General features: G+C 45.1%; 1 long non-coding RNA gene across 1 annotated transcript, besides 3 other annotated features; it reads left to right on the top strand.

Annotated features, from left to right (window-relative positions):
• The first annotated feature begins 26,805 nt into the window (after positions 1–26,805).
• On the top strand, positions 26,806–41,070 carry LINC01498 (long intergenic non-protein coding RNA 1498). The gene is made up of 4 exons (NR_120483.1): positions 26,806–26,944; positions 27,309–27,493; positions 38,801–38,865; positions 40,911–41,070. It is a non-coding gene; the product is annotated as a long intergenic non-protein coding RNA 1498 (long non-coding RNA).
• Positions 31,896–32,096: a silencer, noted in NCBI's record as "peak1935 fragment used in MPRA reporter construct". NCBI's record gives its function as "represses an SCP1 promoter by STARR-seq MPRAs in K562 erythroleukemia cells {active_cell/tissue: K562}" and the evidence as "EXISTENCE:reporter gene assay evidence [ECO:0000049][PMID:32103011]".
• Positions 57,584–58,341: an enhancer, noted in NCBI's record as "OCT4-NANOG-H3K27ac hESC enhancer chr12:108835931-108836688 (GRCh37/hg19 assembly coordinates)". NCBI's record gives its function as "activates a minimal SCP1, AML or CMV promoter by ChIP-STARR-seq in naive and primed H9 embryonic stem cells {active_cell/tissue: H9 hESC(naive and primed)}" and the evidence as "EXISTENCE:reporter gene assay evidence [ECO:0000049][PMID:30033119]".
• Positions 58,342–59,098: an enhancer, noted in NCBI's record as "OCT4-NANOG-H3K27ac hESC enhancer chr12:108835174-108835930 (GRCh37/hg19 assembly coordinates)". NCBI's record gives its function as "activates a minimal SCP1, AML or CMV promoter by ChIP-STARR-seq in primed H9 embryonic stem cells {active_cell/tissue: H9 hESC(primed)}" and the evidence as "EXISTENCE:reporter gene assay evidence [ECO:0000049][PMID:30033119]".

Here is a 71,668-nt window from a genome sequence, read left to right as displayed (position 1 = left end):
CTGCCCAGCCACGGCTCACTCCTGCGGTGGGCTCTGCCAGAGGAGGAAGAGTGGGACCCTCAAGCTCTCTCTGGGTCCTCAGCTCCAGGTCAGATAACCATTTTTGGGAGAGGGTTGAGATGCTGCAAGGGGTGGCTTTGGAGGGAGCTCTGACACTTGGGAATTCTGATCATTTCTGGCACATCTGGGTCTAGGATTAAATAAAATATGGGTTACTTCCCAGGTGAGAGGTTCAGAAAATGGGAGGCATCTCTTTGGCCTGCAGCATGAGGATAGTTCAGTTGTCTTCCCTGTGACTGGAAGAAAAGGTGGCACTCTCTTTCCCAGTGTTGTCCTTGGGGCTGTGTCCCCCTAAAATACAAGTAATAGCCCACTTGGCAGCCCAGGCTCCCCATCTTGGTTATTTGGCCTGATAACCCCTGAAAACCCCCTGCTCGTCCCTCCTCGTCCCCTCCAGTTTTGGCTTCTCACCTGGGTGCCCAGAAAACTTTGCCAAACCTTAACCAACTTCATGCTACAGCTGTGCCTTGGTGTTCCCTCTAGAGAGAGCGTTTTGTGATAGTACCAAGCACTGCAACAGAATACGCTCACTTAAGCTTCCACTGAGAGCCCGTCCTGGGCCCTGGGAAACCGCAGTAAACAAAACAGACTCAATTCCTGCCCTCACACAGCTTACTTTCTGGTGGAGGAGAGAGACACTAAACGAAATAGGTAAATGATATGGTATATTCGAGGCTGACAAGCCCTGTGGAAAAAATTAAGTGGGGAAGAGGGTGAGGAGTGGTTTGTGATAGAGGTGGTGAGTTATGTGGATGTCTGAAGGGAAGAGTGTTGCAGGGGGAACAGCACATGCAAAAGCCCTGAGGCAGGAGCTCATGGTGTATTTATGGAATGGCAAGGAAGCCAAAGGGGGTTGGAGAGGGTGAGGGACGGGGAGCAGGTGGGAGATGTGATCAGAAAGATGGCCTGGAAGGGTTAGATCTTAGGGCCTCAAAGCCCCAATGTAGGGATCTGGCCATCATCAGAGTCAGTAAGGCAGTTGCCTGAGGAGTGACGTGGCCCACCATCAGGGATGCAGTGATGAAGCTCTGCAAACTCCTTGCCCTGTGTCCTCATACAAGAGTCACCACTGCTCTGTGCCTCGGTTGTTCCTTCTCTTAAATGGAGACAATAACAAGACCTGCTTTATCCTCCTATTACGAGGATTAATGATGTAAGGGGCCAGGCATGGTGGCTCACGCCTGTGATCCCAGCACTTTTGGAGGTCAAAGTGGGAGGATTGCCTGAGGCTAGGAGTTCAACGCCAGCCTGGGCAACACAGCAAAACCTTGTGTCTACAAAAATAAAAAATAAAAATAAAAAGCCGGGTTTGGTGGCACGCACCTGTAGTCCCAGCTACTCGGGAGGCTGAGATGCGAGGGAGGGTCGCTTGAGCCCAGGAGGTCAAGGCTGCAGTGAACTTTGATTGCAACACTGCATGCCCGTCTAGGTGAGAGAGTGAGATCCTGTCTCAAAAAAAAAAAAAAAAAATCTAATATAAGTAAAGTTCTGATCAAGTGCTAAGTAAATCTCAGCGGTTGTCATTATTGTTATCCAGAATAATATTTGCCCTCTGGTTTCATGTCCTCCTTCCCAAGACTCTTAGAGTTCCTCAGACTCTAGGAGGAACAAAAGATAGGTGCCTGGATTATCCAGTCTACCTCAAGAAATATCTTGTGAGCAGCTACGATGTGCTGCGGGATGGTGTCCAATAGCAATAAAATCCATGAGAGAGTCCAGGGACTGGATGCACATCTGGGACCATCTAGCTTTCTTTTATTAGAAACAGAGTCTTGCTCTGTCACCCAGGCTGGAGTGTAGTGGCGCGATCATAGCTCACTGCAGCCTCGAACTCCTGGGCTCAAGCAATCCTCCCGCCTCAGCCTCCTGAGTAGCCGGGACTACAGGCACACACCACCATGACCGGCTAATTTTTAAAATATTTTTTTAGAGATGGGAGATGTCGCTATGTTGCCCAGGCTGGTCTCAAACTCCTGGGCTCAAGCGATCCACCTGCCTCGGCCTCCCTAGTGCTGGGATTATAGGCATGAGCCACCGCGCCCAGCCCATCCAGCTTTCTTTACACCAAAGGGCTGCCGCACAGAGATCTTTCACCTGGAATGTTCTTTCCCACATCCTGCTTCACATAGCAAAGTCTTGCTCATAGAGGTTTCAGCTCCTTCCTTGGGGCTCACCAGACCCTAGGTGAGGGCGTTGTCCGTGTGGTCCGAATGCTCTGCTGCTCTTTCCCTGAGCATACATCCCTCTTGTATCACATTCTTGTATCACGTCTCCCTCCCCAGCATACCATGGGCTCAAGAGGGCAGCCCTTGTCGGCAGCCCCCAGTGCAGATCTTGCACACAGTGCAAACCTCCCAGATATTTTCAGTATGAATGGAACACTTTTTTTTTTTTTGAGACGGAGTCTTCCTCTGTCGCCCAGGCTGGAGTGCAGTGGCGCGATCTCGGCTCATGGCAAGCACCGCCTCCTGGGTTCACGCCATTCTCCTGCCTCAGCCTCCCGAGTAGCTGGGACTACAGGCGCCCGCCACCACACCTGGCTAATTTTTTTGTATTTTTAGTAGAGACGGGGTTTCACTGTGTTAGCCAGGATGATCTCGATCTGCTGACCTCATGATCCGCCTGCCTCGGCCTCCCAAAGTGCTGGGATTACAGGTGTGAGCCACCGCGCCCGGCCGGAACACTTGTTTAAGCATGAAAAGCTCACTTTGTTTGGGAGCTGATTAGTTTCTTATTGAACCTTACAACTTCCATTTATAAAAGCCCTCTCTGTGGCTATCCCTCACTGTACCTAGCATGCATCTTGGGGTATTCCCCAGAGTTCCAGCTGAACCTGGGAAGCCAACTGAGTAAAAGAGAGAAACTCCCAGGCGAGGACGAGTCAAGGGTTTATGGCTGGATTCCTGCATGCTCTTGCCACAGCACCTCAATGTGCTGCAAGAAAGTGAGCTGTTCGACATTTCCCTTTATATGGCTGGATTTAATTGCAGGCGATAGAGTGTTAAATCTCAAGTGCTGGCTTTTCTGACTTTCAATGGGAGGGGAGCAGAGAGGCTCAGTTGGAACCTGAAGGGAGGGCAAATGGCAGTTTGCACTCTGATTCGAAGGGAAGCGAAACAACCTCAGAAACTGCAGAGAGAGCCTCTTAGTAATGATACCTAATATGTGGCTCCTGGGGAAGTAGCTAGAAGCACTCATACTGGTAATAATAATAATAATACTAGCATTTGTACAGAGATTATTATTATTTTTGAGTCAGGGTGTCACTCTGTCACCCAGGCTGGAGTGCAGTGGCAAAACCTCGGGTCACTGCAGCTTCCACCTCCTGGTTTCCAAGCAATTCTCTTGCCTCAGCTTCCTGAGCAGCTGGGACTACAGGTGTGCGCCACCACACCTGGCTAATTTTTTGTATTTTTAGTAGAGGCAGGGTTTCACCATGTTGGCCAGGCTAGTGTCAAACTCCTGGCCTCAAGTGATCCACCCACCTCAGCCTCCCAAAGTGCTAGGATTACAGGTGTGAGCCACCATCCCTGGCTGCAAGTGTTTTTATCTAACATACAACCTAACTGTACTTAAAAATGTTTGTTCCACGAGAAATGAAGCTTCCTGAGGACAGAGATTTTTGTTTGCTGCTATATTCCCAGCATAGTGCCTGACACATGATAAGTGCTTAATAACTGTTTGTTGAATGAATGAATGAATGACCTTAAATCATCCTCCACACCTTGGGTAACATGGACATAATGCACAGAAAGTGGTGTGCTTGGTTCCTGGCCCCCAGTAAGTAGCATTTGATGTTTGCAATTAGGACTGTTAACTTGGGCCATTGGAGGAATGTGGGGTCCTCTGGCCAGAGAAGCCCCCCACTACAAGGCAGCAGCCATCTTCCCACCCCTTAGGTTCCGGGTGGGGGACTTGAATTCAGGAAGCCTGAGACATTTATTGGCTACTTCTGAGCTCTCGGTCCAGATGGCTGGACCTAGCTGGCTCCTGACAATTGGAGAAAAGCTGTAGAGCCTAGAGGGAGATGTTCACAGTACATGGAAGATCAGGGTACGCAATGGCCAGATCAGTTCTTAGCCATTATTTATTATCGCTGCAGGCATTTTTGTGAAGGAGATGGCAGGCGTTTGGGCACATAGCTCCTTCCAGATGTCCGCCATAAACGCTCTGCACTTGCTGAGTTCTCAGGAACATAAAACCCGCTGTCAATGGACTTGCCCAGAGCCTGTATTTGCTGCGTTTTTGTTCTTGTTTAGTTATTACATTAAGTCTCCTGTGATTACAGAGCTGACAGCTGGTAAGGATTTGCATATGGCATGAAATTAAGTTAGTTCATTTTAATGTCTAAACTGAGCAGGGCGTGAATTTGTCTGGTGAAAACTGTCTCCCTTATCTTTGTTTGCACATCTGCTTTCGGCTGTAGCCTCTGATGTCTTCAAGTTTGATTTCTCCCCACTTCACCCAGGGTAGAGAGGGAATTGGCTCCCCCTTCTAGAATTCCAGAAGGGACTTTGCACTTTGGGGTTTAGAATGTTCTCTTTTAGGTTTCAAGAGGAATTAAGATTCCAGGGCTGCTATGAAGAGACCAGCATTCTAGCCCCATCTTTGTGACTTGCTTGCTGTGTTGCCCTGAGCAAGTCACTTTCCCTCTCTGGGCCTCAATTCCTCATCTGTCAAGTGAGAGATTGGAAGCAGATGAATGTTCATCTGTTGGGGCGCTTTTGACATTTGGGATGGGACAGTTTTTTATTGGGTGGGACTGAGTGAGGTAGTGTATGATGTTGAGCATGCCTGGTCGTTGGGCATTGTATGTCAGCCACACCTCAAATTACTGAAAACCAAAAAGCACCACCACACGTTTCCAAACGCATCTGTAGCAAACCCAGCTAGTGCCCTACTCATATCCCTGCATCCCTTCACTGTTTTTGTAGTCATGATCTGTCAGTGTGCCCTCCCTCCTCAAATGCCAGCACCTGTGTCTCTTCATGGTGTACTGTCTTCAGATTGCCAGAACTTGCTTTGCTAGGAATCTATGTTCATTCTCCACCCAATGGGAAGCTCTTAACCAATGACTGACAGGTGTGTGGGTGGGGGATGAGTGCTCCAGCTCCCCAGTCTTTGACCTGGTCAAATTTAAGATGAGGGATTGAGCGAAGGTTGCCCTCTGTGGGGCTTTGCCTACTGGTTTGTTGTGGGAATACACCCTAATAAATGACTTTTACACAAATTATTATCATAGTCCACTTCTAGAGCACCCAGCCCAAGACAGCCTCCAGGGGGCAGTATAAGCCCCTCTTGATGACCACTGAACCAGATGATCTCACTGGATGATTTTTTCATTCAGCAAATCTTTGGTGTCTAATATGTGCCAGGTCAAGGGCTGGCTGTGATGTTAATTTCATGTGTCAACTTGATTGGGTAAGGGATGCCCAGATAGCTAGTAAGACATTATTTCTGGGTGTATCTGTGAGAGTGTTTTTGGAAGAGATTAGCATTTGAGTTGATACACTGGGTAAAGCAGATGGCCCTCCCCAACGTAGGTGGGCATCATCCAATCTGTAGGGCCCCAGATAGAGCAAAAAGTTGGAGGAAAGGCAAATTCTCTTTTTTCCTTCTTGAGTTAGGACATTCATCTTCTCCTGTGTTCAGACATTGGCACTCCTGGTTCTTGGGCCTTTGGACTCTGAGGCTTACACCAGTTCCACCTCTTACCTCTTCCCTCCTCTTCTTTAGTTCTCAGGCCTTTGGCCTTGGACTGGGAGTTTCACCATCAGCTCTCTTGGTTCTTAGGCCTTTGAACTTGGACTGAATTACACCACTGGTTTTCCTGGTTCTCAAGCTGCAGCATGGCAGATCTTGGGACTTCTCAGTCTGCATCATCATATGAATCAAATCCCACAATAAATCTCCTCTTATATAGCTACCTAAATCTGTAGGCTCTCTTTCTCTGGAGAACTCTGACTGACACACTGGATATAGAACTATGAACATGATACGCGTCTGCCCTGTAGACTTATAACCTAGTGAGGCCAGCAGGCAATAATAAGTATAAGAAGTGGTGGCAGTGGTGGTGGAGGGATTCTATGAAGAGGGGACATTTATGCTGCACTTACAGGAGTAAAAGAAGTGAGTGAGCCAGGTTGAGAGTAGGGAAGAGAGCCTGCCAGGCAGATGGAATAGCATGTGCAAAGGCTGGGAGAAGAAAAAGGCTTGGCATGTGGGAGGACTGGTTGAAGGCCAGAGGGGCTGGAAAGCAGGCAGGGTGATGGGGAGAGAGGTGTGTGAGATGGGGTGGAAAGCCAGGCAGGGGACAGGTCTTGAGGGACCTGGTGGTGAGGAATTTGGATTTTATTCAAAGTGATGGGAAGCCATTGAGTGGTTTTAAGCAGGAGTAATATGATTCAGTTGATATTTGAAAAACATTACTCTGGCTGTTGGGTGGAATATGAATCAGAGGGAAGTGCATCAGTCAGGGTCTGGTCTAGGTATTTCAAACAGAGGGGACTTAATACGGGGAAATGGTTATACAAGTGTTAAAACAGCTGAGAAGTCAAATAGGGGACAAGGAGCTGACCCAGAAATGATTACTATCAAGACTTCTTTTTACTTATGGCCAAATGGACAAAGTAGGGAGGTGATGTTATCAGAACCCAGGAGCTGGAACCATTTGGCAGGAAGGAGAACCATGGTTGGGGCTGCCCTGCTGGAGCTGGGACCATGGAGGTGAAACCATTGGGGGAGGTGTGGATGTTGCTCAGGGATTCCACCTGAAACAGGTGGAGGGCCAGAGATGCCCTGGTTTCTCTCTTCATCCCTCCCTCTAGTCTCCCACTGGTGCCTCCCAATGGTTGCATTTATCTGGAAGCCAGAAGAGCCTGGGAAATATGGTTCCCTGGGATGTAGAGCAAGACTGGGAAGGGTAGGGATTGGATCTGAGCCCAAAAAGGAGAATGCTCAGCATAGGGGCCAATGAAAGCTCCTGCAAGAGTAGAGGTGAGAGATGATGGTGCCTCAAGTCATAGTGGTGGAGATGGAGAAATGCAGATAGAGTGAAGTCTACCTTGGAGCTAAAACCAACAGGGCATGGGTGTGGTGGCAAAGGAGAGGGAGGAATCAGAGAATCTGACGTTGTTTTTCCACAAGCAACTGTTAGACAGGATAGTTTTCAAGTCAAATCAACATATAGGGCTGGAGTGTCAGCACACCAGGGTTCTCTCAGAAGATTTCCCTGCTCCTTAACTCAGCCAGTGAAATACTTGAGGGCTCCAGAGCCTCTTCTTTGATGAGAGTCTCACCATGGGGACTAAATTCTTGTTGACATAGTTCTCACTCTTAACATCCTCTCAGGTCATGAGCAGCTCTTCAAGATGATCAGAATTCTTATGTTTATAATGCTCAGAGCAGATTCTGGATTTAGAGCATCCATTCTGAATGAACACTTGTAATCCAAGTCACTTCTCCACTTTCATTATAGTAAATTGTGAAGAGTAGGTGCTCCAGAGTCGTGTAAATCCAGATTTAAATCCAATTCCAGCCATGTATTCTTGGGAAATGTATATAACTTCTTTGAGCTTAGTCCCTCTTTTGGAGCATGAGATTGTGTTTGTTAATATGTTTTCATTCTAAGTGACAGAAACCCAAGTTAATTAGAATAAACAACATTAATAGAGGTAATTTATTAGAAAGCTCCTGACTACAAAGAAGAGTTGAAGAGTCAAGCTAGGGGAATGACAAGGAAGCATCTAGATTCTACCAACTGGAGGCAGGACTAGAGATCTGTAGACATGTCTCCACTGCCTATCACAGCCTATTTCTTGGCATTGATGTCATTCTTTTTTTTCTCTGCAGTCTCGACTTTCTCTGCTCTTCAGTGTACAGGATGGAAAACACGGATGCAGTGGCTTCAGGTTTTTATATGAAAGTAACATCAGCCATTCAGAGAGAGTCTGACTTGACATCGTGCCACATTCAAAATTCTCAGGGTAAGGTATCACTGGCCTGTTTGGGATCAGGTGCTCATCTTTGAACCAATCAGCTGTGGCCAAGGGGTAGGATTACATTGTAAAGTGGCTGCTCCTGTTGTAGACATAAGATTGGGAGAGAAGAAGGGAGCACTGGGGAGGCAATCCCATAGAATGCTACTGCTGGAATAATAATGGTACTTGCTACCAGTGTTGCTATGACAAGTGTGCTAATGCTTAGCATAGTTCCTGATACGTAGTAAATGCTCAATAGATATTAGCTGCTATAATAATTATTATTTTTGATGAAATCTGATCAAGGCCATTCTTGAAGCCAGTACAGTACTTATAAAATTAATGGATACATTTCCAGGGAAATCCCTAAGATGGTATTAGGGCATGAAGCCAGAAGACAAAGAGCTTCATGTAAGATATCAGTCATTTCACTTGAGTCCTTAGGGAATCCACCATGATATTGTATTCATATTTTTTTCCTCTCCATTACAAGAAAGTAGGAAAAAGTAAGATGATGAATTTTACTTTCACAGATGAAAATGGAAAGGGGACTTCCTCTCAAGACTTGACCAAAGGGCTGAGCTGAATAAGGCAGGATTTCAGATCCAGCTCCATGTATATGTCTGTGAAGATCAGAGAAAGACATTGTCTAGGTCTTTGAAGAGGTCCTGAAATCTTGTTCACCTTCTTTCCATTACCCCAATTCCCCAATCTATTTTTGTTTAACTTTTTTTGTTGCAAATGACAAAAATTCAGCCAAACTAGCTAAAGCTCCTAAACTGTTTTTATTAGTTTATATGTCTAAGAGGATAGGCATGAAGATATTGATAGGCACAACAGAAGCCACGGATCAAACAATGTATTTGGGACTCTTTCTCCATTTCTTGGCTCTGTTTGCGTGTTGATTTTATTATTTAAGATTTCTCTTGAGTGGCAGAAACATGTGGCTGGCAGACCAAAATTCCAACATTATGACCCCAGAGGCAAAATATAGTCTTCTCCATGGCTCCAGCAGAGGATTACTGTGGAAGAACTCTGACTGGCCCTGCTTGAGACACATGCCTACCTCTGAACCAGCCTGGCCTGGAGGGTAGGGTTCTCTAATAGACCACACTTGTTGTTATAGAAGCTGTGATTGACAGCTCCACTAGAAGCACATAGAATAAGGAGGGCATTTCCAAGGAAAGAGCCTATTGGGAAGACCAAGATCACAGTGTCCACTACAGTTCCTCCTGGGGTATTAGCAAGCACAAAGGCATTAAGAAGACTTTTATGCTTGTTTTAGGGTGAGCGGAAGGGGAAAAACCTAAGATTACATCTCATTCTGCAGTAGTTCAAGGAAATGAGAGAAACTTGGTGGAAGAGGTGATGGTATCAAAGAAGCCCATTTGGAGAAAAGAAAAGTAGTGATACAGCTGCATAGCTATAATCTTAATCACTTAAGACAGTGGAGCACCCTGGACCTCAATGCAGGAGAGAAAGATTCTGCCCCTCTATGGAGCGGAGAGGCCACCAGCAGGCATTGTGTTTTTCAGCTGAGTAGATCCACAGCCCTTCCATGACAGGGGCCCTTGTCCATAGGAGGTAGCTTCTTCACTGACAAGCCATCAGAGAGCTAAGGATAACCATGTACTATGGTCAGTCCCTGTGTCAAAGTTAGTCAGCATGGAAGGCCAGGTTACTCTGGTTCATGATATGAAGTCATAATTCTTATCCTAGCCACGTCTGTGCCGAACATTTCTGAGCAGGCTTCAGTTAACTCTGTTCAGTTGCCCCCTCCATGGGGCTTCTCAGATGCTGCAATGTGGAATTCCACTGGGAATCTGATTGCAACCTCTGCACTCAGTACCTTGAAGCTGGAAGGAGCCATTGCCCCTTGGGTGGTCCTGACCAATAGGAGACAGGAGCTGATGGATAGTGTGTTTCCCTGCTCCCCTTAGATGGACAGTTCTGACATGCATTTCACCATCTCTTTGAAAGATCCCATAGATGGCGCACCCAATTACAGGTGGTAGTGGCCAACTAGATATTTCATGCTTGTGTTGGCTTTTCCCTCTTCCCCCTTCATGCCCTCGTTCCTGCTCCCTGAGAGCATGTTCCTAAATCAATGACCCACAGGAAAGACACTGCTTTCAGTAAAACAGTTTCCAGTTTTCATGATTATGAATGGTGCTGCAATGCACATCTTTGTACCTAAAACTTTTTTTTTTTTTTTTTTTTTTAAGATGGAGTCTTGCTCTATCGCCCAGGCGGGAGTGCAGTGACATGATCTCTGCTCACTGAAACCTCTGCCTCTCAGGGTCAAGTGATTCTCGTGCCTCAGCCTCCCGAGTAGCTGGGATTACAGGCACCTGCCACCATGCCTGGCTAATTTTTGTATTTTAGTTGAGACGGGGTTCACCATGTTGGCCAGGCTGGTCTCAAACTCCTGACCTCAGGTGATCCACCTACCAAAGTGCTGGGATTACAGGCATGAGCCATCACACCCGGTTTACCTAAAACTTTTTAGGTTGTGAAAATTATTCTGGAGAATAAATTCCCTGAAGTGTTCTTGCTGGATTGAAGGGTTTGCCCGTTTACTAGTTTGATAGTGATTGCCAAATTGCCCTACAAAGCTGCTGCAGGAATTTGCATTCCATGAGTTCTCCAACGTTGAATATTATTAACCTTTAAAATTTTGACACATAAATGAGGGAAAAAGCACTTCACAGTTTTAATTTGTAGATTTTTGATGACTAGTTTAGAGGCCATTTTTATACTTCTGAAATTGCCTATTAATGTCTTTCCCTTGACTTCTTTTTTTCTGTTAGATTTCTGCAATTTTTATGAATTGTAAAAGCTCTTTTAAAAAATTAATTTCAACTTTTATTTTAGATTCAGTCGGTACATGTGCAGGTTTGTTACATTGGCATATTGTGTGATGCTGAGGTTTGAGGTATGATTGATACCGTCACCCAGGTAGTGAACATAGTATCCAACAGTTAGTTTTTCAGTCTTTGCCCCTCTCCTTCTCTCCTCTATCTGGTAGTCCCCAGTGTCTATTATCGCCATCTTTATGTCGATGTGTACCCAATGTTTAGCTCCCCTTTGCAAGTAAGAACATGCAATACTTGCTTGTCTGTTCCTGCATTAGTTTGCTTAGGATAATGGCCTCCAGCTGCATCCACGTTGCTGCAAAGGACATGATTTTGTTCTTTTTTATGGTTGTGTAGTATTCCATGGTATATATGTGTCACATTTTCTTTTCTTTTCTGTACCTCCCTCCCTCCCTCATTCCCTCCCTCCCTCCTTCCCTCTTTCCCTTCTCCTTCCTTCCTTCTCTTCCTTCTCTTCCCTTTTCTTTCTTCTTGCTCTTGAGATAGGGTCTTGCTCTGTCACCCAGGCTGGAGTGCAGTGGCATGATCTTGGTTCTCTGCAGCCTCGACCTCCCAGGCTCAGATGATTCTCCCACCTCACCCTCCTGAGTAGCTGGGACTATAGGCATGCACCACCATGCCTGGCTAATTTTTGTATTTTCTGTAGAAACAGGGTTTCACCATGTCACCCAGACTGGTCTTGAATTCCTGGGCTCAAGTGATGCACCCATCTTGGCCTCCCAAAGTGCTGGGATTACAGGCATGAGTTGCCGGGCCCAGCCTGAGCCACTGCGCCTGCACACATTTTCTTTATCCAGTCCGCCGTAGATAAGCATACAGGTTGATTCCATGTCTTTGCTATTATGAATAGTGGTGTGATGAACATACAAGTGCATGTGTCTTTTTGGCAGAATGATTTATTTTTCTTCGGTTTTATACCCAGTAATGAGAATGGGTCAAATGGTAGTTCTGTTTTAACTTCTTTGAGAAATCTCCAAACTACTTTCTACAGTGGTTGAACTAACTTAACATTCCTACCAACAGTGTGTAAGCATTCCCTTTTCCCTGCAGCCCCATCAACATCTGTTACTCTTTGACTTTTTAGTAATAACCACTCTAACTGGTATGAGATGGTTTTGATTTGCATTTCGCTGATGATTAGGGATGTTGAGCTTTTTTTTATGTTTGTTGGCTGCCTGTCTGTCTTCTTTTGAGAAGTGACTGTTCATGTCCTTTGCCCACTTTTAAATGGAATTATTTGGTTTTGGTTGTTGATTTAAGTTCCTTATTAATTCTGGATATTAGACCTTTGTTGGATGCATAGTTTATGAATATTTTCTTCCATTCTATAGAGTGTCTATTTCCTCTGTTGAGAGTTTCTTTTGCTATGCAGAAGCTCTTCAGTTTAACTAGGTCCCACTTGTCAAGTTTTGTTTTTGTTGCAATTGCTTTTGAGGTCTCAGCCACAAATTCTTTGCCAAGGCTGATGTCCAGAATGATTATTTCCTAGGTTTTCTCCTAGGATTTTTGTAGTTTGAGGTATTACATTTAAATCCTTGATCTGGCCAGGCACGGTGGCTCACACCTGTAATCCCAGCACTTTGGGAGGCCTAGGTGGGTGGATCACTAGAGGTCAGGAGTTCAAGGCCAGCCTGGCCCACATGGTGAAATCCCATCTCTACTAAAAATGCAAAAATTAGCTGGGCATGGTGGTGCACATCTGTAATTGCAGCTACTCAGGAGGCTGAGGGATAAGAATCACTTGAACCTGGGAGGCGGAGCTTTCAGTGAGCGGGGATCACGTTGCTGCACTCCAGCCTGGGCAAGAGAGTGAGACTCTGTCTCAAAAGAAAAAAAAATCTTTGATCCATCTTTTGTATATGGTGAAAGGAAGGGGTTCAGTTTCATTCTTCCACATATGAATAGCCAGTTATCCCAGCAGCATTTATTGAATAGGGAGTCCTTTCCTTATTGCTTATTTTTGTTGACTTTGTCAAAGATCAGATGGTTGTGGGTATACAGTTTTATTTCTGGGTTCTCTATTCTGTTCCATTGGTTAATGTGTCTATTTTTATACCAGTACCATGCTGTTTTGATTACTGTAGCCTTAAAGTATAGTTTGAAGTCAGGTAATGTGATGCCTCCAGCTTAAAAGCTCTTTTTTTATAGTTTGAGGTATTACATTAAATCTTTGATCAATCTCTGGTTAATTTTTGTATATGGTGAAAGGAAGGGGTCCAGTTTTATTCTTCTGCATGTAATAGCCAGTTATCCCAGCAGCATTTATTGAATAGGGAGTCTTTTCTTCAATATGCTGACTGCTTATTTTATCTTTGGGTTATCTTTTAAAAATATCTGCCTTGACACATATACACCGTGGAATACTATGCAGCCCTAAAAAAGGATGAGTTCATGTCCTTTGTAGGGACATGGATGAAGCCGGAAACCATCATTCTCAGCAAACTATCGCAAGGACAAAAAACCAAACACCACATGTTCTCACTCATAGGTGGGAATTGAACAATGAGAACAGCTGGACACAGGAGGGGGAACATCACACACCGGGCCTGTCGTGGGGTGGGGGGAGGGGGGATGGATAGCATTAGGAGATATACCTAATGTAAATGATGAGTTAATGGGTGCAGCACACCAACATGGCACATGTATACATATGTAACAAACCTACAGGTTGTGCACATGTACCCTAGAACTTAAAGTATAATAAAAATAAATAAATAAATTTACACACACACACACACAAAATCTGCCTTGAGACATTTTTGTACACTGAACATATATAAATTGTGTAACAATAATAATAAAAGCCAAAGAAGGCCGAAGGGCTTCATCCTCTTATCCTCCTCCATTGCCACAAGGGTCTCCATTCCTGCTCCTCTCCCAGATGTTCCAGGAGCTACACATCTGCTTCCTTTGGGTCCTCCCCAGAGCTGTGATCTTCTGTTAGGCTCTGGGCACTGCCTTCCTCCCACTGTACCAGGACCCTGGGCAGAAAACCAGCCTTGTTGTGGGACATGAGTCTTCAAAGGAACTTGGTTTTGGGTTGGTTTCTCAGAAGAAGACCCTGAGGCAAGGATTTATGTATTCCATGGAAAATAGGTCAAGGAGTGGTGGAAGCAGGGCAGGAAAGAGGAGGAAACCAAGTAGCGTGCAATCTCAAACAAAATCCTATGAAAGGCGGCCTCAGCCTGATTCCACAGGGGACACCTTGGAGTGTGAGTTACATCTCAGAGTTAGTCCACGCTTAGCAAAGGGAGCTGGATTTCTTACATGTGCACCCATCACTCATTGGATAAGGGCTGCCTGGGAGAAATGCTCAGGCATTTCTGGCCTTCTGTAGGTGCCAGTGGAGAGCCTCCAGTGGCCAAGGACAGTGCTCCAAAGAAGAGTCTGGAAGCTGGTTGTTGAAGGTAAATGCACACTGGGGTCAATGGTAGGACATCCAGAAAAGGTCACAGAGAATCTGAGTGGATCTGGGCAGAGTGCCAATGTTGCCCACTGGAGACCTGGTTTAAGGTGGGAGATGCTGGGATGTCCTGGAAAGAGAGCTCTTAAAGTCTGTGCTCTCAAAATCTGGATCTGGCTTGGTATTCTTTTCTCACAGTGTGACCTTGGGCAAGTCTCCCGGCCCCTCTGAGCCCGAGTCTTCTCATCTGAAAAATGGAGGCAATAATTTGTTCCCTTGCCTCAGGGCTTTGTAAATTGTAAAATAATACACAAATGTAAAGTGTTTGTCTGTGGGTTGGGAATTTGGGCATTTCAATGTCTTTGTTTTATATTTTTAATTGGATGAGATGGTGCATTAGTCTGGTCAGGCTGCCATAACGAAATACCAGAGACTGGGTGGCTTAAACAACAGAAATTTATCTTCTCACAGTCTGGAGTCTGGAACATCCAGGATCAAGGTGCTGACAGGATAGGTTTCTGGTGAGGCTTGCCTCCTTGGTTTTGCAGATGGCTGTCTTATCGCCGTGTCTCACATGGTCTTTCCTTTGTGTGCACATGGGGAGGGGGAGGGATGTCTGGTGTATTAGTCCGTTCTCGAGCTGCTGATAAAGACATACCCAAGACTGGGTAATTTATAAAGGAAAGAGGTTTAATAGACTCACAGTTCCACGTGGCTGGGGAGGCCTCACAATCACGGCAGAAGGTGAAACTCATGTCTTACATGGCAGCAGGCAAGAGAGAATGAGAACCAAGTGAAAGGGGAAACCCCTTATAAAATCATCAGATCTCATGAGACTTATTCTCTACCACGAGAACAGTATGGGGGAAACCGCCCCCATGATTCAGTTATCTCCCATCGGGTCCCTACCACAGGACATGGGAATTATGGGAGCTACAATTCAAGACGAGATTTGGGTGGGGACACAGCCAAACCATATCATCTGGTATCTCTCTTTCTTCTTATAAGGACACTGGTCCTATTAGATTAGGGCTTCACTCTTATGATCTCCTTCAATGCTAATTACCTCCTTAAAGGCCCCATCTCCAAATGTAGTCACATTGGGCGTTAGGGCTTCAACAGATGAATTTTGCTGATAACACAATTCAATTGAGAATATGTGTATAAAATGCTTCCTAATGCAAATAGATACTTCATAAATGTTAATTTCTCCCCTCCCCTTCCACCCCTCTACCCTCTCTTCCTCCCTTCTTTTTTTCCTTTCTTCCAACCAATATTATATGCCAGGTACTGTTCTAGGCTGGGAACAGAGTGCTAAAAAAGACAGACACAGTTTCTGCCTTCATTTTCTCTCATCCATGGTGAAGTAAAATCAATAAGCTCAAGACAGGGTCCAAGATCCCAAGTGCGGTGTTTAAAATCAGAGCTAGTACACTCAGCCCTAAAAACTGGCTCTGCCTCATGGATATATTTTTTTGGACCTGGACTGACTGTTACCCAGGCTGGAGTGCAGTGGTGGGATCATGACTCACTGCAACCTCCATTTTCTGGACTGATGCCATCCTTCCACCTCAGCCTCACAAGTAGCTGGGACTACAGGTGTATACCACCACGCCTGGCTACTTTTTGTATTTTTTTTAGAGCCAGAGTTTTGTCATGTTGCCCAGGCTGGTCTTAAATTCCTGGCCTCAAGCAATCTACCTGCCTTGGCCTCCCAAAGTGCTGGGATTACAGGCATGAACTACCACACCTGGCTTGTGCTGATTTATTTTTTAATTGGTGGCTAACTTTTAAATATGATTTCACTGAAAAATGCATATTTTCAGCTTCTCTTGAAATAATTAGATGAGGCGGCAGCTTGGGCCTGCGTTCTTGTGAGGTGTCTATTGGCTTGAGCTGTGTAGCTACCACCCCTGGGGAGAGAGGGGAAGTGTTTCTTGGTGCCCTCTGTTCCTTGCCTGGTCTGATTCAGTAATTTATTACCTGCCTATTCCCTGCAGGTATTAAGATTTGCAACTGCTGGTTTAAATAAATATGACTAATTGAAGAGCCTGACTTAGCGCTCTCACTTTTCCCATATGGAGAAAGGAGTCAGTAGAATCTTGTTTTCTATTCTTTTTGCGTGGGCTTTAGATAATCGAATGTGGAGTGGGGCTTGGGGTGAGGGTAGGGGCTGGTGGGAATTGGGTATCATTCTTGTGGTAGGCTGGTTGCATTAATAGCTCCAGTTAATTTCTCCCTATAGCTATGCCCTCTGTCTAATAACTCTTAATCCCCTAGCCCCCTATTCTGGCTCTGGGCTTGAGCATGTGACTTGCTTTGGCCAATGGCATTTAGCAAACATAATGCAAGCAGAGGTTGGAGAAAGTGCTTGTGTATTTCCACTTGCTTGCTTGGATCTCTGCAGCCACCGTAAGAATGTGCCCAGGCTAGCTGGAAAACATGCCCAGACCAGCTTGCTGGGGGAATAGGAAAGACATGCATGGGAGAGAGAGACAGATGGGAGAGAGTCTGGTTGACCCAACTGAGGCCATCAGCCAGCAACCAGCAGACCTCCAGACATGTGGGTGAGCTCAGCTGGGGCTGGAAGAACTGCCAGGCAGCCTACCCACTTGTAAGCAGTAATAAAAGGAATAGTTTGAAGTTGAGCCTTTGGAGGTAGTTTGTTATACAGTATTATTGTGGTGGTAGATAACTGATACATTTGCATGCTGTATGCCACCCCCTCTTTCCTCCTCTCTCCTCCCCACCTCTCTCTCTCCAGCCCATAGTATTGAACACTTACTATGTGTCAGGGATACAACAGTGAGTGAAACTAGATAAGATTCCTGCCCTTAGGCTCTTTACAGCAGTAGTCCCCAACCTTTTTGGCACCAGGGACTGGTTTTGTGGAAGACAATTTTTCCACGGACGGTGGGTGGGGTTGGGGGTGGGCATGGTTTCGGGATGAAAATGATGAAAATGATTAGATTCTCATGAGGCATACACAACCTAGATCCCTCGCATGCGCAGTTCACAATAGGGTTCACGCTCCTCTGAGAATCTAATGCCGCTGCTGATCTGACAGGAGGCGGAACCCAGGAGGTAATGCTGACTCACCCACCACTCACCTCCTGCTGTGCAGCCTGGTTCCTAACAGGCCACGGACTGATACCGGTCCCGGTCCATGGCCTGGGGGTTAGGACCCCTGGTTTAAAATATTGTCCTTGGTTTTGTTGCAGAGCTTGAAAAGCTGAAGTTCAATAAGGAAGTGACTAATTTCATCTACACCAAGCCGTTCTGGGATGAGTTTCTTTCCCATAGAGTACTTTGTTACAATTTCTGTGTTTCCCATTCTAATTGTTCCCTAAACCACTGCAAAAATCGCCACTGGTAGCAATAGCTCTTCCCCGTAATGTGAATTCTTTCAACATGATGTGTAAACCCAGGATGTTCTTAAGTAATTTATGTAAAGAGTGAGCAATTCTTTATATGTTTTTATAAGGTAGGGAGAGTTTTATGTACTGTAAAGTTTGATGTATTGTCATAAATTACACTTTGCTTTTAGGCCTACGTAAAAAAGCACAATGTTTCTCTGAGTTCTGGGAAATATACTGTAAATAAAACTGGTGGTTTATTTCTTGGCTGGGCATTTTCTCTAATAATATAAAGAGATGTCAACAACTGTACCTTCTGGGCAAAATATGAGGTTCTCTTCCCTTCTCACTACAGAGAAAGAGTGAACAGAGCTTGCCAGTTCTCTAGACTCTTAAAGGAAGCTGAGTGTGGTCTAGAGCCTGTGTCCCGGTCAGATTTGAGATCCGTGTGCTCCCAGCTGGCCCGTCGGTCAGGTAGATTAGAGAAGTCAGCGTCCTAGCTGGGCGTGGTGGCTCACACCTGTAATCCCAGCACTTTGGGAGGCCGAGGCGGGCGGATGATTTGAGGTCGGGAGTTTGAGACCAGCCTGACCAACATGGAGAAACACCGTCTCTACTAAAAAATATAAAATTAGCTGGGCGTGGTGGCGCATGCCTCTAATCCCAGCTCCTTGGGAGGCTGAGGCAGGAGACTCGCTTGAACCTGGGAGGCGGAGGTTGCGGTGAGCCGAGATCACACTGTTGCATTTCCAGCCTGGGCAACAAGAGTGAAACTCCATCTCCAAAAAAAAAAGGGAAGTCAGCATCCTTTGGCCCTGGGCTCTTCCCACCTCCCTCTTCTCCTTGGGTGTCCTTCCCAAAGACTCATGTCTTAGCCAGGATGCTAGAAAAAAATACCATAAACTAGGTGGCTTATAACCAACAGAAAGTTATTTCTCACAGTTCTATGGGCTGAAAAGTCCACGATCAGGGTGTGGGCAGAGTTGTTTTCTGGTGAGGGTTCATAGATGATGGTGCCTTCTAGCTGTGTCCTCACATGGAGGAAGGGGTGAGAGATCTCTCAGTGCTCGCTTATTTATTTGAGATGGAGTCTCCCTCAGTCACGCAGCCTGGAGTGCAGTGGTGCAATCTCGGCTCACTGCAACCTCCACCTCCTGGGTTCAAGCAATTTTCCTGCCTCAACCTTCTGAGTAGCTGGGATTACAGGCACCCACCACCATGCCCAGCTAATCTTTATATTTTTAGTAGAGACAGGGTTTCATGGTGCTGGCCAGCCTGATCTCAAACTCCTGACCTCGAGTGATCTGCCCGCCTCAGCCTCCCAAAGTGCTGGGATTACAGGCATGAGCCACTGCATCCAGCCTCAGTGCTCTTTCATTAGGGCACATAACCCCATTCATGAGGGCTCCTCTTCCATGACCTACTCACCTCCCAAACGCCCTACCTCCTAATGTCATCACCTTATGGGTGAGAATTTCAACATAGGAATTTTGGGGGAACATAACCCTTGAGACCATAGCAGCATGGCAGCTTTGCTTTCAGACCACTGTAGACAGATCTCTCTATGAAAGTGGGAAGATGAGTCACATTTCCTTTCCTAGCCTCAGTTTCCCCATCTGTAAAGTTACCCAATGATCATTCACAACAACTCTTACTGTATAATTCTATAAATAAGCTTAAACAGTAAATTCCTTCCCTGGGTTTCTACATTTGTTAGATGCATCTTGGAGGCAGCAGACAGTGTGGGATAAGTCTCTAATGGTGGCATTTCAGGTAGTGTGATGAGAAGTGGGGAGGTCATTTTGGTCTGGTATGTGTTTGGGGAGTACTGTTTTCCCTTAAGTCAGGTCATCTACCTGGATACGTTTGTTGCCTGCATGTAAGGAAAAGAAATCTGATGTGGGTTATAAGTCCTGGTTTGGCCCCTGTATTGGGTATTCATGGGAAGGTCACTCTCTTGGCCCCCGTTTCTTCCTCTGTAAAATGAGGTGCCTCTGCCGGCCCTGACATTCTGGAATTTATTGAAGCCAATAATGTCCTTGTGTGTCTGAGCATAAACGATTTTCCTCTAATTTCCTGTCTTCATTTTAGGGACAGAATCCAGAGTGTGTGAATCAGAATTCTTTTGAGTGAAAGCCCTAGAAACTCAGCTCAAATTGGCTGAAGTAAGATAATTTTCTGGCTCAAGGGGCTGAAAAATCTAGGGTGCTGGCTTCAGGCATGGCTGAATCCAGGTGTCCATCAGATGGCATTGTGACTCAGTCTCTGTCTCTGATCTCTGCCTTCCTCTAGGTTGACCTGTGCTCTCAGGCAGCCTCTCCCCACATGATGGTGAAGATGATCACCAGTTGTATCAGATCTTTATCCTACCAGCTTAGCAACACTGGCAGAAAGGGAGCACTTTCTCTGCAGATGTTCTAGCAAAAGTCTCATGGCTGAATTTCATTGACTTAGCTTGAGTCACATGCTCACCCCTGAACCACTCTGATTGACTGACTATGCCTGGGACATGTGCTCACCTTGGAGTTGAGAGGAGGGTTAGCCCCATCCAAACACCACCAAGTAAGAGAGGTAGAGGTGCTGCACAGGAAATGGGGCCCTGAAGCCAGAGGACTGGGGAGTGGGCGCTGAGCAGACATGAAGAATGGACGTTCACCTCCAGGGCCAGGCTGGGATCTTATGGATGGATCTTATGAAGTAGCTCAGGGGCTCTCCATGGTTTTCAATTCTAGAGTCCTGGGATGTTAGGGCCAGACAAAAGCTCAGATCTTATGCATCTTCTGCCCAACTCTGCATTTTACAGATGAGAAAACTGAGCCTTGAGAAGATGGGGGCCATTTGCCCAAAGTCCCTGAGTATGAATCATCTGAGGAGGAGGGCACTGTATCAACAGTGCTTCTCTGAGTGACTCAAACCCAATGCTACACAAGAAGGACTTTTACCCAACCATGACGCTACCAAGCGTGTAGCATCCTAGTAGATTGTTCACCACTTATCACTCATATGTGGTCTAGAGACCAGCAGCATCAGCATCACCTGGGAGCTGGCTAGAAAGAGAATTTCAGGCCCTGCCCCAGACCTACTGAAATGGAAACTTCATGTGAAAAAGGTCCCCAGCTGATTGTGTGCACGTTGAAATTTGAGAAGTGCTGGTCTCTACCACGGATCAAGGAGTTCCAGGTGACTCTTTCATCTGGCCAGGATTGCAGTTAGTCCTAAAACAAGTTCTCTTCTCCTAAACCTTGCAGAAGAGGAGGATTTTGCAATCTGTGAGCTTACCAGGTAAGATGATTTAGTGTCATAGAATATTCATGGTCAGGAAGGTCTTCTTGGAAGTTGGCCTCCCTCCTTCCTGCTGCTGTGTAGGCAGGGTTGCCATGGTAGTATCTTTCCCACTACTACCACTAATGGTGTGAAAAGAGTCAGAGGTCCCAAGAGCCCGGTTCAGGTCCCGAGGCTTTTATGAGCTGCATGACTTGGGAAAGGTCCCTTTCTTGGCTACTTTTGTGGCAGATGCTATTATACTTTTCCTCTTCCCTTTAATAGAGTTGGCAGTTCCTGCTTTGTTCTTCCCTCAGACCCAATGCATGGATCAAGTGAGATCAAAGACACGGATATGGGATGAAAAACTCAGAGCATTGCACAAATCCACTGCCACGTAATTTTACCCTGTAATGTGTTTGAAGCCTGCTTCTAAGATTTTCCTTTCTTTTCCTCCCTGGACTGGACTCATCAGCAGGTTGGCAGGGTGAATGTCATCATTATTGATATGGCCACCAAGAGCTCAGGCCATTAGGAAGCCCTCTATCAAACATTAATTACAGTGCTCACGTAACCTCAAGTGGGGGCTGGATGTCGCTTCTTCCTTGGGCCCAGGAACTATTTCTGGGAAACAGGAAGCCACATGGTGTTTTATCAAACGTTTATGGCTACTGGTTTAGGGGGTGAGTTTACAAGGCTCTGCAGGCTGTGCACTGGGAAATTAAATTGCTTGCATTTTTACTTAGTTCTAATCATGCCACCAGCCATGGGATTTACGAGGCCGTAAAGTCTTGAGCACATTGCTCACTGAAGGCCTTGCTCATGGCTGCCTGCATGGTGTCCTTGACAAGAAGCATTCTCCAGGAGCTCCGGGCTCAGCTGTCCGTTTGTTCCACAAACACATTCTAGGCACCTACTGTGTGCTGGGGGTAGAGTGGTGAGCAGTGCAGATGTGGAATTTGTCCTCTTGTTATCTGCAGCTTCCTAAGGATACAGGCATTGCCAAATAGTTTCACAAATAAATATAAAATTGCCAGCTGGGGTTAGAGGAGTGATGGAAAGGTTTAAGATGCTATGAGAAGCCACAGAGGTTGAATGGTGTTTCCCTCTGAGAAAAAAGGTATGTCCATGTCCTAACCCCCAGGACTTGTAAAAACAACCTTATAGAAAAGGCCTTTCTAGGTGTAATTAAATTAAGCATCTTGAAATGAGATCACCCTGGATTACTGAGGTGGGCCCTAAAAAATAAGTGTCCTTATAAGAGATAGAAGGCCATGTGAATATGGAGACAGAGATTAGAGTGATGCAGTCACAAGCCACAGGACTCAGAGCCACCAGAACCTGAAAGAGGCACAGAGATTCTTGCCTAGAGCCTCCCCCGCGATCCTAGCCCTGCTCCAGAGACACTTCTGGTCTAGCTGGGGAGGTGAGACTGAAGTGACTTCCTTGTCTGGGGTAAATACTTGGGATATTCGTTGTCTTGTGCCAAGAACATTTAGGACACGGACACACATGAGGAGTTTAAGAGCAGAGGTTTAGTAGGCAAAAGAAAGAGAAAGCAGAACAGCTCTCTAGTGAGAGGGAGAGGCTTCCAAAAGGAAAGACCCGCCTGTAGTGGAGTTTGCCAGATTTTATAGGCAGGCTTGTGGAGGTGGTGTCTGATTTAGGTAGGGACCGCAGATTGGCTGGATCAGGTGTGACGTTTACATAGCATTTGGGGAAGGCTGCCCAACCCACTCTAATCTTACTATGCAAATGGCCCCTCCCCTTGGCTGGCGCCATCTTGTCTGCTCCTTACTGTACACGTGTCTGACAAAGAGAAGGGGAGATGGAGCCACCATCTTGAACATGATTGGCACAACGGCCGGCATCTATGTCTGCCGCTCGATTTTACAGGCTGCTCTTTGTTAGAAAAGAAAATGATTTGGGGCTGATTTTCATTAAAAGGAAAACCTTACCGAGGACTTCTGTACCCTATCTGCCTAAGTAATTTCTTTTTAACTCCTATATCAAGCCTAATCTAGAGACTTATCTAGAGTTTATAGTTGAGCCTTAAGTAGTGTACAGAGATTCACAGGTGACAAAGATGATTGCAGGCTGAGAAAATCAAGTCAATGAGGGCTTCCCAGGGGAGGTGGCCCTGAAGCAAGGGTGTTGATTGGCTTGTAGAGAAACAAGGAAGACGCTGATGTCAGAAGCCAAAATAACCCCCACGTGTGAAAACTCTGCATCATAATGAATGCCTACCGCATGTGAGGCACTTTGCCTTCACTCTCATTCAATCCTCAGACAACTTTATTTGTATCCTCATTTTACAAGTGGGGAAACTGAGGACCATTGAAGTTACACACAGATAGTAATTGGCCCAACTGGGATTGGCAACCACACAGGTACCCCAGGACTCTCAATGTGGCTTCCATCCCTGCTCTCCTCTCCTTGTGACCAGAGCTGAGAGAAGTCCAGGTCTCTGGCTTCTGTTCAGGATGCTTAGAAAAAAAAAATCCACCTTTTAAATCTCTTTCTTTCTGGCTAGGAAAATTGTCCATAAGGAGGTGAAATAGGCCAGGCCAGAAAAAAAAATTATCTTTTTTATGAGGTGACTGCTACTAGTGTGAAATCTTCCTTTCAAGAATAAAATATCAGGCCTGTTGTGGTGGCTCATGCCTGTAATCCCAGCACTTTGGGAGGCCAAGGCAGGAGGATTGCTTGAGGCCAGGAGTTCAAGACCAGACTGGGCAACATGTCAAGATCTATCTCTAAAAAAGATTTAAAAATTAACGGCATGGTGGTGTGTGCCTGTCGTCTCATCTGCTAGGGAGGCCAAGGTGGGAGAATGGCTTGAGTTCAGGAGTTCGAGGCTGCAGTGAGCTGCGATTGCACCACTGCACTCCAGCCTGAGTAACAGAGCCAGACCTTATCACTTAAAAAAAAGAAATCAGGGCAGCCTATCCAACAAATGCTGGCTTTTCATAATTCTAATAACTGTAAAGTAAAATATTAGATTAACCAGTGCTCAGGACTCACTATCTTGCCATTCCTGGTGTGGACTCCCCGTGAAAATGGACAGTGTGCCAAATTGGGGAAGGAGCGTGACCCTTTGTTTTTATTTTCTCTGGATGGAGCTGCCTAAATGCAGTTGACAGAAATGGAAATTTGTTCCCCTGAGAAATTTCACGGCCTCCTGACCTTTGTCACAGCCTGGCCCTGGAGGAGAAGGAGTCAAAGATGGGCCGTGTCAGGCTGCTGCATGCAGGGACTCTGGGGACCGGGGGCAGCTTATTGGGGGGCAGGGGGATGCCAATGGACTCCAGCATTTTCTTTTAGAAACCGGGACTCACCTGCCATCCTCACACATGCTTTGGGGAACAGAGAGGCAGAGTGAACTATTAGGGCTCACTCTGCAGTAGACGCTACTTTATCCCCACAGTGACCCTGTGTGACAAGTATTTATGTGACTCTTTGTCATTCTGCACACCCAGGATTTCTATTTTGGTATCAGAATCTCTGCTTTATCCTAGGACAATTCTCCTCCCCCCAATACAGGTGGCATCAGAGGGATCGTGTCTTAGTTTGGGTCTCCCACCACCTCTCTCCTAGGAAGCAGATCCTAAAACAAGGACTTGAGTGCAAGTGGTTTATTTGGGAGGCAATATCAGATACCAGGGTTGGGGAGAGAAGTGACACAGGGAAGGGCAGGAAGCTGATAAAAGGTGCATCATCAAGCCCATTTCCACTGTGGGCAAGTGTAATTTAATCCCACTGAGGAGCTCAGGGTGACAGTGTAGAATATGCCCCTCAGGGTTCTCCCATTTGAGATGGGGAGTGGAGTATTCATATACCATGTACTGTCCTCTGAGTTATTGATTGAAGGCTGCTCCTGGGGATGCTGCTTCCTTAGAACTCTTTCTGTTGAGGATGTGGGCAAGAGTACCCTCAGGCAAGGAAGCACAGATGGTGGAAGCTGGAAGTGGGGACCGCCCCCCTGTGCAGGGGGCTGGTTGTGGGAGTCTCAGCATCTGCTGCAAACCAGGGCATTGGCTCTGGGCTGGACCAATCAGGGGCTATCTCCCAGGAATTTGGATCATGAGCACAAAGACCTAAAATGATTGGAGTTCACTAATGCCAAGGCAAACATCCCATATGTATTCCGTTGGTTCCTGCCACTTAATACACCTTTCTCTTCCTCCACCTCCCCGAGCTGCCCTGCCCCTGCCTTTCTGGAGCCTGGTGTTTCAGCTTTTCCTTCCATTCTGTGTTTTTTTTGTTTGTTTTGTTTTTTTTTGATGGAGTCTTGCTCTGTTGCCCAGGCTGGAGTGCAGTGGCACAATCTCGGCTCAATGCAACCTGCACCCCCCCCACCCCCCCCACCACCCCCCCCCCACCCCGGGTTCAAGCAATTCTTCTGCCTCAGCCTCCCTAGTAGTTGGGATTACAGGCATGTGCTACCACGCCCAGCTAATTTTTGTATTTTTCGTAGAGACCGGGTTTTGTCACGTTGGCCAGGCTGGTCTCGAACTCCTGACCCCAAGTGATCCGCCTGCCTCGGCCTCCCAAAGTGCTGGGATTACAGGCGTGAGCCACTGTGCCAGGCCGCCATTCTTTTTTTATTCATCCAGTAAGTACTTACTGAGCACCTATTACATTTCCTGCCAATCCATTGCCTGCAACCAAAGGATGCTGGTGGATGCAACATGGCTGCCTCTACACCCCAACACCTACCCGCAAGGGGAGAGTGGACTCATCCATACTCAGGAAATTAGTAGAAATCTGTCCCGTGATGCTAGGGTGCACAAGACATCATTCCTTCATTTTTATAAACAAGGGAAACCTGGCTCAGCCCTGCTCTGAGCTCAGCCCTGCCCTGTTGGCAAAAACAATAACCTTTTTATAACAAACAGAATTCAGCTGCGTGCGGTGGTTCACACCTGTAAACCCAGCACTTTGGGAGGCCGAGGCAGGCGCATCACCTAAGGTCAGGGGTTCAAGACCAGCCTGCCCAGCATAGTGAAACCCCATCTCTACTAAATAGACCAAAAAAAAAAAAAAATAGCCAGGCGTGGTGGCGGACACATGTAATCCCAGCTACTCGGGAGGCTGAGGCAGGAGAATCACTTGAACCGAGGAAGCAGAGGTTGCAGTGAGCCGATATGCCATTGCCCAGGCACTCCAGCCTGGGCAACAAGAGCAAAACTCCACCTCAAAAAAATGAAGACCAAAAAACAGAATTCACTGGAGAGCCATTCAGAGAGAGTTCTGTGTGGTGTTATGACACCATGCGCACCCAGCATGTTTCACAGGGGGCTGTAATTGCCTGTTTAGTTATCCACTTCTCTGGCCAAGCTGTGAGCTTGGGGAGCAGGGGCCGGGTGGGTCTTGCTCATTTCTGTCTTCCCAGCCATGCTTGGCACATAGTAGTTCCTTTATTACTATTTAATGGATGGATGAAAGAATACTTGGATTTGGAGTGAAGCTCTGTGTTGTTCCCTGCTCTGTGACTGCACATAAATTTGGAGCAGAGAAGCTTTTTTGTTTTACCCTGCTCTGTGACTGCAGATAAACCCCTCTCCTCTCTAAGCCTCAGTTTCCTTGCTTCTGGAACAAGCAGGTTGAACTTGATTATCTCTTAGATCCCCTCCAGTTCAACATTCTCTCTGTATTCAGGAGATGGGAGAGGGTTGCACTTACTGCCTTCTTATTATAGGGCAGGGTCATGTGACTAGTCCTATCCAGTGAGTTGCGAGTGGAAATAATAGATGTCACCTCCGGGCTGGAACGTTGCATTGCTGATGCAAGATGCTCCAGAACTCTTTCCCTCTGTCATGGGCCATGGCAACCACCAATGTTGAATCTTGCAAGCAGGGACTTGGAGCAGATGTCCCAGCTGAATGGAGCATAAACAAGAAGTAAACCCTGGTTGTTATAAGTCACTGACTTTTGGGGATTATTTGTTATTGCAGCATAATGTGACCTATCCTACCTGGTGCAGTTACTCTGGGTGGTGTGTGAAAGGTGGGTGTTAAGGGCAAGAATGGAAGCAAGGAGAGCTTGGAGGAGGTTATTTCATTCCTGTGGGTGAGAGACTGAGAGTAATCGCCTGATGCCGTTACTCTGGGTGCTTGGGCAAGGGTAGTAGTGGTGGAGGTGGTGAGAAAGAAATGGATTCAATTACATTTTGGAGCTAAAGAGGCCATCACTTGATAATGAATATAAGGAATAAGAGAATGAAAAATCTACGCTAAGGGTCCCTGTCACTCACCACTTTAAGAGCTTTCGGATCACGAGTTGGGCTGAAAGCTCCTCATACAATCTGATATTAGATAATAAATTCTGCTTGTCTTTGCTCAAGAAATGGGTCTCTGCTTTCATTTTTCAGGGCTAAAGAAGTTCCTGCAAGAGAAGAGTGGGGCCTGGGTCTGCCTTTCCCATTGCCAAGATGCCGTCTGCTGGCAACATCATCCATTATGACTGATCATGGCAAATGCCGGTCAGCTGGCCTCACAGCAGTTGTTAGGAAAATAGTCTTTGGCTTGATTATGTTATCTGGCTTTCCCCAAGGAGGTAAGAAAATAGACCTATATCCCTCTGGCTTTGTGCTTCAAGCTCTCTCACCTGCCTTGTGTATGTCATAGCTCAATCAGAAGATGGCTTTTTAGAATAGCTGCTGCGAAAATGGGTTAGCCAGGGAAAATCTTATTAGAAGGAGAATTGTGTCAGGAGAGAAGAAAGAGAAATGCAATTTAGCGTTGTATGTTCTCATTAAAATAAGCGTGCATCTTTGAAAGGAAACAGCATCATTTAGACAGGACAAAGGGGTGGTAAACCTGGCAATTATCCTGGGGGCCAAGGGGCAAATGTCGTATGGCAAAGGTCAGGTCACCTTTGGGTTTGTGGTTTGCTACTTTCACTGGCTGCCTTTCTCTTTAGAGCTGAGAAGCTGGGTGAAGGTGTCCATTCCAGGGGACTGTGTCTTAGCATTTTGTCCCCAGTGTGCCGACCTGTGCTGTCCAGTGTGGTAGCCACTAGCCACATGGGGCTATTTACATTCAAATTAATTACAATTAAATAAAATGAAAAATTCAGTCTCAGTTGCACCAGCTGCATTTTAAGTCCTCAGTAGCCCCATGTGGCTAGTGGCTGTCACAATGAACAGTATAGATATAGAATATTTCCATCATCACAGTAAGTTCTGTAGGACAAGCTGGTGTAGACTACAGGATGGGGGGACTTAAAATGGAAGACATTCAAACAAGAAAAGTGGGGAGAATCATTATCAGCTCTAGTTTAAGGAGCCCATGTGCTTCTCACCTCTGTCTCTCGCTACCTGGCATACCTGGGCCTTAGAACCCAGATCTTATTTAATCCTAGAGCCACCCCCTCCTCCCTTAATCTCTCTGCAATGTGGAATCTCAGAGGCTACTATGGAGTGGCTCGTTTTGCTAAATATGTATTTACCCAGCAACTTCTACAATCATCACTGGAGAGATGCTTTCCCAGCCGCATAGGCAGTGTTAATTCCAGGCGATGCCGACCTGCTTAGGGCAACCAGATGAGGTAAGTGTGGAGGGATGGGGAGGACACTCAGGGTACCTGCTGGAGTGGCAAGAGAGTGAGGCCAGAGAGACCTGGGGGTGGGGAAAACTGGCTCTGCCACTTAGCAGCTCATTGGCCCCCACATTGTCTCTTCTTGCCCTGATAATCCCTCTCTGAAGCTAGGAAGTTCCTTTAAAATACAAATCAGGGCCAGGCATGATGGCTCACACCTGTAATCTCAGCACTTTGGGAAGCCGAGGTGGGTAGATCGCTTGAATTCAGGAGTTTGAGACCAGCCTGGCCAACATAGTGAAACCCTGACTCTACTAAAAATTCAAAAATTAGCTGGGCATGGTACCACACCTCTGCAATTAATCCCAGCTACTCAGGTGGCTGAGGAAGGAGAATCGCTTGAACCTGGGAGGTGGAGGTTGCAGCGAGCCAAGATCACACCACTGCACTCCAGCCTGGGTGACAGAGCAAGACTTCATCTCAAAACAAACAAACCCCCAAAAAACCCAAATCAGATCATGTCATTTCCATGCACAAATCATGACCATGATTTCCCATTGATTTAGAATAAAATCCAAATTCTACCAAGACCCATAAAGGCTCACAGACTGGGTTCATCCTCTGCTCCTCAATATCATCTTTCTCCAAAACCTTGTGTTTGTATGTTCACGGCTCTCATCCTGCCAGGAATGATTTCCTTGTTTGTTTTCCTGGTTCTTGCCCATAGCGCATCCTGGATTTAAAATTCCTGCTTATTTTATTCCTCACTAGGAGAAGGACATGCTTATTTTATTCCTCACTATATGCCCAGTGTCTGGCACAGTCCCCAGAGACACAGTCCACACTTGTAGAATAAAAGTAGTAATGACCTTGTGCATGATGCTTGACTTCTTGGAACCTCAGTTTTCTCATCTATGAAATGGGAATATATTAGGATGATTTTGTAAGGTTATTATAAGGTAGAAACAGAGTTGTAAAAAGTGCATTGTGCATAGTAGACATTCAAATTAGCAGTTACTATGATCATTATTATAAAGTTGCAAGTTCAATACAGATCACTTTTTTTTCCTCCAAAGCCATTTCAAAATAAGTTGTCAAATCGATGCCCTGTCACCCCTGAATACAGTAGAGTCTATTTCCTTAAAATAAGGACATGCTCTTAGTGATCATGGTAAAATTGTTAGGTCAGGACATGAATCCTGCAACATTACACCCATCTAATCCTCAGACCCCATTCACGGTTTCCTATTTGTGCCAATAACGTCCTTTCCAGTGAAAGGATCCAGTTCAGCATCTACTGTTGTGTTTAGCTGTCCTGTCTCTTGGATGTCCTCCAGTCTGGAGTGTTCCTCAGTCTCTCTTGGACTCTCGTGATGCTTTTGGAGGGGACAGCCAGCATTTTGTGGAATGTCACTCTGTGTGGGTGTGTCTGATGCTCCCTGGTGAATAGATTCAGGTCATGCATCTTGGGCAGGAATAGCATGTGAAAGACGTGGCATCCTTCTCATGGAACCCTGTTGGATGGCATGTGATTACTGCTGGCATTCACTCTGGTCACTTAATTGAGGGGCCCTCCCCACAGGGGACTTCTCTCCACTCTAAAATTACTCTTTCTGTCTTCGCAGTATTTTTTGTGGGGAGGGTCTTTGAAATTATGTAAATATCCTATTCAGTATCAAACATTTACTTTATTCATTCATTTATTTATATCAGTATGAACTCATTCCATGCTAGTTTTTTGAGTGGGCTGTAATTCATTACTATTCTCATTTATTTTGATTCTCAAATCACGTCATTTTTGGCTGGTGAGAGCCACTTCAAGCTGGTGTCTGTGTCCCTTGATGTGACCCCTATGATACTTTGAATGTTTTCTTGCTTTCTGGCACAAGATGTTCCAGTTATCTTGTTTTTTCCTGGAGCCAGCCTTGGAATCAGCCATTTCCCTAAAGTGCCTTGATTCAATTTAGTGGAGAATATCTGGAAACAAAGATATTGGTGTAAAGTATGTTTATAGCTATTAGGGCAGCACTGATTCCAGGTCCTCTTAATGTGCAAATCTAGGGAGTACATGTGTGTGTGCACACATGTATGTGTATGTAGATATACACATGTACAAACATGTTTACATCTATATTTATTAGATTTTTTTCTCCATATTGGAAACCAGAAAGTCACGTTAATACACCTCTGACTCCAATCCATCACCATAGAGCTCATTCTGGTTCTCTTCCTTTCCACATTTGTGACTCCTTTCTCTGACAGTGAGAAATCCATTTATACTCAGTGGTCAATGTAACGATTCTCCTGTTTCAGCTGCCACCCCTTCCATGCATGGACACCCTTGTCACCCTACCTGTGCACTCTCATCCCATCTTGGCTGCACCCAGCATGGGCTCTGATGACTGTTATTATTGTTATTGTTGTTGTTATTTTCATCCTTGGTGGGTTGGTGGGGCAGTGGAGTGGATGGGGTGCTTATGTCATTTAAGTCACCTGCCCTTATTTGGCCAAAGGGACCAGGCCTGGAGGCTAGCAGGTGCATTTTTTTTTTAATATTCATAGAATGCTTCTACGCAGTCCCTCTAAGAGGTCAAAGCAATTTAAAAAATCCTTGATAATTACCCAACATTCCAAAATTGATGGCTGATTCCAAGTGCTGTGTGTTTTATTCTTTCACCTCCTCCGCAGAAATCAAAGGGAGGAAAAGTAAGTAGCAGCTGAAATGATCCCCCACTCACTTTCTATAAAGAGGAAAATTAGCTGCTCTAATAATCATGAATATTAATGTATAGCCAATTTCACTCAATTAAAATGATGATCTATAATTTTGCCTCGGAGCTTTATGGAGACCATTTCAATGACTACTGAGTAGAAGTTGGATGCTTTTTAAAGTTCATGGGTTTGGCTTAACTCTCCCATCCCCATTACTGGCTTCCATGTAGGATGGACCCCAATTCCTTCCTTGGCCAAATTTCTCAGCTTTTAGAGAATGCATTCTTTCTATTTTTAGGGTCCAGGATCTATCATTGCCACAGTGAGTTTATGAGATCTCGCACAGCTCACATTCATTCCCATCTTCTTGAACACTGCTTCTCGCACCTCTCTGATCCACAGGGTCCCTGGATGTGTACCCACTGGCCACATGTGTCCAGTGAGGTCCCACTTTCCCTATTCATAGCAAATTAGCTAAAGGGGAAACACCTCCCCATGTAGAGTCTTTATCCTGGGAATTTGGGATTGGGACTAAGACGGATTAATGCCAGAGGGATCCTTCCCTTCCCTTCCCTTTCCTTCCCTTCCCTTCCCTCCCCTCCCCTCCCCTCCCCTCCCCTCCCTTCCCCTCCTCTCCACTCCTCTCTCCTCCCCTCTCGTCTTCTCGCCTCTGCAGCACAGTCCCTGCCTTTTATACTTTGTCTTCTGTAGAAGTTGAGGATATGGTGTAGCTACTGACTTCATTTTTTCTCCTGCTCCTGGCTCAACCTTTAACTTTTCAGGGAGCTCTCCATGGTCCTGAAGTTAGTTCTAGGGCTCTGCAATAGAATTTCCTTATTGGCATCTTTTGGGTGGTTCCTTTTCAAAGGGAGATCACATAGAGTGCAAGGTCTCCACCTCCTACCTTGAAGTTCTCCCAGCCTTTCCTCTTCTTGATGGAAAAAGAATACCCATTTCTTGTTTCCACGCCAAGTTGCTAGTGCACCAGTTTCCATGACAACAGAGAGTGGGGAGTTAAAGGCCAGCCTCTCATTTATAGCAGAATTAAAAGCTACCCTCTTGGAGAGTGAATAATGATCTCAGGAGGGTCCTGGAAATTGAAAAGCATTGGTTTTTTATTTATCCATCCACGTAGTATGGGGCTCTGAGGGAGAAAATATGGGGGTGGCGGGGGAGTTTCTGTAAGGGCTTTTCATGGGGAGAAGCGTATGCAGTAATGATGTTGGCAATAGCAATGATAACACCTCGCAGGGTCTCCACATTTTAAAATCTGTGGCAGCCACTTTAGACCCTCAATATAGCCTGTGGATTTGATGCGGGAAGAAACTGGGACTTCAAGTGAAGAAGTGATATATGTGCCCGTTTCATGCTGTCTTTTTAGTGCCTGGAGCATCTCACTGCCTGACTGGGACTTCCCCAGCAGTACCTAAGCAGTGACTCTCCTCCTCATCAAAAGGTACTGGTGCTCTGTCCCATTCCTCCCCATCCCTGATAACAATGGCACCCCGAGAAGCCTGTCTTAGCTAGACAGCAATAGTGAATTGAAGGTTTACTCTCTCAGGCCAAGTTTACTGGTGACTCCAATGGCTAAAGAGCTGACACTTTGTCTGATTAGAGTTTGGTTATGGGTGCTTTCCCCCATTCTGCTTACACAAAGGGCTCCTTTTTTTCATTGACGTTGGGGCACTAGTTTTATGCTCTGTATATCCTCAGGACAATCCTAGGAGGCAGGTACTATTATTATCCACATTTTACAGTTGAAGATATGACTCAGAGAGGCCATGTAACTTGTCAGAGTTCACACTGCTAGGAATGCGAGAGCTGTGATTGGAACCCAAGTCACCTGACACTTCGGTAGACATGAGTATCAAGTCCAACAAGAGCCAGAATAAGTCCCCCAAGGTACTCAGCTTGCTTGAAGTCCAAGGACACTTCTGAGACTTAGTTAGGGTTAATTTCAAAGTTGTCTCCTTAATTGGGAGGGTTTGGATTGTAGAAAGGCTCATGGGGAGAAGGGCTTTGGGTTGGGTTCATCTAGGAACCGTTGCCCAGCACAGGGTGAAATGCAGCTGGCTGGGCAATAAATATAGAAGCTTCACAGTCGCAGAAAAAAATCCCTCAGTTTCATGCTTTTCCATTCTGGGAGGGCCTGGTAGCATCTTTAGACGTATCTCCTCATATACTAGAGGGCTGGGTGGCAATGTCAGTCTGCAAATTTATGTTTCAGAGACCCAGAGGTGTGATCTGGGTAAATAATTAGGGTCATGCTATCATAAGAGGTTAGGATTATCGAGTCTCAGAGCTAAGTGGGATCTTAGAAATAGCCAAGTCAAATGTATGCCAAGGTTTTATTGTGTATACCACCAGGGATACATAAGATGATTTAGTTGTTGTATTAGTTAGGATAAGCTTATGAATGCAGTAACAAGCAAACCCAGAAGTCTCTGTGATTTTAGACAATCAAGCTTTGTTTCTCTTACATAAATTCTGTTGGGAGTCAGTCAACCCTCTATGGTGGTGGTCCCTCATGCAATTACTTAGGGACTCAGGCTACTTTGATTTTTGTGATGCTGCCACCCCACATGTAGCTTCTAGGTCATGAAGGCACAGAAGAGAGCTGGTAGGCTGCACATGTTGCCCAAAACATGACGACAGATGCAGAGGTTAAAAATCTTTGCTCTATGATTGGCTTGTTTAGCATTAATTTTTGATTGGGTTGTAAAATATAAACATTTGTGAGATTTAGAAGATTAAGATCATTTTGATAGTATTATTTACAGACTTTAAATATGTGGCTATCACATGTCTGTGCAGGGGAATAAGTACTACATAAATAGCTTAAATAGTTTGCATCAGCGAAAAAAAATCTTTGCTCTAAATAAGAACTGACTTGGCTGGGTGCAGTGGGTGGTGGCTCATGCCTGTAATCCTAGTGCTTCGGGAGGCCAAGGCAAGTGCATCACTTGAGGTCAGGAGTTCGAGACCAGCCTGGCCAACATGGTGAAACCCCAACTCTACTAAAAGTACAAAAATTAGCCAGGTGTGGTGGCACATGCCTGTAATTCCAGCTACTTAGGAGGTGGAGGCAGGAGAATCGCTTGAACCTGGGAGGCAGAGGTTGCAGTGAGCTGAGATTGCACCACTGCACTCCAGCCTGGGCAACAGAGTAAGACTCCATCTAAAAAAAAAAAAACCCAAAAAACAAAAGGAATTGACTTGCAAGAAGGAAAGAGGAGGGAATTTACCAGCTAGGGGCTTGAAACCACCCACCTCATTTGGTAGTATATCATAATTACAGACTTTTACTTCCCCTGAGTAGAATCGAAGACCACCTCCAAGATTTGATTTTTTGTCAGCAGGGGAGAAGGTGCCTCAACATTCAGAGGCAGGGAAGATGAGGCATCACTCTGTCCAGTAGAGGGGAGGGAAGCGGATCTTGTAGTAAACTCCCAAAAGGCGACTTGAAAGAGAAACTGATCTCATCCATCTGAAAGATGTAGCCAAAGGCAGAAACACAAATGCATATACAAAGACACACAGATACACTGAGGCAGACACACAAAGACATTCCAATGTGTGCACACACACACATCCAAGCACACACAGGCTCACTCACAAAGATACAGCAACACTCGCTTCCTCTGTGTGTGTGATTCATCTTCCCAAGCTAGGAGGAGATGCTGAAAGGACCTGTGGTCCCATGGGGACCATGAACGAGGCCTGTAGTGTATAAATCTGGGGTCAGCAGCAGAATGGGCTCAACCATCCCCATTTCTTTCTCTCTGGTGCCCTATAAACATCTCCTGGTTCCTGCCCCACCTCCCGGCAGCAATCCTTACTGCCATCTCTCCCAGCTTGTTAGATTTAGGTGCTGGAGTGATTTGTTTCTTTTCTCCAAATCAGCCCTAGAAGCTGCCTAACAGGGGCAAATTCACCATTCAGGGAGCCTGCAGAATCATATTGCTTTCTCCTTCACTGAGAGGGAAAATGGGATTTTTAGGGAAACAGCCATGGTTGGTTTGACTTGATCCCTTTGGCCTCGCAAAGCAAGAGAAAGGGATTTCTGACACAGGGTAGGACTGACCCCATTCCTCAGTTCAGTGTGGACTTCTGAGCCTCTGCTGTGGCTACCCTTGCACCCGGGGCCTTGGGTCCTGGGGTCAAGAAAATTAAGGCAGAAACCAGTTGGTAGACTTCTTGGAGACTTCACTCATCCTATGGCATCCTTGGTGCCAGGAGGTCTCCAGTGTCATGGTCAAGAGCATCAGCTCTGCACTCAGCCTGTCTGGGTCTAAATCTCAGCTCAGCTGGTAAGAGGCTCTATGACCTTGAGCTCATTACAGAATTTCTCTGAGCCTCAGTTTCCCCATCTTTCAAATGGGGATGATAATGGTAGTTCCCTCATGGAACTATCATGGATACATGGCATGTAAAATATTTTAGTACACGGTCACATCCTGGGAGACAGAGTTCCAGAAGTCGTGGCTGCAAGAGTCAGGTAAGAGATACAAACCTGACTCAAAGAGGAACTTCCGTGAAGATGTCACAGCTGCAAAGAGAAAATGACTGCCAGGTCCCCACTCACCTTGTTAGAGGCCCTGGCTGTTCTGAATATGCCATAGCCAGACTCAATGGGGGCCCACGCTGAGCTACAAACAACACTGGCTGTGGTGTGTTGATGGAGGGGTGAGACTGGCCTCAGGGCCTGCTGACTGTTCCTTGGGTGTCTGGGGCCCGGGCATGGATGTTACCTTAAGGAGCACACACCGGTCTCCCTTCTTCCACACCACCCCATCCTCCCTGCCTTTCTTCTCAGAGACTCATTGAGCACCTACTTTATTCCATGTGCTTGAACAAAGTAAACCTGGCCTCTGCCCTGATGGTGTGTGCCTCATAGTCTGGGAAGATAGACAATCAACAAATAAGCAGAAAGGTGAGCAAGATGATTCCTGATGGTGGTAAGGCCTCTCCAAAGAAGCGACATCTGAGTTGAGAGGAAAGGAGAAGGAGCTGGCTGTGCAGACACCTGGAGCCCATTTCCACAGTGAGTGGGAATGGCAATTGCAAAGGCTGTGGAAAGCAGGAGAGAGCTGGGAGTTTTGGTGTTTTTGTTGTTGCTGTTTTGGGACAGGGTCTCACTCTGTCACCCAAACTGGAGTGCAGTGGCACAGTCAGCTCACTGGAACCTCGAACTCCTGAGCTCAGGTGATCCTCCCACCTCAGCCTTCTGAGTAGCTGGGCCACAGATGCATGCCACCACACCTGGCTCATTAAAAAAATTTTTTTTAGAGATGGGATGGGGTCTTGTTATGTTGCTCAGGCTGCTCTTGAACTCCTGGCCTCAAGCGATTCTCCCGCCTTGGCCTCACAAAGTGCTGGGATCATAGCTGTGTCCAGCCCAGAGTCTTAAGTTTCACAGGGACAGAAAGAGGAACAGGGTAAGTGAAGGAGAGGGGTTGCTGCAGGAGATGAGTTTGGAAGCGTGAAGAGATCGTGTCCTGCCTCATCGACCAGGGTGAGAAATGGAGGTTTTATTTTAAGTGCAGCCAGAAGTCATTTGCTAGAGGCTCCAAGCTGGGGAGAAAGACACGATCCAGTTTATATTTTAAGAGGAAGGCTCCAGCTGCTACATGCAAAGACCTGTGGAGGGGCAAGATGGGAGCTGGGAAGGCAGAGAGGAGGTGGCTGCAGGAACCCTGGTGCCTTGGACAGAGGTGACCGGAGTAGAAAGGAAAAAATGAATTCTCAATACAGTTTGAAGGAAGAGCCAACAGGACTTGCTGACAGATTGAATTGGACTGGGTTAAGGGTGACAGATTTGAACTTGTCTGTTTCAATTTAGGCCTGATTCTATTTTCATATTAACCTTCTTGTGATGATTAATAGGATTGCTCCTTGGGATTCTGGAGGGCAGGTGGAACGAACTGCAATGGAGACTCACTCCTTCCTCAACTCACAATAAAGGGATGTCAGAGAGCTGGGTTGTAGCCCTGTCTCTGCTACCAACTTGATGAGTGGTGTCGGCTAAATCACACCCCCCCTCCGCGCCCCATCCTGGCTCCAGTGTCCTCACTGTGAAATGTGCATGGTCTTGGTGTCTTCGCAGAGGGAAGGGCTGAGGAGGGCTGGACTTGATGTACCATAAATGTTCAGAGAGTAGAAAGCAGTGACAAAGAAGTGCATGTGGTAGGGTTGTATTGGGAAGGGTCTCTTTGCCGCCTAATAATTCCCCTCCCCTCTCTCTCCTCCTTTCCCCTCCCCTCCCTTCCTCTGTCTTTCCCTTCCCTTCCTCTCCTCCCCTCCCCTCCCCTCCCCTTTCCTACCCTCCCCTTCCTTCCCCTCCTCTGCTCTCTCCCTGCCTTTCTTCCCCCACCTTGGTTCTGAGGACCCTTCTCTCCTGTGCCAGATGGTGCCGACACAGAGCCAAGGATGAAAGCACGCAGATGCATTCTGCCCAATCCTGATCCCTGGTCTCTGAGAAGTGATGAGACTGGGGCTGGGGAAAAAGGAGGTTGATTTGGAAGACCGTTCTGAGCAGGGAAGGATGGTGTGGAGGCCTTTGGGAAGTGGGAGGGGAATGGGGAGGGCTTCCATCGTGATCACAGAGGAGAAGGGCCAGGGACTGAGCAGTGAGCTGCCCTGGAGGGCACCTGGCTTCTGACCCATCATTTGTGAACAAACCACCATCCAACCATCCTGCCAACTCTCCACCCCATGAAGAGAAGGGGAGGGGCTTGGACACCTTATAGGGAGAGGGAGAGAAAGGGTAATCTTGTTCCCTAACCAGTGGGGAACTGATCAGGACCACTGGAAATTTTCCCATGAGCTGGGGCAGAAAGGGACCCTCTGTCACTGTTAGATGTCTATACCCAGCTGTCCCACCTGGGGAGTCTTTTCTTTAGACATCCATGAAAGTACAGTGATGTCCAAGGATGTTTAGTGAGTCTCCTCAAATAGGATGTTAGGAGACATCCTATCAGTCTGAGACTTGTTGATTAAATTACATTATAGCCATACTGTGGAATATCACACAGCTATTAAAAAGGACAATCTCAATCTCTGTGTCACCCTGAAGGGAGATTCTTAATACACAATGAAGTGAAAAAGATGAGTTGTAGAATCATGTGTATAGTTTCTCTCTCTCTCTCTCTCTATATATATATATGTATATGTATATATATATGTATATATACGTATATATATATATATATATTTTGGTAAGTAAAAAAAGACATAGAGGGCCAGGTGTAGTGGCTCATGCCTGTAGTCCTAGCACTTTGGGAGGCTGAGGTGGACAGATCACTTGAGCCCAGGAGTTTGAGATCAGCTTGGGCACCATGATGAAACCCCGTTTCTACAAAAAATACAAAAATTAACCAGTTTCATAATCAAGTCTCAAAATAAATAAATAGATGAACATTTTTTTAAAAAAGCATAGAGAAGGGAACTCTACAACAATCTATTAACATTGCTAACTACAAGGGGTTGGAGTTAGAATGGAGTGGGAGAGATTATTGATTTTTTACTTTACTTTGTTGTTTAGCATATTGCAATGCATGCGTTACTTCCATAATTAAGAAAATCTAATACACATTTTTATAAAAATTCAAGGTGTCCTCAGATATGTTCAAGCCCAAAAGAATCTTATACCTGGACCCCCCAGTCCCTAGCCCCTGGTAAGTATTTGCAAAAAATGTTGGATGAATGATGAAATGAGGAAGAATGAAATGTTTAGCTCAATATCTCATTTCTTGGATGGTTTGTAAAGCTTTCAATAAAACAGGAGCCTTGAGGCAGTTGGTCATTAATGAATAACTCATCATCAGAGGTCTGGATTGAATATTAAAGCAGTCCCAGCAGTCAACCGTGCCCCTTGTTAAACATGGTCCCTGCTGCAACTAGTCTAGGTCCAGGCTCATATTCTAGCTGACAGCTTGGAGAGGAGTGATAGTCATATTTCCTCACGTAACCATCCTCATTTTTAGGGTTGACAGTTCTGCTGCTGCAATGACAGGGAGGTGGGTGGGTGAGTCCTTTGGGTGTTGCTGGGATGTTAAGTCCTGGGGTTGTGACTGGGGAGAGTGATGTCACCCTTGATAATTTCTGTAGACTCAGGCAGAGCGGCTCACTAAGATAAAAACCTCTTATAAGTAGGTTTTTCTTTCTTTTTAGTAAACAGGTTGCTCATCACTCTTCGACAGCTCTGACCCCTTGGCTGCAGAGTGGGTGCTGGGTGTTGGGAGAGGGGCATGCATGGAGGTCCTTCTTATCCCATGTCTCATCTGATTTTTCTTCAGTCTCCTCCTCCTCACTTTCAGAGCAGAGAGTCCTTATGCGCCACTGGGACTCCCCATGCCCTTCCCTGTCTGTCCGTGTCTTGCTGAGCCAGGCAGACTCCTCGCTTTCCAAAGTGACAGTTCATTTTCAGATTCCCTGTTCACGTTTCCATTTTGCAAGTGACAGAGACCAGTGTGTTATTCCTCTTAAGTAGTGTAGCAGGAGCCTCTGGGAAGGAAACGTTTAGCCAAATGACTGACTCTAACGGAGAATTTTCAGGTATTTTGGTAGACCAAGGGATAGAATAATTTAGGGATAGAATAATTTAGGAATAGGTTGAAGTTCCTGTTGCTAAATGACATTCCCCACCCTCCACTCCCCCGACTTTTTTTTTTTTGGAGACAGAGTCTCACTCTGTCACCCAGGCTGGAGTGCAGTGGTATGATCAGGGTTTACTGTAGGCTTGACCTCCCGGGCTCAGGTCATCCTCCCACCTCAGCCTCCCAGGTAGCTGGGACCACAGATGTGCACCATCATGCCTGGCTATTTTTTTTTTTTTTTGTATTTTTTTGTAGAGACAGGGTCTCACCATGTTGCCCAGGCTGGTCTTGAACTTCTGGGCTCAAGCGATCTCCCCAGTTTGGCCCCCCAGAGTGCTGGGATTACAGGTGTGAGCCACCATGCCCGACCCATTTTCCCCCTTTTTATAAAAGCGATAAGTGTTCAATTCATACCACTTGCAAAACGCAGAAAGACACAGAAAATTGAACAGCACATTCCTCCATAATCCCTTTAGTCAAGATGACTCATCGCAACAGATACACACACAGTGTAAATATATATTTACAAAAAATATACTTTGTATATTCTTCTGTAGCCAGTTCTTTTCACTTAGCAATATCTTGTGAGTATAGTCCCATAACTATAAATATTCATCTATACTGTGAGTTTTTTTCCAGTTGGAAAAATTTCAAACAACGCAAAACATAAAAAACAATTAAGATCTCTATTATTGCCATCCTCAGGGATAACCATTATCACTTTAAAAATATTCTCTTGCCTTTTTTTCTATGCGTATGCACACTAGAATCTAATCCCTATACAGATGCTCCTCAATTTACAATATGGATGTGACCCCATTGTGAATCAAGGAATGTACTGAATGCCTATTGCTTTCTCACCATCATAAAATGAAAAAATCAAAGCATCATAAGCTGGGGACTGTCTGCAGTGTCCTGGCTTGCTTTACCTACCCTTGTGTCCTCAGCACCTTGAAGAAGGTCTGGCATGTAGCAGATGCTTGGTAAATATTGTTAAATGAATGCAAAATTATAAATGCATATTTAGTAGGGTTCCTGGAGTAGAATCTGCTTCTACGTTTTTCCCCCAAAGCTTGTAAAACCCTCATTTAAAATGTTACATGTATTTTCTGTTTTCTGGGAAGGGGACTGGAGTTTACCTTTGAGCAGGACCATCCCTTGATTCTGGGTGTGAGCACTTGGTGAGAAGAAAATAAGCAAAATAACTATCCACGGTTCTTGGGGATGCCCTGAAAGCTCAAATACTGAAGCTGCAGATGGAGCAGTTAAGTATTCTAAAGGGAACCTAAAGCAAACTGTGTTTGTTGGTAGAACATGCCCCTGCAGGGTTGGAGCAAAATCTGTTTCTAAACTTAGAGTTTGGCTGCCCCAGGCCTGAACGCACTTGTTTGCTCTTGGGAGACAGGGTGTGCATTCTCATCCAAGCATTTGCTTGCTGGAGTTGAGGATTGAGGACCAGATGGTGGCAGAAGGGATATGCAGGCTTGCTCTTGCTCTCACCTGAGGCTGGAGAGAAGTGCCACGTCTGGTAAGGAGTACCCTGGTCTCCAAGGTTGGTCTCCCTTCCAGTAGTAATGTACCAAATCCAATGAGCAGACTTGGACTTGCCCTCCTGGCCTATGTGGTTGTCTTGTTTGGACTACAGGGTGATGGTGGGATGTCCTTTGGAGGAGAGATGTTCCCATGTTTCTCCAGGGGGTATTGTGGGTCTACTAGACAGGAAGGCTTATTCCCCACTTCTCTTGGTTCAGATGAGCTGGGTGGGAACTTGGAGGTGTGGCAATTTTCCCAGAACATCCTCCGTGCAGGGTGAGTGTTTACGCAGGAAGTTCCAAGTAAAGCGCTTGGATGTTGAGTCTTAGCAACCACTCTTAGCAATAATTTTAAATTAATCTTCACGGTACTATATCTCTCCTCTTATTCTGTTGTCTGTAGTAGCACCCGACAGGCTGAGGATCTATCAACATTTTAAATGCAAATATCCTTTACCCCAGAATTATCACTTCTAGGAATCTCATCTAAAGAAATACTAGTGTGATGGACAAAGAAGCATGTAGCAATGTTCTTTGCAACTTGTGTGCAATAGCATAAAACTGGAAATAAGCAAAGTACTGGACAAGTGGGGACTGTTAGATAAAGCTTGGCATATCTGCACTAGAGTGAGGCCGATCTATGCACACAGACATGGAAGCTTCTCTGACACATATGGCTGAGAATAGAGAACAATCCTATTCATACAAGAAAAAAATCAGTGCCAAAATCTATGTATGTAAATGCACAGAAAAATTCTACAAGTGTGCCCACTTAATAAATGGAGCTGCCTCTAGGGAGGGCAGTGGAATTATATGTGTGGAGTATATATGAATAATGATGGTGGTAATTAAGATGTGACATTTGTTGAGTGCCCACTCTGGGCCAGGCACTGTTGAGGGGCTTTACGTGAATTTACTTGCTCAATGCTAATAATGACCCTATGAGTTGTGATTATAATCCCCATGTTACAGATGAGGAAATAAAGGCATGACTCCAGGGGGTGCTCTATACAAGGAATACAATAGGAATTGTGGCCCTAGAATTGTTCAGCGCAGTGGGACCGTAAAGACATGAGGCAAACGTGCCTGATTTAAGTAAAAGGTGGAGTCAGACCTTGAACTATTACACTCAATTGCCTCTATTTTCCCCTCCTTTAAAGCCAGTTTTTACAGTGGGATTGTTTTTATGTATTATATGTGTGAAACAAATAACTACATCCTGGTCTCACTTGGATATTTGTAAGGGCCTGTATCCCCATGTGGGTGAATGTGAGCCATCCTGCCTTCTGGGCTGGGGGTGGGAGCCGCCCCAGCAGACCACAGCAATGGCACAGCAGGATGTCAACACCAGAAGGACCCGTGGGCACATTCCTGAGCTCAGGTAAAAGGATTCCTGCGGAAACCTCAGAAATAGCTGGGGCTAATTCCAAGCCATTAGGCTGCTGTGGGCTTGCACCTTAATAATTTAGGAGTGACAAGAACTTCTTCAAGGAGTAAAAGACTATTATATAATCACACACATCTCAGGCTAAGGCCTGGGACATGAGGGATTATATAATAATGCTCTATATGGAACAAAAATAGGATTATATTTTGCATTGTGCATGTGAACTGATTTTGTATTCAATATGTCATAAATGCTCGGCAGCCTTTGAAAAAAGATAAGGTAGGTACTAGCTGTCTCCTATGTGCATTGTTGGCCATCCTGCAGGTAGACTGTAATTTGCTTCTCTAATCCCCTAGGGGGCACCAATGTTACTTTCTGAATCTAAACAATGTTGCAGGGACATCCTTGGCCTCCAGTGGCTTCAGTGTGTCTGACTTTCCCAAGGAGCCTGTAAACATGTAGATCCTGGGCTCACCCTGTGTAATAACTACTGCTTAATAACGAATTACCCCCAAACCTAGCAGCTTGAAACAATGACTATTCATTTGTCTCACAGAGGTTTTGAGAGTCAGGAATTAGGGAGTGTCCTAGCTGGTTGCTTCTGGCTTGAGGTCTCTCAGGAGTCAAGATGTGGTTCAGACTCAACTGGGGCGGGAGGATCCATTTCCAAGGCAGCTCTCTCACAAGATCTGTGCTGGCTGTTGGCAGAATCCAGCTCCTGGACCTGCAGAATTCTCTATAGGGTTGCTTGAGTGTCCTCATGACATGGCGGCTGACTTTCCCCCACAAAGAGTGACCCAAGAGAAAGCAAGACAAGGCTTTTATGACTTAACCTCAGACGGCGCTCTGTCATTTCTGCAATATGCCATTGCATTAGTTACAGAGGCCAGGCCTGTTCAAGGTGGGAGGAGACTATAACAAGGTGGGTGTGAATACCAGGGACACAGCGGGAGGCCGGAATCACTGGGAGTCATCTTAGGAGATTTCACAGGTGTGAGTGGAATGCAGGGATCCCACCCTCCCCCCTACTTTTTTTTTTTTTCAGAGACGATGTCTTGCTCTGTTGCCCAGGCTGGAGTGCAGTGGTGTGATTATCGCTCACTGCAGACTTGAACTGAGGCTGGATGCCACAGCTTAGGAGATTCTGATTTTGCAGGTGTTGAGTGGAATGCAGAGGTCCTGTCCCACCCACACCCCTTGCCCAGCTAATGCCCCCCTAACTTTTTTTTTTTTTTTTTGAGATGGAGTCTCACTCCATTGCCCAGGCTAGAGTGCAATGGCGCGATCTCAGCTCATTGTAACCTCCGCTTCCTGCGTTCAAGCGATCCTCCTGCCTCAGCCTCCCGAGTGGCTGGGATTACAGGTGTGTGCCACCACGCTGGCTAATTTTTGTATTTTTAGTAGAGACAGGGGTTTCACCATGTTGGCTAGGCTGGTCTTGAACTCCCGACCTCAGGTGATCTGTCTGCCTTGGCCTCCCAAAGTGCTGGGATTGGAGGTGTGAACCACAGCCTAATGCCCCTTGTTAACAGGTGCCCAGGGTAATCTGTTGTGGGCACTCCGAGCATATATTTCAGAAGATATCTGTATGTCTATGATTGTTCACATCTCTGATTATTTTTTTTAGGGTAAATGTCCAGAAGTGGATTTTCTAGGTGAAGGGGACACCCTAGCATAATGCTATTGGTATCTTCTATCACTCCGTTCTCTAGAGAGGGGACCTCAGGCTACACTCTGGATATGGAGCCTTGAAATGCCCTTCAACCACACTGAGTTGACTATGGCAATCCTGTTAGCCTGTTTTTAGGATGTGGGTTGGACAGGAAGAGGTGACTAGAATGACAGGGCAGAATATATTTTGCGTTTCTTGCCTGACATCAGCAAAGCACTGAGGTTGGTGGCAGCGGTGAAGTTGTCAACCAGAAAAATGCATTAGCTCAGCACAGATTTACTAACTCAGTCTTCAGTTCCTCTTTAAGAGGGGCTGCAAATGGGCTCCTGAAATTTGCTTGCCCTGGGATGTGGGAGCGAGGGGACAGGAATGCCACTGGTATCTTTGGTTTGTGTATACAGTAGAAGACTTTGAACAATCCCGAAAAAAACTCATTGGTCTATAAATGGACATTTACAGAAAAGACCCTGGGCAGACTTCACTTTGGAGTCACACAGATGGAGAGTTTGGGTCCCAGCTCCTCCTTGTTTGATTAGGAGAACTTGGGTGTTACTTGGTTCTCTGAGCCTCGGTTTCTTAGTCTATATAATGGAGGTAATTATTACAATGTGTGTGTATAACTTTGAGATGAAAAAAGAGTAAAAAACCCAAATAATCACATTGGGGGTCATTTTGAAAATCAAATGATAGCTGGGGATCCTGCAGGGGCATCAGTTGTGTGTGGCCCTTCTGCTGGTATCATCTATCTGATGTATTGAGCTAGCTTTCCCGACCTCTGACTTAATGTGGTGTAGATTAACCCCATTCCTGGCTCCCTGGGTAGGCGATTTTGTTATAGGAAAGGGGTCCCAATAGAGACCCCAAGAGAGGGTTCTTGGATCTCGCGTAAGAAAGAATTCAGAGTGAGTCCATAGATTAAAGTGAAAGCAAGTTTATTAGGAAAGTAAAGGAATAAAAGAATGGCTGCTCCGTAGACAGAGCAGCCCTGAGGGCTGCTGGTTGCCCATTTTTATGGTTGTTTCTTGATGATATGCTAATCAAGGGGTGGATTATTCTTGTCTCCCCTTTTTAGACTATATAGGGTAACTGCCTGTGGTTGCCATGCCATTTGTAAACTGCCATTTGGGGCTTTCACAGTGGGAGTGTAGCAGTGAGGACGACCAGAGGTCACTCTCGTCGCCATCTTGGTTTCAGAGGGTTATAGCTGGCTTCTTTACTGCAACCTGGTTTATCAGCAATGTCTTTAAGACCTGTATCTTGTGCCGACCTCCTATCTCATCCTGTGACTAAGAATGCTTTAACCATCTGGGAATGCAGCTCAGTAGGTCTCAGCCTCATTTTACCCAGGTCCTATTTAAGATGGAGTTGCTCTGGTTCACACGCCCCTGAAGATTTTAGCTTTGGCCAGTCAGAGGACTTATTGCATCCCAAGCCACAACAAGGTTCAGGGAAGGCACATGACTCCTGCCCATCCAATCAGAGTGAATTCCAGGACTTGTGAGAGATATCCTGATAAAGAGGCATTCTTCTTCTGCTGAGGGTCTGAGCTAGTGGGATGTAAGCCAGGAGCTGCTGTCATTTATTTTGTTATGCTGGGGGAAACACGTACCTGAGAGTGAAGCCAACAGAGACAAAAAAGAGAGAAGAACCAAATCTTGATTCTGTCTTTTTAGCACCTGGATCAAGCTGCACCTGAACTTTCAAGTTATACCAGCCAGTAAATCCCCCTTTAGGCTTAAATCAGTTTGATTTGAGTTTCTGAAACTTTCAGTCTTGCATAGTAACAAATGAGGTAAAATTTGGGGCTATGTGAAAGCCCTAAATAGCAGCAAATTATCTGTGTTAAATTTCCATGCATTTGTTACCTTTGCTGGGGATGAGGCAAGGTTATATTTTCCTGGGTCACTCTCTCATCCCCTTGGGAAAAGGAACTACTTGTGTTCATTTTGAAAAGCCAGACATTTGGCCACTCCTAGAGACATAACATAAACTCTGTTTCTCAAAGCATGAGTGTGTCTCTAGAATGGAATATCTTCTCTGCTTACTGCTTACACTCTTCAGAAATTAACGTGTCTCTTTGTAATTCACAGAAAAAATACCCCAACAAAACCCTGAATGAATAGAATTTATAGTTTTGGCTTTTTCTTTCATCCTTTTCTCATCAGATCATTGGCTCTTGCTACTAGCTTATATTACAATTTGATATGATAGTTGATTTAGCACAAAATTTTATGTGACAGGATAATTCATTGCAACACCATTAATTTGTGTTTTGTTTTGTTACAGGAAAAGACTCAGAATGGATGGAAGTTGTTTATAAATTCTCCTCTGCTGCATACTGTTAAGAAGGGGAAAGAGGAGTGCTGGGTAGGTGGACATGCAATGTCTGCTACAAGTGGTACTCAATAAATGTTTCTTTTACTCTTTCCTCTTCTGTCTTGTTAGAACATTGCAAAATACTAGAAGAGCAGTTATCTGCAGGCAGAAGAATTCTCCCAGGGTCCATCAAAACCTACTCCATAGCCAATGACCTAAATATGAAGCCTGTGGATTCACATCAGACAGAGGACTGGTAGATGAGAGCTTTCGGGGCTGCTGCAGGAGTGCATAGGCTCTGACTCCATTACCCATCACAGAATGTTACCATTCAAAGATCAGTGATGTACATCCTAGATAATACTGGCAGCCAGGAGCTGCAGAGCCCAGTTCCAAGAAGGCACTCTGTAATCTCAGGGAACTTGAACCATTCTGTTTGCCCTTCAGCTTGCAGCCCTTGGCTTATGGCTCAAAAGATAGGGAGATGAGTGACTTTGAGGAGTGGGGAAGAGGCACAAACAATGAGTGAGGAGGGAGATCCCTCAACACCAGTGGGGTAGGAGATCGGCAGATGCCTCAATCCACTCTCTCATGGGATCCTGGGGAGGTGGCTGGACCCCCACTGGTGGTCAGGATGGGGAGGTGTGGAATGGCTGGGGTATGCTGAAAGAAGCTGGACCCTGGGTACTGGGCCCCCCAGCCTCCACAAAGATTCCTGTGGCCAAACTTAATGGATTCTGCAGAGTTGGATTATAAACTCACCAGTAAGGTCATGGGGAACTGAAGTCCAGACCTTATCCTTTGTTTCCTGGCCCCAAGTTAAACCTCTCAGATTCTAATGTGACCTTAGGGAGGTCGAAGGACCACCTCAAAACAGGGAGATTGATTTCTTGCCAACTCCATAGGTTGGGGGCTCAGAGTTGATTGGAAAATGAGCATGGCATTTATTACACATTTCCTTTTGCAGGTGATGTTTTATAAGCATAACTATTATTTATTAGATGTTTACTAGTGCCACACACTGTGCTGAGTATGTTAACTTGCAGTATTGACTTTACCCTTCAAAGCAACCCCAAGATATTAGATATTATTTGCTACAAGTAATTTACATTTTGTAGATGAGGAAGCTTGAGTCTTAGAGAGATTAGCTTGCTTGCTGTAGCATATGTTGTTGATGCCCCTTCAAGCCCCACTCCTACACCCTTGGGTTTTACCATTTCCGAGGCCACGGGCAGAACTTCCATCTCCTAGCATTGGCAGCACTTTGCCCAAGGGCTCTCTTTGGCCACCAGATCCCCCATACATAATAGGCCAGAAGTGCAAGGGGGTTAATGCCTCTGGCAGCATCCCTTAAATAATAACATATGGGAGTTGGAGTATTAATACCCCAGTTCCCTTGCTGCTTGGATGAGTTACCATTGAGGCAGTGTTTAACATTGGTTCTCCAGCAGAATTCATCTCCAGTGACAGCTTCCTTGATACACACCCTTTATTTGTTCCTCCTCTTCCCCACTCCCCTGTGGTGCTTCCTGAGGTCACTTTCTAAATCAACTATGTGCACTTGAACCCTTGTCTTAAAGTAAGTTTCTGAAGGATCTTCAACTAAGACACTTGCCCATGGTAAGTTGCAGAGCTGGGATCTAAATCCTGTTCTGCCTATCTCTAATTCCTGTGCACTTAGTCTTTGCGCTAGAAGTTTCTTTTAAGCATGATATACCAGCATTTTGAGTGTCTGCAAGGACTCCATGATGTACAAGTTCTCTGCCACTTGGCAAGCTTGAAAGCAGTGATCTCAGATATGTGTATGTGAAGTGAGTGGGAACTACATAGACCCCTGATCTTATTTACTATGGAAGTGTCAGGGAGAGCAGCTTCCATAAGCCAATGTCAGGGTGGAATTCTTCTGCTCTTTGGTGGGAAAGAGGAGGGAGGAGAGTGCTGTTCTGAGGAGGGGTCTATGTGCTGATGTTGAGTCTAGTTAGCATGCTGCTTGAGTACATCTCCTCCAAGCTGGCCATCTCTCAGCTGGGCGATAAAGTAATTTGACTAGGGCTGTCTTCCAGGCTAGAGCTCCTGGAGATTGCTCCCCATTTATCATGGAGGAAAAATCGGGATCCACAGCTCCTGGCTTGCCAGCATCATCTAGCCTGCACGTCATTGATCTTTGAATGGTGAAGTTCCGTGATGGGTAATGGAGACAGAGCCCGTACGCTCCAGCAGCCACAAAATCTCTTCTCAAACCAGTCCTCTGCCTGATGTGATTCCACAGGCTGTGTGTTTACTCATTGGCAATGGGGTAGGAGTTGATGGACCCTGGGAGGATTCTTCTGCCGACAGATGCCTGCTCTGCTGATTTGTCGTGATGTATCTCAACAGAGAAGGACTGGGAGGAGGGAAGAAAATGTGTTTTGAATACGACTGCAGTGGAAGTTGTATGCTTGCCTACATGCAGGGATCTGTAACCTTTTTTCTGTAAAGGCCCCAGTAGTAAAGATTTTTGACTTTGCAGCCATATGGTCTCTGTTGCAACTATTTAATCCTGTCATTGTACCACAAAAGCAGCTATAGACAAATGTATAGATGAATGACTGTGGCTAAGTTCCAATAAAACTTTATTTACAATAGCAGGCTGGGTTTGGCAGGCCAGCTGACTCTGGCCTACAGCACCCACCCTCTCTTACCCTCTTTCCTTATACGACCTGATTTTCATATCATCCCTCTCTTGTATCCCTTGTGCTCCTGGGAGATTGACTCCATCCTCAGTCATCAGGGGTGGATTGTGATTGGTTTAAGCCAATCAGCATTCCATTTCTCTGCCCCCAGACCCCCTCCTCTGGGCAGAGTGATTGATTCAGAAGTGGACAGGTGACTGAAGTCAACCAATCTGACTGAATGTCAAAACTCTTCCTTGTGAGTAGGGAAAAAGGCAATTCATGTCCATAGATTCCATAGGTTTCAAACATGAGACCTGGAGCTACTGCAGCTATTTTGTTCTCCCAAGGAAAGCCTGTTTGTGGATGAAGTCAGCCACAACGAGAAAGTAAGGATTATGAGAATTAGAAGTGAAGAGTGAGCCCTGAGACTTTCCAATTATAAATTGCTTTTAAAAAAATGCCAATTTGTGGCCAGGCACGGTGGCTCACACCTGTAATCCCAGCACTTTGGGAGGCTGAGGTAGGCGAATCACTTGAGGTCAGGAGTTCGTGACCAGCCTGGCCAACATGGTGAAACCCCGTCTCTACTAAAAATACAAAAATTAGTCAGGCATCATGGCACGTGCCTGTAATCCCAGCTACTCAGGAGGCTGAGGCAGGAGAATCACTGGAACCCCAGAGGTGGAGGTTGCAGTGAGCCGAAATCGTGCCACTGCACTCCAGCCTGGGTGACAGAGCGAGACTCTGTCTCAAAAATAATAATAATAATAAAAATAATTACAAAAATTAGCCGAGTGTGGTGATGTGCACCTGTAGTCCCAGCTACTCAGGAGGCTGAGGCAGGAGAATGGCTTGAACCTGGGAGGCAGAGGTTGCAGTGAGCTGTGATTGTGCCACTGTACTCCAGCCTGGGCGACAGAGAGATGCTTCTCAAAAAATAAAAAAATAAAAATAGGCCAGGCATGGTGGCTCTCGCCTGTAATTCCAGCACTTTGAGAGGCCGAGGTGGGCGGATCACAAGGTCAGGAGTTCGAGACCTGCCTGGCCAACATGGTGAAACCCCATCTCTACTAAAAATACACACACACAAAATTAGCTGGCATGGTGGCGGGTGCCTGTAATCCCAGCTACTAGGGAGGCTGAGGCAGGAGAATTGGTTGAATCTGGGAGATGGAGGTTGCAGTGAGCCGAGATCGCGCCACTGCACTCCAGTCTGGGTGACAGTGCGAGACTCCTTCACACACACACAAAATAAAGTAAAATAAAAATAAATGCCATTTTGAGATGAACTTTAAGTACTTAAGAATCTTAATAGGCTTTTTTTTTTTGTAGCTAGACATTATGCTTCACAGATATCATCTAATTTAATAGTCATAACAACTCTATGTACAAGGCTTTCTAATCTCTATTTAGCAGATGCTGAGACTAGGACATAAAAAGATTAAGTGGCATGGTTTGAAGTCACACAGTGGAGATGGTAATGAGTGACCACCTGGAACCCCTCCTGCATTCTCATATTTCAGCATTACTTCCTGCCCCTGGCCACAGTGATTGACGGCTCTTGGAAGAGGCATATGATGCGAGCTGAGCCCATCAGAATCCTTCTCTGGGATTTTTCTTTCTGGAGCTGGAGGAAAAGAGTTCTTTTTCTCTGTTTGTGCATCCCCCTTTCTAGAAATCTTTTTTTCCACCCAAATCTGCAAGATTGTAGAGGGAGCAGCCATTGTTATAGTATAACCCTGCCTCTGGTCACAGTTGATTGTTTTAAAGGAAAACACTTGACCCAAGAAAGACTAATTAGTCCTGTGTTGTTTTAAAAATATATCTGTCAGAGGCGTTTGAATCACAGCGACTCCATCTTGAGTGAGGGCTGGAAAATGAGACTGGGACCTGCTGGGCTGCGTCCTCAGAAAGTTTGGCATTCTGAGCCTCTAGATGTTTACGGTTAAGGGAACAAATTAATAATGTTTACTAACAGACCCAGACTTGGGAGTGTCCAGATATCCTGATATCTGGAGAACACAGGCATTCCTAATTTTGCTTTAAAGATAATAATATCGATTCTTGCAAAATATAGTCATTAAGAAAATTAATCCTCTATCACAAACCCTTGGAGCACATCTCCCCATATATACAAACATTGTACCTAGGGTGGATGTGTTCCTCCTCTCACTTTCAGGAATGTCCTACTCTGTCTATGGAGTAGCTGTCCTTTCACCACTTTACTTTCTTAATAAACTTGCTTTTACTTTGCGCTGCAGACTCACCCTGAATTCTTTCTTACGCGAGATCCAAGAATTGTCTCTTGGGGTCTGTGCTGGGACTGCTTTCCTGTAACATATTTCTGGCGTCCACAGAAGGGACTATAGTGAGGAAACCACTGACTTTGGGTAAGTGGTGGGGTCCTGTAACATATTCACAAGTTCTTTGATACTCCTTCCTTCAAAAGGTGAAGCTCTCCCTTTCATAAAACATGGGCTGAACTTAGGGACTTGCTTTAAATTAATAGAATGATGGTATGTGATGTCTGAGGCTGATCATAAAAGGATAGTTTCTGCTAGATGTTTTCTGTCTTTTAAAAAAATATTTAAATATTGATTTGTTTATTATTTTCAGTCCAAATCTGTTTCAGCCTATGTTCTGTCTCTCAGATCACTCCCTGCAGGTGAAGCCAACTGCCATGTTGTGCAGAGGCTCCAGCCTCCCGTGGAGAGGCCCACACGGAGAGGATCTGCCATCGCCAGCAGGAGCTTTCCAGCCATGTGAGTGACTTCTTCTGGAAATGGATTCTCCAGCCCCAGTTAACAGCATTCCGATTGTTAACCAAAAAGTGACTGAGGCCATTAGAGGTTTATTTAGCCAAGGTTGAGGATGCACCCTGGACAAACAGAAATCGGAGGAGCATCTGTGATCTCTGCTTTTCTCCAAAGGGGGCTTTGTGTGCACTTTGGTTTTTAAAGGAGAAAGAGCAAGGAGTGGGAGGCAGGAGAGGAAGGGAGGGAGATATGCAGTGAGGTAGATGGTTACATTCTTGTGAAGCCCTGATTAGTCTCAATAAATCCAAATTTTAGGCGGGGCACAGTGGCTCATACCTGTAATCCCAGCACTTTGGGAGGCTGAGGCAGGTGGATCACTTGAGGCTGGGAGTTCCAGACCAGCCTGGCCAACATGGCAAAACCCTGTCTTTACTAAAAATACAAAACTTATCTGGTGTGTAGCTGTAATCCCAGCTACTCAGGATGCTGAGGCAGGAGAATCGCTTGAACCTTGGAGGTGGAGGTTGCAGTGGGCCAAGATTGTGTCATTGCACTACAGCCTGGGCAACAGAACAAGACTCTGTTTCAAAAAAATCAGTCAATCAATCAATCAACATTATACATGTGAAAAGAGGGAGTAGAGGAAAAAGTCAATTATGTATTATCTCCCTCTCAGTAAATCTACATTTTACATAAGATAAACATGAAAAGAGGGAGTAGAGGAAATGAGCTCATGGTTTGGGTTGTGAAATTCCAGCTGTCTGTTTGGGAACAAAAGGAAGACAGTATTGGTGGCTCAATTCCCAAGCTTAACTTTCCCTTTGGCATAGTGAGTTTGGGGTCGCATAATTCTATTTTTTTTTTTCATAAGATGATTTCTGGCATGGGAGACACTGAACCATAACCACCCAGCTAAGCTGCCCCTGGATTCCTGACCTGCAAGACATGAAGTGAGATAACAAATGGTGTTGTTGTAAACCTTACCATTTCTGGGTAATTCATTGTGCAGCAGTAGATAACTGATACCAGACCCTTCACTGAGTCTTTTGGGCTTGAAATGGAGAGAGTCAGGCTAATTTGGGATCTGGGATCTCTTGGCAGACATTATTTCCTATCATAAAGATCAGAATGCCAGAAGAAGCCAGTTTCCAAGCAAGAGAGGGCAAAATGAGAGAGGGAGAGTGGGAGAGAGAAAGAGAGAAGAGAATAGAGAGAGAGAAGACTGGGGTGTGTGTGTTATTTCTACCTTTTTTTGGGTGACAAAACCCAGATTTACCTTTGCAGGGATGACTCTTTTCCCACTCTGTGTTCATTTGGTTCGATAGATCTGGCTGCACGCCCTCGCTTCCTGGGTGATTATGTAATTTACATAGTTTTAGCACCAATATGAAGTAGTTTCTGAAGCTAGCCTCCGGGGTTTTCAGTTATCTGAGCCAGTATTTCCTCCCTACTTTTTTTTTTGCTAAACTTGGTTTGACTTGAGTCTCACAAGTGAAAGCGACTTCATTGAAACAGGAGCAGAGAGAAGCAGCAGATAGAGATTAAGAAATTTCTTGAGAATGTACAAATTCCTGGATCCAGCTGTTCCCAAAACCCAGGCAAATCCTGCCTTCAATAACAACAGCCGGACAGCAGCAACAGCAAACATTTATTGAATACTTATAATGAATTCCACCTTTGGCTAATTTAGTTTCTCCCATTCGCAATCAAGAAAGTCTTGAAGAATACAATATCCATTGCAAAAATATCTGGAAAGGGAGATAATGTGCCAAGGGAAGCAAAATAAATCAAGGTTTACAAAAAGACAAAAGTGAAAGATCACGCAAGACCATAACTGTGTCATGTGTAAATTTCACCTAGGCCTTCTCTGTATTTAGGGCACCCTGTGACAGGGACCTCAGCCCCATAGGGAGATCTCAATGGATTAGATGCTAAGCTGATGCAGGCTTGGGGAGTTGCCAGAGAAACCTAAGCAAGGCATACATCTAAAAGCTTTCTGAATAGTTAAAATTAGGTCCTAAATCTATCTTCTTATTAAGAATGACAGGGATGGGCCGGGTGTGGTGGCTCACACCTATAATCCCAGCACTTTGGGAGGCTGAGGCAGGCGGATCACTTGAGATCAGGAGTTCAAGACCAGCCTGGTCAACATAGAGAAACCCCATCTCTACTAAAAATACAAAAAATTAGCGGGGCGTGGTGGCACATGCCTGTAATCCCAGTTACTTGGGAGGCTGAGGCAGGAGAATCACTTGAATCTGGGAGGCAGAGGTTACACGGAGCCAAGTTTGTGCTATTGCACTCCAGCCTGGGCGACAGAGTGAGACTCCACCTCAAAAAAAAAAAAAAAAAAAAAAAAGAATGTTAGGGATGGAAGATGGTGTTGGAAGGGGGATGTTTTTAAATTGAGAAACCATATTCCTTATGTATTCTTTTTTTTTTCTCTTAGGTTTTTTCCTTTTTTGCATAGAATACGAAGTTCAAGTTCTGTTGTTGTTGTCTTTGTTGTTGTTTTGAGACGGAATTTCACTCTTGTTGCCCAGGTTGGAGTGCAATGGTGTGATCTTGGCTCACTGCAACCTCTGCCTCCCAGGTTCAAGTGATTCTCCTGCTTCAGCCTCCCAAGTAACTGGGATTACAGGCATGCACCACCACGCCCAGCTAATTTTTTGTAATTTTTTTTTTTTTTTTTTTTTTTTTTTTTAGTAGAGATGGTGTTTCTCCATGTTGATCAGGCTGATCTTGAACTCCTGGCCTCAGGTGATTTGCCTGCCTCGGCCTCCCAAAGTGGCGGGATTACAGGCGTGAGCCACTGTGCTTGGCCTACGAAGTTCAAGTTCTACTTCCTCTCTCTCCAGAGGTGCTCACTTTTTAACAGGTTGGAGTGTATTCTTGAAGGTTTTTTTTTATGCATTTGCACACATATACATCTGCCTGTATGTAGTTTTGCATTTCCTTTCTTTTTTTATTTTTAACATAACAAGGGTGTTTATTTTGGGTATAAACTATCTTTCATTGAACTGTGAGATGTTTCTAAAGATCTAAGAGAAGTGTACACACCCAGAGTAGTTTATAAGCAGAATAGCTCATAACCCTGGTATGGAAAAGACCATTTCTTGAACTCACAGAACAATGTCTTTAAAATTTCATTCCTAAAAAAGTACAAGCTGTTCTGGATAAGAAAGTGTGAGACCTTGTGATAACCATTGTTTCTTCAGGATATTTTCCATTTTATGTATCCAGTGTCATTTCTAAATACTTAATAGACCGTCATTGAAATACAGTATATTCAGAACAGAAGGTATATACATTTACTATAAATACTTATCTTGCATATACTGTGCACATATGTGGTTTTCAATAGCTTCAGGTATGCTGGAAATTTTTGACTGGCCCCTTTGGTGAACACCAGGCTATGGGCTGCATATGTGGTAATGTCAGACCTCTGAGCCCAAGCTAAGCCATCATATCCCCTGTGACCTGCATGTATACATCCAGATGGCCTGGAGCAACTGAAGATGCACAAAAGAAGTGAAAATAGCCTTAACTGATGACATTCCACCATTGTGATTTGTTCCCACTCCACCCTAAGTGATACATGTATTCTCCCCCGCCCTTGAGAAGGTGCTTTGTAATATTCTCCCCGCCCTTGAGAATGTACTTTGTACGTCTACCCCAAACCTATAAGAACTAATGATAATCCCACTATCCTTTGCTGACTCCTTTTTTGGACTCAGCTCGCCTGCACCCAGGTGAAATAGCCTTGTTGCTCACACAAAGCCTGTTTGGTGGACTGTCTCCACATGGACGTGCGTGACAGTAAATCAATTCCAGACACTCTTCTTTTTTTTTTTTTTTTTTTTGAGACGGAGTCTCGCTCTGTCGCCCAGGCTGGAGTGCGGTGGCGTGATCTTGGCTCACTGCAAGCTCTGCCTCCTGTGTTCTCGCCATTCTCCTGCCTCAGCCTTCTGAGTAGCTGGGACTACAGGTGCCCGCCACCACGCCCGGCTAATTTTTTTTGTATTTTTAGTAAAGATGGGGTTTCACCGTGTTAGCCAGGATGGTCTCAATCTCCTGACCTCGTGATCCACCCATCTCGGCCTCCCAAAGTGCTGGGATTACAGGCGTGAGCCACCGCGCCCAGCCCAGACACTTCTTTAGTTCCAGTTCTGGCAGAGATCTTCTCACTGTCAGAGACGTGTCAGCTAGAACAACTCCATCTTAAATAGGACCTGGGTAAAATGAGGCTGAAACCTATTGGGCTGCATTCCCAGATGGCTAGGCATTCTCAGTCACAGGATGAGACAGGCGGTCAGCTCAAGATACAGGTCAGATCTTGCTGATAAAACAGCTTGCAGTAAAGAAGCCGGCCAAAGCCCACCGAAACCAAGATGGCAACGAGAATGACCTCTGGTTGTCCTCACTGCTACACTCCCACCACCACCACGACAGTTTACAAATGCCATGGCAACCTCAGGAAGTTACCCTACATGGTCTAAAAAGGGGAGGCATGAATAATCCATCCCTTGTTTAGCATATCATCAAGAAATAACCATAAAAACTGGCAACCAGCAGCCCTCGGGGCTGCTGTGTTTATGGGTTAGCCATTCTTTTGTTCCTTTACTTTCCTAATAAACTTGCTTTCACTTTAATCTATGGACTTACCTGGAATTCCTTGTTATGCGAGATCCTAGAACCCTCTCTTGGGGTCTGGATCAGGACCTCTTTCCTGTAACATCACCATGGTTGATAATGTATGAGGGAATTATGGCTAATATGTGTTCCTTTTGCTTCTGGGTGCTGCTGTAACATAGATTCCTGGCAAGTAAATAGGGCCTAGTTTAAAGACCATTTCAACTAGGTGGTTAAGGAAATGAACTCATTTTCATCTTTGGTGAGTATTGAGTGACATCAGTATTTCCCATAGTCTTTGCTCTCTGGATAGCTGAGGTATAGGAAACAACTACATTAGAAACACATTTGGAAGCCTGGGCCACTTGAAATTGTTATAATTAAAGTTTCGGTGCTGCAAAAGAATAGCACTCGAATATAAAATTTTCTTTTTAATTCTCAGCAGGGCAAGTTAATTCTATTGCGCCCTTACAGATGGAGCAATGGTGAGTGCACACTTGGACAAGGGAGGAGATATGGTTCTTAACCCTGACTCACGTGGCCCCTGCTGCTGTGTCATTCCCCAATTGGCTAGGGTTAGACCGCACAGGCTAAACTAATTCTGACTGGCTAATTTAAAGAGAGTGACGGGGTGAGTGGTTTGGCGTGAAAAATGGTTATGCAGGGTGGAGAATGAGTTAGGGCGGATCAGGTAGCAGGTAATCAGAATGAGTCAGCGTGGAGCAGGTAATCGGAAAAGGTTGCTTTATGAGGAAGCTAAGTTTAACAGTAGAAGGCAAAGAATTGAATATACTGACATATTGATTCTTTGAAAAGAAATTTAGAACTCATACCTAACAAAATGTATTAAAAATCTAAAGTTCACATTCAGGATTTACGATTCTGATTTTTTTTCCCCAAGACCATTTCCTTTTTAATAATACTTAACGTTGTAAATGGGTCTCGTGCACACAAGGAAATCTTCATTTTTAAAGAGATATTTAATATTTCAACAGAATATTATCCATTCCCTTGTTAATAGGCATTTAATTGTTTCCATCTTTTTTGTGTTTGTTTCAAGCACACCCTTCTCCATATGTATTTGTGCACGTGTATGTCTGTTGGAAAGATGGGTCCTAGAAATAGAGTTGAGAGGGTAGAAGTTTATGCAAGTTTTGAAGTTTGATGGAATCTGCCATTGCCCTTGGAAAAAGCTGTGCCTTGTCATTTTGGTGAGTTTAAGCTCCTGTTACTCTCTGCCTTGTCAAGACTGGGCAATATCCAGTGTCTTGTTTTTGCTAATCTGATTGGTGAAAAGATACCCTTTTGTTGTTTTAATGTGAATGAATTTCCTTTATTTTTTCAACTTTCAAACAACTTCCTTTTTCTTGAATCCACCCACCGTCCCACTTCCTGCCACTGTTAGATTCCACATTTCCTTTCTTTTCCAAGTGAACCCAGCTGCCAGAATTCCTTTCAAGCTATGAGGCCTCAGGGCTGGGCTCTTCAAGGGTGTAATTAGCATAACCGAATCCCTGGCTTTAAGCCACTCACTACTTTCCTTTCAACACTGCATTTAAGGAAATTAGGAAGATGGCTTTGATCACTTTCAGGATGTGGTGGTGTTCTGTGCCTTTCACGTTTGAGATTTCCCTGGAGGACTGGCTGCCAGTGGGTTTGGTAGAGAGAATGGGGTAAGGGTGTTGAGGGCAAGGAAGGGCTTCTTGGGACCCCAGGGACATCTTAAATTGATGGTGATTTGCAATTAAAGCCAAAGAAAGATGTGCAAATCAGGATTAGGGGTTAAGGGTGTATGTGAGTAGGGAAATGGTGGAATAAATAATTAAAATACAAAACGCACATGTGCTAGGGACAGCGCTGAAGACCTGAAATGTATGACCTTTTATAGTCCCCACTACAACCCTGTGAAGTTGGTTCTAGTGTTATCCCCCTTTATAAATGTGAAAACCAAGGTTCAGAGAGTTGAATTGCTTTGATTAAGACCGCACAGCATGTAGGTGGCTGACTAGGACTCCAACTCCTGCTGTCTTGCTCCCTCTTAAGAATTGCAAATACTGCCTCCCACCTCAAGGTAATGTTGGGCTAGCCCTGTATAGCCTAAAGATGTGCCTGGACGTATATTACTTGATTTCACATAAACCACCTGTGAGATAGTTACTGGAAAAACCAAACTCTGTGAAATATGTGAAGAGGTTTATTCTGAGCCAATATGAGTGATCACAGCCCAGGAAACAGTCTCAAGAGGTCCTGAGAAAGTGTGCCCAAGGAGGTTGGGTTGCAGTTTGGTTTTATACATTTTAGGGAGGCAGGAGATACAGGCAAAGACAGAAATCAATACATGGAAGGTATACAGTGGTTTGGCCTGAAAAGATGGGATGAAGTGGGGGCTTACGGGTCATAGATAGATTCTGAGATTTTCTTTTTTCTTTCTTTTTTTTTTTTGAGGTGGAATTTCACTCTTGTCACCCAGGCTGGAGTGCAATGGCACAATCTCGACTCACTGCAACCTCCGCCTCCCGGGTTCAAGCAATTCTCCTGCTTCAGCCTCCTGAGTAGCTGGGATTACAGGCATCTGCCACCACGCCTGGCTAATTTTTGTATTTTTTTTAGTAAAGACAGGGTTTCACCATGTTGGCCAGGCTGGTCTTGAACTTCTGACCTCAGGGATCCACCCGCCTCAGCCTCCCAAAGTGTTGGGAACAGGCGTGAGCCACCACCCACAGCAGATTCTGAGATTTTCTGATTGGCAATTGGTTGAAAGAGTTAAGCCTTGTCTGAAGATTTGATGCCACTAGAAAGGGATGCTTAAGTTAAGATATGGGGGGTTGTGGAAGCCAAGGTTCTTGTTATGCAGATGAAGCATCAAGATAGTAGCCTTCAGAGAGAATAGGTGGTAAATATCTCTTTTTGGACTTTAAAAGGTGTCAGACCCTTAGTTAATCTCTGGTAGATCCAGGAAAGGATGGAAAAAGGAATCTGTAGATTCTCTACAGATGCAAATTTCCCCCACAAGATATGGCTTTGCAGGGCCATTTCAAAATATGTCAAAGAAATGGGCTGGGTGCGGTGGGTCACACCTGTAATCCCAGCACTTTGGGAGGCCGAGGTGGGCGGATCACTTGATGTCAGGAGTTCGAGACCAGCCTGGCCAACATGGTGAAACCGTGTCTCTACTTAAAATACAAAAATTAGCTGGGCATGGTGGTGTGCACCTATAATCCCAGCTACTTGGGAGGCTGAGGCACAAGAATCGCTTGAACCTGGGAGGCAGAGGTTGCAGTGAGTTGAGATCGCGCCACTGTACTCCAGCCTGGGCGACAGGGCGAGAATCTGTCTAAAAACAATATGTCAAATAAATGTATTTTGGGGTAAAATATTTTGATTTTCTTCAAGGTTTGCTGTCTGTCATGTGATGTTATACCATATTCAGGTTGGAATTTGGTATCTTATTGCCACAAAGAGTCTGTTTTGTCAGTCTTCTTGTTACCGGAAAGGGGTCCTGATCCAGACCGCAAGAGCGGGTTCTTGGATCTCGCACAAGGAAGAAGTCAGGGCAAGTCCATAGAGTGAAGTGAAAGCAAGTTTATTAAGACAAAAATAAAGGAATGGCTACTCCCTAGGCAGAGCAGCCCTGAGGGCTACTGGTTGTCCATTTTTATGGTTATTTCTTGGTTATATGCTAAACAAGGGGTGGGTTATTCATGCCTCCCCTTTTTAGATGCTATAGGGTAACTTTCTGAGGTTGCCATGGCATTTGTAAACTGACATGGTTCTGGTGGGAGTGTAGCAGTGAGGACGGCCAGAAGTCACTCTCATCACCATCTTGGTTTTGGTGGGATTATAGCTGGCTTCTTTATGGCAACCTGTTTTATTAGCAAGATCTTTATGATTGGTATCTTGTGCCAACCTCCTATCTCATCCTGTGACTAAGAATGCCTTAACTATCTGGGAATGCCGCCCAGTAGGTCTCAGCCTTATTTTACCCAGCCCTTATTCAAAATGGAGTTGCTCTGGTTCCAACACCTCCAACATTATGATCTCTGTTTTAATGTTAGTGCTGGTTGGTTGTGCCTAAACTCCAAAAGGGAGGGGGTGTAACAAATGAGGTGTGTCTGATTTTTCTTCCTATCATGGCCAGGCATTCAGTTTTTCAGTTTTCTCTGGGATCCTCTTGGCCAAGAGGGTGGTCTTTTCAGTCAGTTGGGGGGCTTAATATTTTATTTTTAGTTTATAAGGTAAATGTATTATCCTCATCCTTATAGCAGAGGAAACTGAGGCTTAGGAAAGGTAAATGCGGGAACCAGGACTTGAACGTAGGCTTTCAATATGCAGCTCCTTCATTTTGACCCCCTCACAATTGAATAAACTGAAGACCCTAATGGTCAATGTTTTTCTTGTTGAATGTTTATCTTAGTTTTGTAGACAAGCACAAAACACTTACCAGCCAGCATTGTTGCACACTGGTAGACAAATTAAGACAAAAACTTGTTAAAGAAACAAAATGACTTTTATTTTTATGATTAAAGAGGTAATACATGTTCGTTATTGGAAAGTTAGAAAATAGAAACAACCAAAAGGATATTAAAATGATCAATGTCATGGTTGATTTTGTGTGTTAATTTGACTGAGTCACAGGGTGCCCAGATATGGTCAAGCATTATTCTGGGTGTGTCTGTGAGAGTGTTTCTGGATAAGATTAATTTTTGAGTCTGTAGACTGACTAAAGCTGATTTTCTTCCCTGATGTGAGTGGGCCTAGCCCAGTAAGTTCGGGGCCTAAACAGAACACAGCAACTAAGTAAGAGGAAACTTCTCCTTCTGAACTACTTGAATTGGGACATCTGTCTTCTCTTGCCCTCAGAGTGGAACCTACACTGTCAGCTTTCCTGGTTCTCAGGCCTTTGGACTCAGACTGGAACTGCACCATCAGCTCTCCTGGGGCTCTAGCTTGTCAATTACAGGTCTTGGGACTTCACAGCTTTCATAATTGCATGAGCCAATTCCTGATTCTCTCTCTCTCTCTCTGTATATGTATGTAAGTATATAATGTCTCTCTGGTGAACATTGACTAATACAACTCATAATCCTAAATAAGATCTTTTTTTATCCTTTTGCTGTATAGTATTCCAGCCTTTTTCTGTGCATCCATATACACTGCTTTTTCATTTGACAGCATATAACAAATGTATTTAAATAATCACCATTCTTTCAATTTGCCAAGAACAAGTTTAGTTATGTCTTTAAGTCATATTTATTGTGAGTCTTAAACTCTTTGGGTGCTGGACGTGAGAGAAGGGGCCCTACCTCATGGTGCTTACAGTCTAGCTAGACAGAAAAAATTTAAACAAGCAGTTACACAAAAATTTCTTAATTATACTTGTGGTAAGTGTTATAATTTAAAAAATATATACAGGGATCTTCTAGAATACATAATAAACTCACTGAACTTAGCTCTGTGAGGTCAGGGGAGGGTTTTTCAAGGAGGGGACAATGAGGCAGAGACCCAAAGGATAAGTCGGACTCAGTAAGTCAAAGGGTGGGAGGAAGAGCATTCGAGGCAGAGAGAACAGCACATGCAAAGGCTCAGAGGGAGGAAGTTGCTGCCTGAGAACCAGAAAGAAGGCTGCTGTGGCTGCTGGGCAGTGAGCCAGCAGGGATGGAGGGAGGGGACATGTTGCAACGGCCCTTTTTGTAGAGACGGGGTCTCACTATGTTGCCCAGGCTGTGAAATTTCTGAAGCTGATTTTATTACTGTAATCAGGAAGCAAATAAGGGGGTGGGGGTTGGCGGCGGGGAACAAACCCAAACAGCATCATGGAAACTCAACAAAAATTTTCTTCAACTCTCGTAGCCATGGCAGAGAATTGTCAGGCAACAAAAATATGTAGGGGGTACAGAGAGGAAGGGGTTCTGTACTTTATTGCCATTCTTCAAAGATTCTAGAATAACAGCCATTTAGTTTAATACAACTCCATCAAAATCCCTGTTTATTGAGTCCCTGTTATATGGCAGGCTTAATGGTGAGCATTGGAATTCTGTCTCTCAATGCCTCCCTGGAAAAGAGGTAGAAACCATCACTAGGTGGTCTTCTGTGGAGAGATTTTATGTTTAAATAAAGGCAAAGACAAAAAAAATTAATCAGGACAAGTAATCAAAGTGAAATTGAATCTGCATGCTAAGTAGAAGTTCCACCATCTTTGCTGAGTGATTAGGATTAAATAGAAATATCTGTTTTCTTTCTCCTCCTCTTCAACCTTTTTCCCAGTGTTGTTTTTTTCCCCTCAAAGTAAAGAGAAATCTTAACAAGCACCTGAGTGAATGATGCGAAGTTCTCTTGGAGTTTTCAATTTGGCTGTATTGATTTATAAGGTCTTTTCAATTACTGAATTCTTCTTGGTGGCAGCGTGCAGGGTCCCCATACGTGAGAATCATGCTCTATTGATCCCAGGTACTTAGAAAGGGGCATTTGTGTGTCTGCGGTAGATTGATGAAGTTGCAAATAATGAAGCTTCCCACGCAACATTTATTAAATGAAAATCTAGAATTCATTAACACAAGAACTTGTCTTGTATTAGAAACAAAGAAGGGGCTTGAGAAAAAATAGGAACTACAGTAGTTATCATGAACATAATATATGAAGCAATTTGAATTCAAGGGAAGGCAATTTGGAATCTTATTAAATTTTCTTCTCTCCTTTTATTGTGTGAGCATGGTTGGGTGGCTTCTGGGGAGCCATCGATCAAAACCCAGGTGCATGGGGAGCTGGGGCCTGGCTAAAGAGACCAGTTCTCAAATTCTTGCTGTAGTTAAAATGGGATTACCACCCAGTGTTTAGTATCTGGCCCAAAGCAGAAACTTAATAAATATGAATGAGAAATTATGAGTGAATGAATGAATGAGTGAATTACAGTAATGAATGATTAGGAGAGATCATTGAACATTAGCTGTGATTGCTGAGAGAGACTGGCACAGCTATTTAGCTAAGCCCAGTTAGACTCCATTCCCAATTCACTTATTCACTCACTCACTCACTCACTCACCCACCCACCAAACATTTGTTGAGAATGGATCATGTACAAGGTACTATGTTAAGCACTGTGTTCGTTTTCTAGGATTGTCTTAACAAATGACTATAAACTAGGTGCTTTAAAGCAGCAGAGATTTTTTTCTCTCACAGCTCTAGAGGTTGGAAGAACAAACCCAGAGAAGGATCCTTTCTTGTCTCTTCCAACTTCTGGTGCCCAAGGTCTTCCTTGCCCTAAAGCAGTGTAACTCCAATTTCTGCCTCTGTCTTCACATGGCCATTTCCCTGTATGTCTGTGTCTTTGAATCTCCCTCTCCTTATAGGAACACTAGCCACTGGATTTAGGGCCTACTCTAATCCAGTATGACCTCATCTTAACTTGGTAACATTGGCAAACACCCTGTTTTGAAATAAGGTCACATTTATATGTTCTTGGTGGACATGAATTTGGCGGAGACCCTATTCAACCCAGCACAAGCACTATGGGGGATACACAGATTGGTGCCCAGCTGCTATGACCTAACATTTGAGTAGGGGAGATAAAAAAAACACAGGCCAGACAATTTGCAATTGCAAAGATATGGAACCAACCTAAGTTCCCAACACATAATGAGTGGATAAAGAAACTATGGTATATATACACCATGGAATACTATTCAACCATAAAAAGGAACAAACTAATGTCTTCTGCAGCAACTTGGATGGAGCTGGAGGCCATTATTCTAAGTGAAGTAACTCAGGAGTGGAAAACCCAATATCATATGTTCTCACTTATAAGTGGGAGCTAAGCTATGAGGATGCAAAGGCATAAGAATGATATAATGGACTTTGGGGACTCTAGGAGGAAGGTTGGGTGGGGAGTGAGGAGAAAAAGACTAGAGATTGGGTACAGTGTACACTGCTTAGGTTATGGGTGCACTAAAATCTCAGAAGTCACCATTAAAGAACTTATCCATGTAACCAAAAACCACCTGTATCCCCAAAACTATTAAAATAAAAATTAAACACACAGGCTGGGAGTTGTGGCACAAGCCTGTAATCCCAGGACTTTGGGATGCTGAGGCAGGAGGATTGCTTGAGCCCAGGAGTTTGAGGCCACAGTGAGCTATGATTGCCCCACTGCACTCCAGCCTGGGCAAAAGAGTGAGATCCCATTTCTTAAAAAAAAAGAAAAACTGCAGCCAGGCACAGTGGTTCACTCCTGTAATCCCAGCTCTTTGGGAGGCTGAGGCGGGTGGATCACTTGAGGTCAAGAGTTTGAGACTAGCCTGGCCAACATGGTGAAACCCCATTTCTACTAAAAATACAGAAATTAGCTGGGTGGTAGTGGCACGTGCTGTAATCTCAGCTACTCGGGAGGCTGAGGCAGGAGAATCGCTTGAGCCTGGGAGGCGGATGTTACCATGAGCTGAGATCGTGCCACTGCACTCCATTCTGGGTGACAGAGTACGACCCTGTCTCAAAAAAAAAAAAAAAAATAGAAAAAAGAAAAACCACATAGATTCCCCTGACACCTGCCAATTTACAGTGCATCAAGCCAGTGACCTGCTTTATTCTCTTGAGTTCTTCATGAAACTTGATGAAATAGAGAGGGTGACGCTCATTTTTAGAGATGAGGAAATGGAGGTTCAGAAAGGTGAAGTCACACAGCTGGTAATTGACAAGGCCCAGGTCTTACTGATTCTTCTTGCATGTATATGGTAGGGAAGTTAGAAAACACAGATAAGCATAAAGAAAAAGAATATTAAAATCTAACCACACATAGGTAAGCATTTACAAATTTTGGTATGTAATCCTTCTAGAATTTACGGTGAATACATTTCATCTACCGAGCACTCCCCTCCCCACCTTAGGAGTTGGCCATGTTCCCATCTCTGCCTCCCTGGCAGACTCCTGGGAGCCATGCGTGGGCACCACCACCCAGTCCTGGCTAGGGTTAAGTCAGGCACAGGCTCCCAGCCCACACTGATTCAACAGTCCTTTAACTAGGGACTTGAGATAGAGACCAAGAGCTTCCAGCCTCAGTCTTGTCGATGCCTGAAGTGAAGCAGGCGAGAGTCTGGAATGAGCCACACTGTATTATAGAATAGTCTTAGGAGCTGAGATGAGAGGTCTGCAGTGAAGGAGTAGAAGGAGGGCAATGAGAGAGAATTTTGGAGTTGATTCCTACACCAAAGTCACATCTTACCCTCGAGTTCTCAAAGTATCCTTATGGCAAACCTCCCTTTTCCAAATCAACTAGATGGAAAGGGTTTCTGTTACATGCAGCCAAGGGTCTTGTGGCAAGTGGCAGGAAAAAAAAAAACCCAACCATAAAGACATTCATTTATTTACCAAAATGCCTGGTGAAAGGTAGTTCTGGAAGGTAGTTCCAGGATGGTTCCGTGTTACCAAAGGCATAGGTACTTAACTATCTTTTTGTCCTGCCTTCCCTGGTGTGTAGGCAAGGATTCCTCTCGTGGTGACAAGATGGCTGCCGCAGCTCTGAGAATCACATCCTCACAAGATAGCATCCAGATCCAGGAAGGGAAGACAGCCAAAGCAGGAAAGGCACTTTCTCTGCATGTACCACTCTTTTATTAAAGGGACTGTGAAGATTACCTCCTGAAAACCTCTTGTCAGATTTCTCCTATGTCTCATCAGTCAGACCTGGGTTACACGCCCACTTCTAGACCAGTCACTGGAAGAGGGGAATTGGTGTGCCATGACTGGTTTAGACAAATTGTAGTTCACCCTCTAGAGTTGAACTTTTTTTTTTTTTTTTTTTTTTTTTTTTTTGAGACAGAGTCTTGCTCTGTCGCCCAGGCTGGAGTGCAGTGGCACGATCTCAGCTCACTGCAACCTCTGCCTCCCGGGCTCAAGCAATTCTCCTGCCTCAGCCTCCTGAGTAGCTGGGATTACAGGTGCCCACCACCACGCCCAGCTAATTTTTGTATTTTTAGTAGAGACAGCGTTTCACCATGTTGGTCAGGCTGGTCTCGAACCCCTGACCTTGTGATCCACCCGCCTCGACCTCCCAAAGTGCTGGGATTACAGGCGTGAGCCACTGTGCCCGGCGAATTGAACATATTTTTAACATAGTCAAATCAAAGGAGGCAGAATGGTATTGGGAGGGTAACCATTAAACTACTCCAGGAGTGCTAATAAACTGTCTCTAACATTTTTCAATCTATGATAGTCACTTAAAATATTGTGACCATCTTTCCATTTTGATAAAGACACGAAGTGCATGCTTCTCTCCATTTGTGATGGTTAATATTGAGTGTCAACTTGATTGGATTGAAGGATGCAAAGTATTGATCCTGGGTGTGTCTGTGAGGGTGTTGCCAAAGGAGATTAACATTTGAGTCAGTGGGCTGGGAAAGGCAGACCCACACTTAATCTGGGTGGGTACCATCTAATCAGCTGCCAGCACAGCCAGGATATAAACCAGGCGGAAAAATGTGAAGAGGCTAGACCGGCTTAGCCTCCCAGCCTACATCCTTCTCCTGTGCTGGATGCTTCCTGCCCTTGAACATTGGACTCCAAGTTCTTCAGCTTTGGGAGTTGGACTGACTCTCCTTGCTCCCCAGCTTGCCGATGGCCTATTGTGGGATCTTGTGTTCATGTGAGTTAATACTACTTAATAAAGTCCCATATATATATATATATAAAATTACTTCTGTCCCTCTAGAGAACCCCGATTAATACACCATTACACTTTAGAGCAGCGATTCTCAACACAGGTGATATAGACAGTGATTTCCACTGTTTGATACCCTACCTCCTCTGCTGTTGCCCTGGCAACAATGCATTCTCCGACCCAGTTGTCAAGGACCATTGTGCCTTTGTCTTTCTTTCCCACTTCTTTGTTAGAGACTATTTATTTTTCTCCCTCGGGTAAGATTTAGGTTTCCAGAGAGGATTATCAGCTTCCTCCTGCCTTACAGAGCTCCTGCCTGCCCATTCCTGAAGTCCCTGTAGGATGGAGACTCAACACCAAAGCCTTGGCTGGGGGAGTCCGGGACCAAGGGAAGGGCAGATGCAGCACAGCTTTAGGGTGGGAGCTGGGCTCTCTTTCTGGAGATACTGGGAACTGATCACCTCAACGTGACATAAGTACGTACCCTGCACAAGCTGATCATAGCAATGTTCCTTTGCACTTCCCGTTCCTGTTGGCCTCATGGTTCAGCACACAGACTTTGGACTTGGGCTGACCTAGGTTTGAATCCTGACCCTGCTACAAGGAAGCAAGTTATTTAAATCCCATGAGTCTCAGTTTCCTCATTTGTAAAATGGGGATAAGAATATGTGTTCTGTGGGTTATAGTGTGAATTGGAGATAATGAGCCTAAAATGAGGAGTGGAGGGCCTGGCATGTAGGAGATGCCTGAGAATTGATAGGTGCTGCTGGTGTTGTAATAGTATTTCCTCGGTTACTGATTCCTCTTCTTGCTTCCAATCTTGTACACGGGGGAAAGATGAAGAACAATTGTGCTCCTCAAATTCCTCATCTGTAAGAGGAAAAATCATTAGATGACATATTGTATGCAAAACTTCCAGCACATGATAGATACATATGCAATGTAATTAGCAGTACCAATACTTCTACTAGTTGGATGTTTATGTATGCATTTAACAATTATTTGTCTGGTACCTCCTAGGAGCCAAGCCTTGTGCTTTGTTCTGGAGATTTAGCAGTGGCCTGGGCCAGCACAGGGATGTGCCATCCCACCTGGGGGCTGAGATAGTCACCTGTGACTGGGGAGTAGACATCTGTGTACTAGGCCCTTTAAACAGAGCTCTCACTTCTGCACACCCTGGAATCATTGAGCAGGAAGGAAGCAAGGATTGAGATGGTGGAATGAGTAGGAATAATAATTCTATCAGCTGTAGTCCCAGCTACCTGGGAGGCTGAGGCAGGAGAATCACTTGAACCCGGAAGGCGGAGGTTGCAGTGAGCCGAGATCGCACCACTGCACTCCAGCCTGACGACAGAGAAACTCTGTCTCAAAAAAAAAAAAAAAAAAAAAATTCCATCGGGAAGAAGGGAGAACCACCAACTGCAAAGGGATGTTGAGGTCCTGCTCTTGTGGCTACAAGGGGTGGGTAGAAGCTTTTTTGGGCAAGGCTTCTGAAGACCCAAGAGATGTTTAAATGTGTCCAATTCAGTGGGCAAACTAAGCCCAGTCCTGTGTGTCTGGGATTCCATCTCTTTTGGATCAGGAAACATGAGCTGTATTCAGAGACTTTTGGGAGCAAGCACCCACCAGAGTCTTTTTGTCTGCTGACTTGACCAAAATAGGCAGGCTAGGCTGGAAGGATGCTGAGAAATTCCAGAAAAGAAAATGTTGGCCTCTGTTTATGGTTCATTTCAGCTTGGAGTGTCCAAAAGCATGGGCTCTGGAGCCAGAATGCCTGGGTTTCACTCCCACTCCTCCTGTTTCCAGCTGTTCAACCTTTGAAAATCCACTTTACCTCTCTTAGGCTCAGATTTCTTATGTATAAAATGGGGAGGAAAGTTATACCTACACTATGGCGTTGCCAGAAGGATTAAATGTGTAATGTGTGTGGAATGCTAGTTATCCTATTAGATCTGCACAACAAGCCTGTAGGCAATGCAGAATCTCTGTGCCCATTTCACAGATGGGAAAACTGAGAGTTGAGAACTTCTCAAGGGCAGATGATGGGTCATAGTTATCTTTATTTGTCTTCTCTTTATTAAGCCTTCAATAAGTGGTGGTGTCACATATTATTCTAGATATGTGACAACTGATTGCATTCACTCAATAAGTGGAGGTGAATGAATAAATGAATCATTTCATATCAGACTGTGGTGGAGGCCACACTTGACTAGATCCCGGTTCCAAATTTCATGCTCCATGTGAGTGATTCGCTGGAGTGGGTGTGCCAGGTGGATTAGATGTATGCCAGTACAGTTAGTGATGGTGATGCAGGTAAGAATAGTTGTATTTTTTAACTTTTAACTTTTTGTTTATTATTAGAGACAGTCCTGCTTTGTTGCTCAGGCTGGAGTGCAATGGTGCAGTCATGGCTCACTGTAGCCTCAGCCTCCGGGGCTCAAGAGATCCTCCCACCTCAGCCTCCTGAGTAGTTGGGACTACATATGTACATCACCACACCCGGCTAATTTTTAATTTTTTTTTTGTAGAGACAGAGTTTCCCTATGTTGGCCAGGCTGGTCTTGAACTCCTGGGCTCAAGCGATACTCCTGTCTCAGCTGAGATTACAGGCGTGAGCCATTTCATCTCACTAAGAACAGCTGTATTGATGGAGCACTTCCTACGTGCTGGGCACTGTGCCAAACATATTGCATGCCTTCTCGTAGTACGCTCAAAGTCACCCTATGAATAAGGGCTATTATTTATATCCATTTCATGGATGAATAACCTGAGACTTATAAAGGTTAAAGAACTTGCCCAAGGTCATCCATCTGGTGGTGTTCAAGCTTGAATTCCCTCCTGTGTTTGTCTGACACCAGTCTGAGCATCTGGTCCACACTACATTGCCCAGGGCAGGTGAATGACTTGCCCAAGGTCACACGGCAAGCAGTGGTGCAGGTGAGGCTGGCCCAGGATGCCAGCTACCTTCCTTCCTTCAGTTCTGCCTTCTCTGACCTTCAGCCCTCCCTCCAGGGCGAAGCCTCTCAAGCCTGAAACCCACCTCACTGTGCCTGGGACCCCTTCAAAGCCCCAAGGAAGGACAGTTGCAGGAATCCAGGTGGGAGTTTCAACTGTTCCCTTCAGATCCCCACTGTGATCGAGTGAATTTCCAGACTGGATCCAATTTCCAAACAGAGCTGACATGTATCGGGCATTCGGCAGCAACAAGCCAAGCCTGGCTGCGTGCGGTGGGGATGGAGGAGGCTAATAATTTGCCGCTGGCGTCCCATTACCAGCAAGTTGTCAGAACACACTAGCTTGGGAGGACAGTGTCAATGATGGCGCCACGTCTGAGACAGAGAACCTGAGAGGAGCAAGGTGGGGGCATTCTTCTGGAGCTTCTGCGGTTGCTCCAAGCAGGGGCTGGCATACTTTCCATCTCAGACACCACAGGCAGCAAAAGGAAAAAAAAAATCACAATGCCTTTTGGTGTATCTGTGGGCTTATGGCCTGTGGAGTCCTGGAACAGAATCATCGCATGTGCATGGGAGGCAGGACGAAGTCGTGATTAGGAGCAGGGCTTTGGAGGCGGAACTGGGTTGACCTAGCTGTGTGACCTCGAGTCTTATTTATTTATAAAATAATTGCTTTGTTTCTTTATAAAATAAGAATAATGTGACCAGGTGCAGTGTCTCACTCCTTTTATTCCAGCACTTTGGGAGACCAATGCAGGTGACAACCTGGGTAACCTAGTGAGATCCTGTGTCTACAGAAATTTTTAAAAATTAGCCAGGTGTGGTGGTGTGCATCGGTGGTCGCAGCTACTCGGGAGGTTGAGGTGGGAGGATCACTTGGGCCTGGGAGTTTGAGGCTGCAGTGAGCCATGATCATGCCACTGCACTCCAGCCTGGGCAACAGAGCAAGACCCTGTCTCAAAATTAAAAATACAAGGAAAGAATATGCTACCTTTCCTGTAGACTTGTCAGGTAATTTAAATGAGCAAGTACTGAGAAATGTCTTAACAAGGCACCTGGCACCTAGCAAATACTCAGTTTCCTCAAAGGGGCTAATAAAACTTACCTCAAACGATTGTTGTAAATTTTAAATGAAGTCTAAGCTTATTTGACTGTGTGTTTGTGTGCATATATACCTACATGTGTTTGTATACACACATACACATACATCAACATATACATAGATACATGTGTCTTGGTACGTGTGCATAGCACATAGTAGTTTCTGTCTAATGTTGGCTATGATTATTATGCCAAGTTGAAATCCATGTCCCTGTACTTCTCATCCACTGATT

Source organism: Homo sapiens, chromosome 12 (assembly GCF_000001405.40).
Source record: "Homo sapiens chromosome 12, GRCh38.p14 Primary Assembly".
Classification (NCBI taxonomy): domain Eukaryota; kingdom Metazoa; phylum Chordata; class Mammalia; order Primates; family Hominidae; genus Homo; species Homo sapiens.
The sequence above is the reverse complement of the archived record's forward strand: the minus strand, read 5'-3'. Positions and strand labels throughout refer to the sequence as shown.